General features: G+C 40.4%; 2 protein-coding genes across 3 annotated transcripts; one reads left to right on the top strand and one right to left on the bottom strand.

Annotated features, from left to right (window-relative positions):
- Positions 1-15,424: 15,424 nt before the first annotated feature.
- Cnot6 (CCR4-NOT transcription complex subunit 6) lies at positions 15,425-53,966 on the top strand. 2 transcript variants are annotated; one of them, XM_036196410.1, is made up of 12 exons: positions 15,425-15,691; positions 29,356-29,469; positions 41,220-41,406; positions 44,346-44,431; positions 45,706-45,795; positions 45,900-45,968; positions 47,249-47,406; positions 48,176-48,330; positions 49,020-49,174; positions 50,232-50,462; positions 52,242-52,444; positions 53,232-53,966. In XM_036196410.1, the coding sequence occupies exons 2-12, from the start codon at positions 29,358-29,360 to the stop codon at positions 53,442-53,444; spliced, it is 1,659 nt and encodes a 552-aa protein (XP_036052303.1). In that variant the 5' UTR covers positions 15,425-15,691; positions 29,356-29,357; the 3' UTR covers positions 53,445-53,966. The 2 variants fall into 2 exon arrangements, with proteins under 2 accessions (XP_036052303.1, XP_036052302.1); XM_036196409.1 differs by having other exon boundaries at positions 45,706-45,810.
- Positions 53,967-65,728: 11,762 nt separating this feature from the next.
- Scgb3a1 (secretoglobin family 3A member 1) lies at positions 65,729-67,112 on the bottom strand. Its single transcript, XM_036194802.1, has 3 exons — positions 67,015-67,112; positions 66,145-66,380; positions 65,729-65,776 (listed from the first exon to the last, which is right to left on the bottom strand). The coding sequence occupies exons 1-3, from the start codon at positions 67,067-67,069 to the stop codon at positions 65,753-65,755; spliced, it is 315 nt and encodes a 104-aa protein (XP_036050695.1). The 5' UTR covers positions 67,070-67,112; the 3' UTR covers positions 65,729-65,752.
- Between the last annotated feature and the right edge of the window lie 4,688 nt (positions 67,113-71,800).

Genomic DNA, 71,800 nt, shown 5'->3' with positions numbered 1-71,800 from the left:
TATATAAGGCCTGAGGACCAGGAACTAAGTTAGTTAAGCATTTGGCTGGTTTAGCATTCAGGCTTTGGAGCAGCACAGTTCAGCTGAGATTCATGTGGATGAGGACTCAGAAGCTTGCAGTCTGAGGAAACAAGACCAGCTGAGGAACTAGCAAGGTGACATAGCTGTGGCTTGTTCTGTTTCTCTGATCTTCCAGCATTCACCCCAATAACTGGCCTCAGGTTTGTTCTTATTAACAAGTACCTTTAAGATTCCTACTACATCCCTGCTTTTGTGTGTATAACTCTGCCTCCTTGCTTAGCTGTCTACAGTAACCCTCCTCCCTGTTCACTGTATATAATGATGTGCTGCCTTCTGTCCTGTTGTGGCTCCTCCGTCAGCACAGCCCACCTGACTGCAGTTTTTCTGTGCCTGTGTCTGTGTGTCCTCGTCCTTTCTACCTTCCCTCATCATTCCTGGTTAGGTTCCCAGGACCAAGCCGTGTAAGGACATAGCGGTGTTCCACAGGAGCCCTAGCTATGGCACTAATTGGAGGCCACCGTCTTCAGCAGCAATGGTAGCAAAACCTTGGCAGGTCCCAGATTCTACTCTACAGCCAGATAGACCTCAGGTGGTGACATCAGCAGAGCCCTGTGTCTTCTACCCTCCTCACAGTGGCACAAAGAGACTGCGGAGTCTTCCTTTCTTCCCCCAAAGGCCACCTAGAAAAAAACCCAAGTAGACAGGAGCCTTTGGCTGTCACAGATGATAAGAGCGGGAACAGAATGGGGGGGGGGGTAGCATGGCAACATCAGAAAAACAAAATCGACCAGGATAGTACTGCAAGAGCTCACAAACCAAGCCCTCACCAGAGCTAAAGCTCGAAAAGGAAGCCAGGAGGACATGCTACCCTGGGTGACCGAAATACAAGATTTAAAGAGGATTAAAGGTTCTCTCCGCCAATAGCCAAATTATAAGGGTGCAGCAGAGAATCACTCATCAGACCCAGCCCAGAACCAGGAAAGCCACAATTTGCATTAGAGATGACAACCTAGGCCAGTAGTGACATGAATCAGATAATGGGATGATATGACAAGGAATTTAACGTACCCATCACAAAAGGACATCAACAGTTACTTACAAATTCTATTGAAACATTAAAAAAAGAAGAAGAAGAAAAAAGAAAAATCTCAGCAAAGGAAAAGAAGCTCTGAAAAAAAGGAAATTATAGTACTGGAAAATGCAAGAATTACAATTTCAAATCTTACAGGACAGACTTAGTCACACAGAGATGACAAATACTGTGTGCTATGCTTACCTGATTTCAGTTGTTCTCAAAATTCCATAGGGAAGACAGAGGGATATTTAAACTTGAAGACAGACTGACAGAAGTTACTCAGTCTGAATAACAGAAAAAAAAAAAAAAAAAACCAGACTGAAAAAGAAAAATAAGCTGAGACCTGAGGTATGACATCACCTCTCCTCTGTCTGGGATTTCCCTGTCCATGGATGGTTTCAGTTATCCGTGGTCAGGGGCAGTGGGGAAGCATTTGGGAGAAAATGTCTTAAAAAAAAACAAAAACAACAACAACAACAAAAAAGTTCATAACTTTTGAACTGCATGCCATTCCACGTGGCATGATAATACTGCATGCCACCCTGGTCCAGACCATCCAGGTTCCGAAGCTTCCCCTTTCCATATCCTACCCGTCTATCAGTCACTTAGCAGACATCTTGGTTGAGATGAACTGTTGTGGTATTGCAGTTCGGGCAACCCTCACATGAATTAATAATGGCTCCAATGTGTAAACTTGTATCATGTGATATTGTTACAACTGTCCAGTTTTGTTGTTCGTTCTTTTATTTACCTCGTTGTGCCTAATTAATAATTTGATTTATCTATAAATTAAGCTTTACCATAGGAATGCATGTTTAGGAGGGAAAACACAGTACATACACTGTAGTTTTAAGCATCTATGCTGTAAGTCTTGAAACATAACTCTGAAGACAAGAAGAAACTGCATAGAAAAGAATTTATACCATAAGAATTCTGGAAGGTGAGGACAAGACCTTTGGGACTACAAAAGTCCTCACTGAATGATTGAATATTTCCTTGGTGAAAGATATGTCTACAGACCCAAGAATAGGAGTAGCTCTCAAATAGAAGTCCTAAGAAATCCATAAGACACATAAAGTTCTCAAACCAAAAACAACTTAAAATTTTTCAAAGTTGGATGATCAACCATGGTGCTCAATGTATGGGGAGCAACTCCTTGAGGAGATTACACATTTGAAGTGGCAGGGGTTTGGAGGTAGTGTGTCTCACTGGTAGGATGTGTGTCTAGTACCCACAAAGCCTGGGATTCCATTCCCAGCACCATGAGGGGTGGGAGTGGGTGGGACAGGTCCAAGGATATAAAGGGCAAAATGACACCAGGAGACTGTGATAAGTTATTTATGGCTATGCATAGAATGCACAGAACAAGAAAACTACAATGTGGTACAACCACAACAACTTTATAAATGCATCATCACAAAGGGCAAGGCAGCCGATAGGAAGGCAAGCAAAAAGCAAAACAAAATGAAAAATAACAGCAGTCAGGCACACAGCAAACAGGGCCATATGCAGAAGAGACACATATAAATAGCAGGCTTAGCCCCAGCATCTCTACAGTTGTGCTCAATGTGAGTAGTTCGGGGGCTGGAGAGAGGCATAACTGTATTTAACAAAGCAATTCCACGTAATTTATCTCCTAATCAAGAGAGGTTTACTTCTGGGATAACTTACAGCCAATAGGGGTTGGTTATAGGATCAGGAGAGATGAGGTACCATCCAGCGAAAAAATCTGGCTTGGTCTCCCATCCAGCTTCCAGGACCACAAGGTATCCAGAAATGGCAAGCATGTTAGGGGCTCCCTCTCAGCCACACCCCAGGGGCAGGCCATGGGCAGGTGTGGCAGTTACCTGCTGTCACTCTAAGGGCAGTGTTTCAAGGTCAAAGCTGGAAAAGCTACCCACTACAGAGAAGCTTTAGTGACTAATGGTTAAGAGTGTGTGAGTGTGTGAGTCCTACAGAGGACCCAAATTCAGTTCCTAGCATCCTTGTCACAACCATCTGGAACTCCAGCTCCAGGGGTATCTGATATCTCTGGCTTCTGGGCATCTGCACTCACATGCACATGGCCAATCACACACACACACACACACACACACACACACACACACACACACACACCTCACTTTCTTTCTTTCTTTCTTTCTTTCTTTCTTTCTTTCTTTCTGTATTTATTTATTTATTTATTTCTGTATTTATTTATTTATATATATTTTTTGAGCTGAGGCTCGAACTCAAGGCCTTGCGCTTGCTAGGCAAGTGCTCTACTGCTGAGCTAAATCCCCAACCCAACACACACACACACACACACTTTAGAAAAATTAAATAAATCTTGAAAAGAAAGAGAAAGAATGGGATAGTGGATGAAGAATATGACCCAACTTTGTGTTACCTATAAGACACACAAATAAAATGGTTACAGTTTGAATATATATTCCCCACAGGCTCCTATAGTTGGGGTTGGTAGGCTTTGGAGAAATAATTGGATCCTAAGGGCTCTGGTCTAAGCAATGGGCTTATCATGGATTCTCAATGTGACAACATTGTTGGGAGGTACTAAAAAGCAGGTGGTGGGGTCCAGTTAGAGGAAGTAGGTTACTGGAAAGATGTATCTTGGTCCCTTACTCTTCCTTCTCTCTGCTTAGTCACCATTAGGGGGATGGAGTGTTCTTCCACATGCTCATGTCTGCCTCATCCCAGGCCCCAAGTGATGGGGCCCGCAGCCATGTATTGAAACCTTGGAAACCATGAGCCACTCTAAGTTACCTCAAAGTATCTTCATCACAGCAACAAGAAACTGGCATGGTCAAGAAAGTAAACAGAAGGAAAAAGATAAAGGAATCCTGAGCTGAGTTGAGTGCTTCGCCAAATATAAGATCTGTTCCTCCAAACAGAAGAGGAAATACTTCACTGATTTTTATGGATCAGTTTTACTCTCATACAAAGATAGCACAGAAAAAGAAAACCACAAATCTCTCTCTCTATCTCCTAAACTTATGCAAATACACCCATGAAAACATTGGCAGATCAAATCTAAGACTGTACAAAAGGAATGACATGCCCCGACTAACTGGGCTTCATCCCAGTTATACAAGATGTTTCAGTATTTGAAAATCAACAAGAAATCATATGATTGTATCAACTTAAGCAGAAAAGGCATTTGGCTGGAGACATCGTGTATTTGTGATAAAACATTCATGATAAAAAAAACTTTGTGTCTGTGGGCTGGGGATGTAGCTCAGTTGGTTAAGTGCATGCTTAGTTTATTAGTCAGGACTCTGTAGAGGAACTGGATGTCTGACTGAATGAGTGAATGACTGAGTATATTAAATATTTATTTAATTTTATGTGTATGAGTGTTTTGCTTGTATGTACATCTGTGTACCATGTGTGTGCCTGGTGCCTAAGGAAGTCAGAAGAGGGAGTTGGATCCTCTGGCACTGGAGTTAGGGACAGTTATGAGTACATGAGGATGCTGGGAATTAAACCTGGATCCTCTGCAAAAATAAGTACTCTTACCTGCTGAGCCATCTTTTCAGCCCCAAATATCACCCCCTCTCTCTCCTTCCCTCTCTTTCTCTCCTCCACCTTTTCTCTCTATATACATACATACATGGATTTATTAGAGTGGCTAACAAGCCGTGGTTCAGCCCATACAACAACAGTTGTCTCCTGACAGAAAGGCCAAGAATCTGGTAGTGGTTCAGTCCACAAGGCTGGATATCTCAGCTGGTCTTTCAGTCTTCATTGGCATCCTGAAGTAGGTTCCACTACCAGCGAAGGAATGCCTCAACACCAGGTTAGATGAACTTGCCAGAGAAAGTGAGGGCAAGGAGGCAAAAAACAAAACTTCATTCTTTCATGCTTTTTATATAAGCTTCCCCAAGAAGGTGTGGCCAAGATTTAAGGTGTATCCTCCTGCCTCAAATGATCCAGATTTAGGGTGAGCCCCACCTCAAATGATTCAATCAAGAAAACCCCTCACAGGCAAGCCTAGCCTAGCTACTTGGGCTTTAGTTGACAACCAAGATTAGCTATCACACTTAGCAAGCCTAAAGTTCTGAGTTTGATATGTGGTACCACATAAACCAGTGGTGCTGCATGCCTGTGAGGAGGAGGAGTCAGGAGGATCAGGAGCTCAAGGTCCCAGCTCGTGAGACTGCTAATTGGTAAAGATACTTGCAGCTAAACCTGATGATCCGAGTTCAATCCCTGGGTCCCGGATGAGGGAAGAAGAGAAGCAACTCCCTCAGGTTGTCCTCTGACCTCCACATATGTGCCATCTCCCCCCACACCCATAGCATAAATAAAAATGTGGTTAAAATTAATAATAAGAAAGAAGAGGGCCAGAGGGATGGTTCAGTGGTTAAGACAATGTATTGCTCTTCTAGATGACCCAAGTTCAATTCCCAGTACCCAGGCACATGCATTCATATATACAAACCTCTCTCCGGAGACTCTGTCTTAAAAAAGGAGGGGGGCAGGTGGAGGGAGTCTCAGTGAGTGAAGAACTTATCTCAAAAACACAAGGATTGCCAAGCAGTGGTGGTACACGCCTTTAATCCCAGCACTTGGGAGGCAGAGCCAGACAGATCTCTGTGAGTTCGAGGCCAGCCTGGTCTACAGAGAAAGATCCAGGATAGGCTTAAAAAAAAAAAAAAAAACCCACAAGGATCTGAGTTTGAGTTTGAATCCCCAGAAGCCATATACAAACTCAATGCAGTAATGTGTTTCTGTAATATAAGTGTTCCTAATGCAAGATGGGAGAAGATAAGAGAATCCCCATGGTGCTCATGGCCAGCTAGTCCTGCAGACACACTGAAGGACAACAAAGATACCCACCCTATCTCATACAAGCAGGAAGGAGAGAGTCAATACTAGCGGTGCCCTCTGACCTCAGGAATATGTTATGGCAATCTCATGCCCACATTCACACACACACAAACACATTCCTCACACACCATTACATATACACACAATAATAATAAAAACAACAACAACAACAATAATAATAATAATAATAATAATAATAATAATAATAATAAATCTCTGTTTGGTAATAGTGATCATATATGAACCCAGGTTGTCTGAAAGAACAGTAAGTGCTCTTAACCACTGAGCCCTCAGTTATACATTGAATTCATATAATCAATAGTAAGATCTTCTGGTGAGTCTAATGTCTGTTGTCTCACAGTAGTATTTTAAGACATCCCCAATGTACTCTGCAATGGGATGGAAATGTTTTACATCTGGAGAGAGGAGGTAGGTTTACAATACTGCAAGTACACTAAATGCCACTGAATTATACTTTTGTTGTTGTTGTTGTTGTTGTTTTTCAAGACAGGGTTTCTCTGTGTAGCTTTGGTGCCTGTCCTGGATCTTGCTCTGTAGACCAGGCTGGCCTTGAACTCACAGAGATCCACCTGCCTCTGCTTCCTGTGTGCTGGGATTAAAGGCATGTGCCACCACTGCCTGGTGAATTATGCATTCTAAAGTGGTTAACTTTTACACAATAATAATTGGAGAGAAAAATGAGCTTCCCAACAATGGGCTAGAAAATGAAAATCCCTGGTTTGAATGTCCACCGGTGACAGAGGTGCTGTTCCCTGGGGCTTGCTATCTGGTCTTCGCTTCTGTCACTGCTGAGCTAATACTCACAGTTCCAGGTCACAGCCCATCATGGCAGGGAAGTCACAACAGCGGGAGCTTGAGACAGCTGGTCACATTGAACCCACAGTAAGAAGCAGAGAGCAATGGATGAATGCATGCTGCTCCCGAGTCTGCTTTTCCATTCATAGTGTCCAGGGTCCCAGTCAGGGGATGGTGCTACCCACAGTGGTCAGGTCTTCCCACCTCAATCAACTTGATTAAGGTAATCTATTGGCCTGCCTAGATGCCCATCTCTAGAGTGATTTTAAGTTTAGTCAAATTGACAATTAACACCAACATCACACTGTTCTAGTCTATTTTTCTCTTGCCAATATCATAATACCTCAGATTCAGTAAGATATAAAGGGGGAAACGTTAATTTCAGCTCATGCTTCAGATCAATATTGAAGGGCCACATCAATATTGAAGGGCCACATCTAGTAATGGCCTTCTCTTTTTTAAAATTTATTTATTATGTATACAGAAGAAGGCGCCAGATCTCATTACAGACGGTTGTGAGCCACCATGTGAGTTCTGGGAATTGAACTCAGGACCTCTGGAATAGCAGTCAGTGCTCTTAACCTCTGAGCCATCTCTCCAGCCCCGGTAGTGGCCTTCTTGGTGCCAGAGCCTGAAGACGACTTGGGTATTAGAGTTTGGAACTGGTTCATTCACCCAAAGCCCACAAGTTAAAAGGCTTGGCCACCAATCTGTGGTGCTGTTGGGAGGTGGGAAAGCCTTTAGGACAGTGTGGTTCCCAACATGTGGCCGAGACCCCTCTGTGGTCACATGTCAGATACCCTGCATATCAGGTATTTACATTACGATTCACAACAGTAGCAAAGTTGTAGTTATAAAGTAGCAACAGACTAATTTTATGGCTGAATGGTGGTGGTGCACACCTTTAATCCCAGCATTTGGGAGGCAGCGGCAGGTGGATGTCTGTGAGTTTAAGGCCAGCCTGGGCTACCGAGTGAGTTCCAGGAAAGACACAAAACTACACAGAGAAACCTTGTCTAAAAAAACAAAAACAGAAAAATAAATAAATACAATAAAATTATTTTATGGTTGGGGGCACCACAACATGAGGAGCTGTATTTAAGGGTCACAGCATTAGGAGTGTACACCACTTTAGGAGGTAGGTGTGGTGATACTGTGTTCCCCTATATATTGTACACCCCTATATATTGTATATATTGTATATAATAAACTTATCTAGGGTCAGAGGACAGAACAGCCACTAGATATAGAAGCCAGAAAATGGTGGCACACACCCCTTTAATCCTAGCATTCAGAAGGCAGAGATCCATCTGGATCTCTGTAAATTCAAAGCCACACTGGAAACAGCCAGGCAGAACATGCCTTTAATCCCAGGAAGTGACAGCAGAAATCAGAAAGGTATATAAGGCATGAAAACCTGGAACTAGAGTCATTAAGCTTTTAGGCTTTTGAGCAGCAGTTCATCTGAGATCAATTCAGGTGAGGACTCAGAAGTTTTCAGTCTGAAGATTGAAGGAAACATGATCAGCTGTAAAATTGGAAGAGGCCGTAAAATTCGAAGAGGTAAGGTTAGCTGTGGTCTGTTCTGTTTCTCTGATTTTTGAGTGTTCACCTCAATACCTGGCTTCAGGTTTGTTTTTATTAATAAGATCTTCTAATATTCGTGCTACAGGTAGGGCCCAGTGTGAGAAGTTATGTTATTGGAGGTATGCCCTTGAGAAAGATATTGTAACCCCTGTGCCTTCCTGCCCCCCTCTTTCTGCTTTCTACCCCCAGGAGCTAAGTAGTTCTCTCTACTGTACACTCCCACTACCAAGTACCCTTTGCCTTGCCTCTGGCACAAAGGCAATAAGGGGAGCAACCTCTAATAAACCTTCTCTTTTTTTTCTTTTGGCTTTTTCGAGACAGAGTTTCTCTGTGTAGCTTTGCACCTTTCCTGGAACTCACTCTGTAGCCCAGGCTGGCCTTGAACTCATAGAGATCTGCCTGGCTCTGCCTCCTGAGTGCTGGGATTAAAGGCATGCACCACTACCACCTCATGGCAAACCTTATAATATGGTTTATAAGTGAGTTCCAGGCCATCTAGGGCTGCATAGTGAGTCCCTATCTCCAAACAAACAAATACATAGATAGAAGTAAAAAAGAGTATTCCTCATAGAGACCTGCCATAGAATAGATTCCAGATCTAGTCAAGTTGACAAGCAAAACTCACCATCAGGGCCAGGCAGTGGTGGTGCACACCTTTAATCCTAGCGCTTGGGGGCAGAGGCACGTGAATCTCTGAGTTCGAGGCCAGCCTGGTCTACAGAGCTAGATCCAGGACAGGCACCAAAGCGGCACTTGGTGGTGGGAGTGTACAATGGAGAGAGTATCGATGACTAATCACTTGTGGGTGTTGGCATCTTACATTTGAGCTGGGAGGAATCTCCAAGGCATTTCCAACATTGCCCAAATCGAACTCCAACCTGGCCCTACATGTCGAAGCTGATACCAAATCACCTTCCAGTTGCTGGAGCCAAATCTCTGAAAGCCCTCTGCCTCTCACCCCACACCCCAAACCATCAGAAAATCCTGGAAGAGGTACAGTAAATACTAATTGGGGTGTCTGGAGGGTGTGTGTGCTGCGTGCACAAGGAGGTCAGAAAGATGAATGTCTTCATGCTTGCACAGGAAGTGCTCCTGCCCACTGAACCAGAGCCTTACCCTGCCCTCTCTGGATGCACTCACCTAAAATTTACAGGTTCGCTCACTGGTAATGGTCTCTGGTAGTGAAACAAAAACATACTGGGCATATTATTTGAAATGTGATTGATATACTTTTAAAATTTGTCTTGTTTTAAGATATTCTCAGCACATGTATTAAACCTTAGAACATGAAACCTTTAGGAATTAGGATACCTCAGTTTGACTTCTTATTTTGGGAGTAAGTATTTTTATCTGGTGATTAAGCTTGAGATTGACCAACAATTAATCTAAATGCTCAGCTTTTAGGGGTGTGCTTGAAATGGGAATCAGGGTGAGACACACTTTCTTCTTTATGCTTCTCTGGTTTTTTTTTGTTTGTTTGTTTGTTTGTTTTGCTTTTTGTTGTTATTGTTGTTTTTCAAGACAGGGTTTCTCTGTGTAGTCCTGGCTGTTGTTTTAGAACTCACTCTGTAGACCAGGCTGGCCCTGAACTCACTTAGATCCGACTGCTTCTGCCTCTGGAGTGCTGGAATTAGAGGCTTGCGCCAACACAACTGGCTCTTTTCTGTTTTTTAAGTTTTTTTTTTTCCCCTCAAATTCATGATCAACATTTTTGTTTTTTTGAGATGGGGTTTCTCTGTAGTTTTGTTGCCTGTCCTGTTCTAGCTCTGTAGACCAGGTTGGCCTTGACCTCACAGAGATCTGCCTGGCTCTGCCTCCTGAGTGCTGGGATTAAAGGTGTGTACCACCACCGCCCAGCTGATTAACGATTTTTATTATTCATTTATTTCTAGTGAGGATCCAAGGTAGAGCCTAGTGCACAACAGGCAAGTGCTGCATTCCTGAGGTGTCCTCCAAGTCCCTAGTAATTTTTGAAAAAACTAGTTTAATTCTTTGAAACTGTGGCATGCATGCATGCATACATACATGTGTATGAGAAGCAAACCTGCTGCCTCATCCCCTTCTGATCTTTTTCTTTTTTTTCTTTCTTCCTTTTTCTTTTTTTTCTTTTTGGTTTTTTTTTTCTTTTCTTTTTTTTTTTTTTTTTTTTTTCTGAGACAGGGTTTCTCTGTGTAGATTTGCGCCTTTCCTGGAACTCACTTGGTAGCCCAGGCTGGCCTCGAACTCAGAGAGATCCGCCTGGCTCTGCCTCCTGAGTGCTGGGATTAAAGGCGTGCGTACTCTGCCACCACCACCACCACCGCCTGGCCCAGTTGATCTTCTAAGGTGAATCTTCAGGGAGCACGCTGAGCTCAGAATGGAAGCCCTGTTTCCTAGTTTATAAGGTTTCCAGGTATCTTCTCCCAATTCCACCTATGAGGAATGAAGCCAGGATAAGTTAGGCATGCCGAGAAGTGGCTAGCAGGGGGTATCTCTGTATAGGAAATCTGACAAAGAATAAACCTTAAGTTTCTGCATCTTTCTGCCTTCCAGCTCTTGTTTCTCTCTTTCCCAACAACATCATCTCATCTCCATCTTTCCCCTCTGCCTACTCTCTCCATTTGTTCCTTATATTCTGTAGGTGAGGTTGAATCCAGCTCAATTACATGGGCTGGGGTGTAATTGGAATGTGACTTCTTTCTGGCCAGGGCACTACATTCCCATGAACATGGTATTTGGTTCAGGAATGGAAATGAAAGCCAGTCCAGGATAGGCTCTCATTTTCTTGCTGGTTTTAAACCCTGTAGAAGATGGTATTTACTTTGATTCAATATGGCTTCCAGTAGTATGGTTACCATAGAAGTGAGAGCTTAGAAAGTTGTTATTCCTCAGATCAAGCTAAAAGGATGAACGGTGCTGGTGGTGGCACTGGTTACCAGTGGAAAAGTCATGAGCCACGGCCATGACTACTAGAATTACAGAGAGATTTATTAGGAGGAAAAGTGGGGGAGAGAGAGGGGAGCCGGGCCTGGGTGGAGGAAGCAGAGCAGAGAGCAAAGAGAGATGGTGGTGGGGTCTGCGTCTGGCTTTTTAAGGTGCAGATTGTGACCATGCCAATGGGTACATAGTCACCAGCGCCAGCTAATGACATAAGACACAAGACCCTGAGCTGCACATGTGAGAGAGTGAGGGCAAGATTGTAGCACAAGCCACACCTGAACAGTGTATTTTTCCTGGCCTTTAAAGCTATTTGAGCCAACTATCTTAGGATTTCTATTGCTGTGAAGAGACACCATGGCCACGATAACCCCAATAAGGAAAACATTTAAAAGGTTGTCTTACAGTTCAGAGGTTCAGTCTATTATCATCATGGTGGGATATGGCAGCATGCAGGCAGACATGGTGCTGGAGAAGCAGCTGAGAGTTCTACAACTTGCACAGGCGAAAAGAAGTAGTCTGAGATACTGAGAGATATCTTGAGCATATATGAGATCTCAAAGCCTATTTCCACAGTGACATACTTCCTCTAACAAGACTACACCTATTCCAACAAAGCCATGCTTCCTAATAGTGCCATTTCCTATGAGCTTATGAGGGCCAATTACATTCAAACTACCACACCATCTACTTCCTTTTCTTTCTGTCTGCCTTTCTTTTTTTTTCCTTAAAGCTGTTTGAACTTGATTTTGAATCAAATGAAGTCTAATACACTAGACAATAATTAATATGAGGAAGATCTGTAGAGACCTGTAATTTTTTTCTTTTTCTTTCCTTCTCTTTTCTTCCTTTCTTTCCTATTTTAATTAATTAATTATTCTATTATCAGCTTGATACAGTATAAATTCTTATCTTAATAGTGAAATGTTTCATTGAGGCTTGCTCAGTAATTGAGTAAAACCAAAACTTATAAGCCAAAGTCATGCTAGGTTTCCCCATGCTATATATATAGCCTCCATAGTTCTGTGGGTTGTAGTCTGATTGTTCTTTGCTTTATATCTAGAATCTACTTATGAGTGAGTATATACCATGTTTGTCCTTCTGTGTTTGGGTTACCTCACTCACGATGATTTTTTTTTTTCTAGTTCCATCCATTTGCCTGCAAATTTCATGCTGTCATTGTTTTTCTCTGCTGAGTAGTACTCCATTGTGTATATGTACCACATTTTCTTAATCCATTCTTCAGTTGACGGGCATCTAGGTTGTTTCCAAGGTTCTGGCTATTATTAATAATGCTGCTATGAACATAGTTGAGCATGTATCTTTGTGGTATGATTGAGCATTCCTTGGGTATATGCCCAAGAGTGGTATGCCTGGGTCTTGAGGTAGATCGATTCCCAATTTTCTGAGAAACCTCCATACTGATTTCCACAGTGGTTGTACAAGTTTGCACTCCCACCAACAGTGGAGGAGTGTTCCCTTTGCTCCGCATCCTCTCCAACATAGACTGTCGTTAGTGTTTTTGATCATAGCCATTCTGACAGGTGTAAGGTGGTATCTCAGAGTCGGTTTGATTTGCATTTCTTTGATGATTAAGGATGTTGCACATTTTTTTTAAAGTGCCTTTCAGTCATTTGTGATTTCTTCTTTTGTGAGTTCTCTGTTTAGCTCTTTAGCACATTTTTAAATTGGATTGTTCAGTATTTTGATGTCTAGTTTCTTGAGTTCTTTATAAACTGTGGAGATCAGTCCTCTGTCAGATGTGGGGTTGTTGAAGATCTTTTCCCATTCTGTAGGCTGAAACCTATAACTTTATAATACCAGATTCTAACTGAAGAAACTGTGGCCCCGAGCCCAGAGAAATGGAGGTGGAGGACAAGGATATAAAATATCCTTAGTATTACACAAGAAAAAAGAACTCAGGTTGTCAGTGATTGTCTTTGGATACCAAGGCTCCAGCTTTACAGAGGACATATCAGACTTTCAGAGTTGAATACAGCTAACCAGGGTCCGTATTTCAGGATCACCAGTGTCTAGTATGGCTTGGCTTTCCCTGTACTTAACCCACTAGAAGAACCATGGATCTTCCATTTTTAAGTAGTCTGGTTCCTTAGCATTCAGATTGTAAGGCTTGGCTTCATTGGGCAGTCTTCACTGCATTTTTTGTCATTGTAATCAGTTTGAACAATATCATGCATTTCTGGGGACCTCAGTATTTGCAGGCTAGTCTACCTCAATGGCCCTGAAGAAGTCCACCACTCTGTGTGCACACAGCTGTTCTTTTGCTCATGTCTTCTTTTAAATTCACACTGGGCTCATGATTGCTTGGTGGATGGAATACCGAGGAAGAGACATACTCTAGAAGACCTGAGTGCTTCTCCTTCCTTCCTCTTAGAGCCCTGAGTTGCCCTGTTAGTGACTCAGGATGACCTCAGCTGGAAGAGATCATCCACAAAGACATAAGAAGTACTCCCAACAGGAGGAGCTTTATTAGGGGACACAGGGGTACCAGATATTCAACATCCATCCACCTTTATGAGGCACTGGCATGAAAGACCACAAGTGAGACCAGTAGAACTGTCCAGCAAAGCATCCTTCTCATGAACTATAATAGAATTATTGCTTAATGAAGCTAAGGTTTTTGTTACACAACTAGGCTTCTCCTCTGGAGGGGAACAGTCACTCTCAAACAGGCAGTTCCCCTGGGGCAAATGAATTACAAAAAGGAACCTCCTTCTCCAGGCTGGAGCACAGGTTGCCAGGGTACAGCACTGGAATGGGAATGGCCCAGCAGGAGGAGTGCCCCCCCCCCTTTTGTATAAAATAGGCACTGAACAATCTGAGTAAGTCAGGAGGGTTTGGAGGAATATCTTCAGGTAGCTAGTCTGCACTTGTCTTTACTCATTCCTCAAGTACTATGGGCTCTTGCATTGCCTTCACTTTGTTTAGAGTCCCTGGCACTAGAGACCGGCACTGCTATCCTGGCAAATGGCAGGTCATGATCATCTCCAGGCACTGCTGGAGCCAAGCAAACACAAACAGTCTTGAACAGAACATCTGGTTCTTGGAAGGGCTTTTGTCCCTCAAGTGCTTTGCTCTCCCAGCTCTCTCTCTCTGCCTCAGGCAACAGCCACCCATTTCCCACATCCTGGAGCTCCAGACACACTTCTGAGAGGGACATGCATTTATTTCTTCCTTGTTAGTTCCTGGAAACCATTTCACATTCACATCTTTTGGGTTGATTTGCCACGAGGTAGGGACATACCTTCACACCATACCCTGTATCGACAGAGTAGTTTGTCGGATGTTATTACTTTTGCCCACACCCTACGACGCTGACTCGAGACAAGGTGGAGTCTGATTAATCCTTGAGCTCAAAATACCAGTCAACTATTATTCCCTGACGTAAACATCATTAATCAGCCCATTTCTTTCCCGGCTTACCTGCAACCACAGTTTGCCCAGAATAGACAGACTGTATTAGCCTTTGAATGCGGCTATGGTTCTTTACTTAAACTAGGACCTCATCAAAGACTGTCTACTGATTAATTTTTTTGTCTGCATAGTTAGGGTAGGAGCAATTCTTCGAGTACTGAAGATTGAACGTTTTGTCTTTCAAGATACCGGCGAGGTTAAAAGTCTGAGAGCTTATCTGTGCTTCCAAGAGATTGACAGGCCAAGGGAGAGAAAAGTGAATGGAGAGGAGGGGGGAAAAATCAAGGGAAAAGTGGAGGTAAAAGTGAACGGAGAAAGAGAGCAGCTGAGACGCGGAGGAACGGCGGCGTTAGGAAGAGGAGGAGATCGGAGGCGTGGAGCAGGCTAGGCGCAGAGAGAGCGGGAAGAGAGGCAGGGAGGGCGGGCAGGAGCGCGCCGGGCCGGCTCACTGCTCCGCGACGCGGGGGTCGGGAGCCCGGGCTTCAGCGGCGGCCTGCGAAGACCCACCCCCCCCGCCTGACGCAGAATGGTCGCGCCCAGCGGTGTCAGCCAATGGGAAGGCAGGATGTTGGCGAGGCGGCGGTGAGCGGGGCGCTCGCTGGCTGGGGTGGGAGGGGGACGGCGGCCGCCGCCATGATGCTTGTTTGCTTTCAATGAAAACGAGGGGGGCGCGGAAGAGGAGGCGTCGGCGTCGGTGGCGGCGGCGTCGACGGCGCGGAGGCGAAGGCGGCGGCGAGCGCGGCGAGGAGGGCGAGGCCGGGGGCCGAGAGGGCGGCAGAGCGTAGCGGCGGCTCGTGGGGTCCGGGCGGCCGAGGCGGGCGGCTGAGGAGCGGCGCCTGAGGAGGGGGAAACAAAGAGCGGCGGCAGAGGCGGCTGAGGAGCGGCGGCGGCGGCGGCGGCGGCGCTGCAGCAGCGGGCGGGACTGGTATGGTGGTTCCACAGGGCAGACCCCGCTGCACTCACCGGGAGGAGGCGGCGGCAGCGGCGGAGGAAGGCGGCGCAGCTCGAGAGGTGAGCGCGACGGGCTCCGCCAAGTCCCGCCGAGGCTCCGTTGCCTGCGCTCTCCCATCCCCCGGGGGTCGTGCCCCGGGGACCCCGAGCGCGCACTCACACGCAACTTCGGAGTTCTCCGAGTGACGTCTGTCGGCCCCCTTCCTTGACACACAGCAGTCACGATCCGGTCGTCGGTCCCCGGGCCGCGCCCCCGCGCGGTGTCCCGGGGCTCGGCCAGGGTGGCGGCGGCGGCGGGGGGGGGAGGTGTTGATTGACGGCAGTGCGGCGGCGTCCAGAGCGGCGCTGGCGTGAGCCCCGGCTTCTGGGGACCCCCCCCCACCCCGCCACCCCCTGGTTCTGGTCACGCGCACCTGGTGTCCCGGGACTCGGGGCTGAGACCGGTGGCAACTTTGGTGAAGTGGCTGTGTGGGGTGGCGCTTTGTGCGGCGTGGAGCTGGGCACTCCGTGGGCAAACAGCGCTCCCACCTTTTTCCTCCCGAAAGTATCTTAAAGTCAGTTTAACGCAAATGTTTACTGTGAGGGCGGGGCGGATTACGTGGCCAAAGAAGTCATTATCAGATGTAGAGATTATTGGACTCAGGGTTTGAGTGGAGTACCAATACCTCGAAGACATTTTCCCTGGTTTAACCGAAGCGAACCTAGCCTTTTCGTGTTTCAACGCCAGTGGTTATTTACTTATTTATTGATAACATTTTCCTCCCTTCTTTGACCCTTTCTACTTTGACATGGTCTTCAGAGTCCGTTCAGAAGCAGCTGTAATCTTTGCTTTTAGCTGTTGACTGCAAATGCAACATTGTGAACGTCGTCCTGTTAACTGTGCGTTTAAATAATCTGCTTGAATTTGAGTACAGGCAAACCGGTTTTGCAGGTAGACTGCCCGATTATTGCTAGGGCTAAATTCTTGCCTTACCTGTGTTTTAACTTTTTGGTGGAATTCTCCACCATTCCACAGCAGTTCTGTAGGCTGGTCAAAAGATCCTGAAGACATATTTTGCTTTTTGTAATTAATTGCTGCTAGTCTTTTGAATGCGATGCTTTCTAGAATAAATTTTAGAGTTAAAAATTGCATGGAGCTAGTGGTCTAGTCTAATTCTCTTACACTGCCCACAAGAAAACTGAACCCTAGAAAGAATAAGATGACTCGACCAAGATAATACAGTTAAGAGGGCAAATAACAGGCTTTGTGTATTTGTGAAGACATATTAAGTGTGTTATAGTCACTAAGTATTTGTTTTTTTGGAGAAGGAGGGAGGTGTTTCAACAGTAGATATTATTTAAGATAGATCAATGTGACCATTTCTCAGTAGGTGCGTGTGGTGCTTGCTAACCTGGACAAAAAGTGTGTGATTAAAAAGAGTTTTCTTGTGTGACTTGAGATGACTCCTTGGAAGTCAATCCTATGTAACTTCAGATGTGTCTGGTGGCTGGGAAATTTCAGGTTTTTTTTTTTTTTTTGTTGTTGTTGTTGTTGTTGTTTTTTAATTGAACAGACAGAAGTTGGTGTATAGAACTTGGGCCTGACTACAAATAAATACTACACATGCAGTTTTAAATAGTATTTTGGTTAATGTTTAGACATCCAACTGTACCCCTATTAACCTTAAAAAAGGAGGGGGAGGGACAGGGTCTCAGTATATAGTCCCTGCTAGCCTGGAACTCAGAGATCCTCCTGTCTCTCCCTCTGGAGTGCTAAGATTAAAGGTGGCGCGTGGCAGAGCCAGATGGATCTCTGAGTTTGAGGCCAGCCTGGTCTGTAGACTGAAACCATACTGGGAAACCCTATCTAGAGATTAAAGGTGTGAAGCACTATGACTAAGTTTTTCATGTAGTGCAGCTCAGAAAGGTAATATATGTAAGACACTGGAATAAATGATTGAGGTAGCCTATAGTTGTATTCTTTGGTCCTTGTGTGGTGAGAGAGCAATATCTTCAATACATTTACAACCCTCTCCTATGTGCAAGAACCACTGGTTAGGAAGCTCTGGCTTAAATGTTTTGTTATTTTGAGAATGTCCACATATATTCACCAAACATGTATACTTAAGATTTAGATTATAAGTATGCAGTACTATATAAATACTTTTATTGTGGAGGAGGAAGTTCTGGTTTTAATTTTTTGAAACCTTTTAAGCTTCTACAAAATCTTTTGTTGGTGTACATTTTTCCTTAGTTGTACCTGTTACCAGGCTATGGAGGTAGGCATGTTACAATGAAATGTGATTAATAAACACCACTTGTAAGTTAAGTGCTGACTAAACCCAAGTATAATCTAACTGTATATGCATAGTATATGTGCATTGGAGTACAGAGGAATGCAATAGAGTTTGGTATTTGAATAAGTAATTAGAGAAGAAAAGAATGGTTATTTGAGTCTAAAATGGAGGCTGATTCAGGCTGCCTAATTTTATCTTTTGGGTTTTACTTTTCTTTTGTCCATTTATATTTTTCTGATAGGTTGCACATTGAGGAATAGCATATGATGGTGCTGAGGTAGATGATGAGAATTTAGAGGTGACCATATTCATTTTCTGCCTTCCTGTCCTGCATAGGAGTAATGGGTGTACAAAGTGCTTCAAGGAACAGAAGAATGATTAAATTTATGGAGGGTGTGGTGCCAGTTTAAAAAAAGTAACACTGACTAGAAGCTTGCCAAGTTGGAGAAGGGGATCATTCTAAACAAAGGGAACAGTGAGTGTACTGAGGTATCAGGTTTGGGGGTAAAGCCAATGGTAAGATGTTACTGGAACAGTGGGAGTGACTTGAGAACAACTTGACAAAGGTGTGTCTAGCCTAGATCTTGAAGGACTGCTTGCTAAGCTAAAAGAGCCTGTAGCAAAGGAAGGTCTAATTTTTTTAAGCAAGGAACAAAATGATTTAAAGGTAACTTGGCATCTCAGTGTGGGGAATAGAGATTGCAAGTAAAATTCAAATTATACTTGGACTAATACTGAGTGACTGTTTTTTGACTTGGATATGGCATTTTTTTTCTTTGTTGTTGTTGGTTTTTTGAGATGGTTTCTCTGTATAACAGTGTTGGTGCCTGTCCTGGATCTGTAGACCAGGCTGGCCTTGAACTCACAAAGTTATGCCTGGCTCTGCCTCCCAAGTGCTGGGATTAGAGGCGTGCGCCACTGCTGCCGGCTGAATCTGGTATCTGTGTTGTGGCTCCTTTTGTAATGGGCTTGCAGACTGCCCAATTGCTCTATAATAAAGGGCCATCTAAAATCAGAATGTCAGTGTTTTGGAAGATGTTAAAAGCAGTCAAAACAGTGAAAGCCCTAAAATGGTACACAGGAAACTTCATTTGCTTCTTAGAGGTTTAGGCAGGCTGGAGAACTTAAATGGAACACTTAACCCTGTGCTCAACTAGAAATCAAAGCAGTTAGGCTGTCTAGAAATATTATGATGGTTTGTTAGGATATAGTAAGTATTTTGTGAAAATTTGGGAGAAAGACAAGAATTTTTTCTTAAAATTTCTGGAAGTAGAATATTGAGACTGTGAAGCCACAGAGCTCTTTATTTTTATTACTTTTTAATTTTTCCTTTAGGGTTTTTGAGATGGGTTTTTCTGTGTATTCTTGGCTGTCCTAGCACTTGCTCTGTAGACCAGGTTGGCCTTGAACTCACAGAGATCCACTTGCCTCTGCCTCCTGAGAGCTGGGATTTAAGGCATGTGCCGCCACCACCACCTGGTTATAGAACTCTTAATAAAGCTGATATTACAGGTTTTTGTATGGAAATCACAGGACTTGGGAGGAAGTGGAATCCCAGTACAACACCCAAAACATTGAAAAGAACAGGAACTTGTTAAGAATGGTATAGGAATGATAGAATAAAGGAATAGATTATTGAGTCTACGTTTAAACTAAACAGCAACTATTAATCTTAAATACATTGGTATGAATTTTTGTATATTGTTACAATTTTAAGGTTATTTTTGTTATACTGTATATATGATTATACTCTTGTTTGAGGTATTGTTCCTATACAGCTCATTTAAAAATGTGTATTTCTAGTCCTTAAATGCTTTATTACAAACTATTTAAGATAACTAAGAAATACAGGTTAGTAGTTCGTTATCTATAACAATCAAACTTACAGTCATGTTAGGTATGTTTTCAGTTCAAACATATTTTTAGATAGATGGTTTTCAAACACTTTAAAGACATAAAATATGGCATTTAAGATGTTTTAATAACATAAGGCATTTCATGATAGTGAGATACATCTGCTCCTGACAGCACCAATTCTACTTCAAAAAAGGATGATGGGCATTGAAAAACCTCCATATGGAGTTTGCTTTTATTTGTGGCAAAGTTAGCCACTGGGTAAAGAAACTGCCCTTGCCTTGACTACTGACGGTATGCTGTCCAAACTGGACAAACAGGTCATGAAGACAACTGCCAAACTTTGCCAAGACAAGGTCTGAGAGTCCTTCAAAATTCCTGCTTCATAAAAGAGTCTGTCAGATGGTTTAGGCCTGTAGGTCAAAGATGGGTGCCCCAACATGGCAGAGGACCCCTGGGGACATTGTCCAGGCAGCCAGATGTCTTTGTTTTGGAAGTTGCTTGCTCCTGTTTACTTAGGTAATGTTATATCCTTCTTGGATCTTTGGGGTTGAAGACTAGATTGTTATAGTTACAGTTTTCCTTAGTAATAATAGAAAGTAAAGGTAGGTACAAAATTTTGGACTCATCAAGAGAGGATAGACAGTGGAGTAGTTGAATTTGAGAAATACAAATGGACTGGACATTGTGAATGTAATTCTTACCTGATAATTGTTCTTATTGTATATAGTTTTACTGTGTTAGAGTTAAAACCTATCCTTTTTATTTATTCAGAAATGGGTAACTGTTGCAGAATGTTTTTTTACACTGTGTGAAGATGTGTCACAGTGATTGGTTTAATAAAGAGCTAAGTGGTCAATAGCTCGGCATTAGAGACTAGGCAGGACTTCTAGGCAGAGAGAGGAACTCAAATCTAGGCACACAAGAGATGCAAGGAAGACACTGAAGAAGTTGGACATGCAGCACAGAGGAGAGGTAACCAAGCCACATGGCAGAACATAGATTAAGAAAAACAGGTTAATTTAAGTCATAAGAGCCAGTTGGGAAAAAGCTTAAACTAAGGTCAAGCTTTCATAATTAACAATGTCTCCATGTTGTTATTTGTGAGCTGGCAGCCCAGAGGAAAGTCCAACTATAATGGTGACATTTTTTTCATGTTAAATGGTAAGAAGTAGATAAATATTACAATAATTGTGGTATTCAAAAACCACCTGTTTTCTTTTGAGTGGCTGGACATCCATAGGGTTACTCTTTTTAAGTTACTCTGAATTGCTAGGAGAGTTACCTAAAGCCTGGAAAGCTGTGACACCAGAATTGAATGGGTGTGATCCACAGCACAGGGAGAGCTGACTTGCTGGTTAATGTTCCTGTGTGTTTATCTTGTATATTTTTGTACAGCTCAGTTTTACCTGGGGCAGTTTTCTGTCTTCATCTGGTGTTTTTCTACCCCACAGGTAAAATAGCACATGAACAAGTGACGAATTTGCAGTGTACTCAGATTGTTCAGGACTAAGTCATGTTAGAGCAAATTCACATTTTTCAAAACAAGTGTTAGGTTATATAGAACTGCTTATACTTGAATACAGTATTTGAGAATAGTATTATTCAATTCAAAGTGGGTTTGCAGTGGTGCAGAGAGAAAGACAAATGAAAAATAAACATGAGGTTCTGTGGTAATTAGAAATATATAAAGCATTTTGTGTGTCCTTAGGAAGAATCTAATTTTGCCTGAGAACTTTGAAGGAGTTACTTCAGTGATCTTTGAGCTGCAGTTAGGAGATGAATAAGGATTGTCAGGCCGAATAGAGGATTTCAGAGAAAGCAGCAGCTTGTCCACAGTCATGCACAACTTGGACTATGCAACATAGATTGCAAGGATGAGATAGGAGTAGAAGTTAGGAACAGCCTTGGCTGCCTTTCTGAGTGTTAGAACATCTTCCTGTATATGGTGGGAATTGATGGAGTTGAGGTGGAGAGATGTTACATGTGACATACTTAGGAAGCAGGTATAAAAATAGGGAGATTGGATGAAAAGGGTCAGGATACGGGGATTAGAGAGTTCATTTAGGTCTTAATGAGGGGATATATATGGACATCAGCATAGCGGGTAGAAAAGCTAGCATACTCTAACAGTTTTGAAAGTACTAGAATTAGTGATAATAAATTAATAATAAATTAATAAATAATTAATAGCAGTAAGCTATGGTTCAGAAATTCTTTAACTTTACTGGAAGTGTGCAATACTGGACAAAATGTTTTATTTTAAACTCTTGTGTGTGGTTCCCTACTGTAAAGAAAGGACAGGTTTTATCTCATGGGTTGCTATGAGAATTAAGATAATACAGATACTGCACAGTAGCTGTTCCTCATTTTCTAGATTTTTCCTTTTTTTGTATTTCTAGAATAATAGTGTTGAGTATCAAGGGCTAATTGTATCAAAAGCTAATCTTTTTAAGATCTAAAAAAACTGTCTGTCTGCCTGCCTGCCTGCCTTTATTTTTGAGACAAAGTCTCCTATGTAGAGCCAAAATTTCTTGGCTGGCCTGGAATTTGCTATGTAGCCCAGGCTGCCTCTCCATGGTATTAGAGGCCTGCACCACCACACTTGGCTTTCGGGTTACCTTTTCAGTGCATGCAAAGTGCCTGAAAAGTAGTGAATGTGAAAAGGAAAAAAAAAATGGCAGGGATTCAACTCAGTTTTGCTATTATGGCTGTTGATGTTTGCTTGGTTTGACTTTTTCCTTTTTATCCCTAACTATCATAGAAGCAGCATTCTATCTGAGTTCCAAGGTTCTTTCGTCTGGTTTCACTAGATTTTTGCCTTCACCACTTGAAGCTTAGGTACTAAGTTTTTCATATTCTTGATAAGATAGACTACAGCTTCTATTTTTTTAAAAACTATTACAGCTTTCCCCCTTGAATTCACATGAACATTGATTATGAACTAACTGCTAGATGGACATATAAAAATATTTAAAATATAAATACTCGGAGTGCTTACTGTAATATGTATGTTTAGATTAAGGTGAGGTTAGTCAATAGAGCTGTATACCAAATTTTCAAGGATGAGATCATCTTAGAACAAGAGATAGTAAATTCCTGTATTTGGGAGGGATAATTGTCCTTTTGGAATTAGATACCCAGCTTGGCATTTGAGTAAAGTCTAGAGACCATGTGGTATCTAGGGCATTTCAGGCAGAAGCAATAGCATGTGCTACAGCACAGGTTTCTTAGAGAGGTTAAGTGGGCAATGAGATCTGTGATGAGCCCAGAGGAAACAGACAGGTTATGCATATATCTTATTCATTCTAATAATGAACCTTGCTTCCTTTGTTCTTTCATGTAGAGCTTGCCTTCCACATTTGCAGACTCAACAAACCATGGACAGAAAATTAGAAAAATCTCTGTATTGAACATGTACAGATTGTTTTCTTGCCTATTATTATTATTATTGTTATTATTATTATTTAATGCTTTTTTTTCAAGATAGAGTTTCTCCATGTAACTGCTCTGGCTGTCCTGGAACTCACTCTTTAGATCAGGCTGGCCTCAGACTCACAGGGATCTGCCTGCCTCTGCCTCTTGAGGGCTGGGATTAATGGTGTGTGTCACTGTGCCTGGTTCTTGCCCTTATTCTTTAAATGATGTCTTGTAGCAACCATAGAACACTTACATTGTATTAGATAATTAGAAGCTATTTGGAGATGGTTTAAAGGATGGTAAGATAGATCTTTTATATAAGGTACTTCCTGGAATTTGTGTATTCATTTCAGTTCCTGGAGCCAGTTAGTTACTCTGGAATCAATCCTTGGCAGATGCCTTGGGACAACTGTATTTAAGACCTTGTCTCAGGTTCAGTGAGAGTCAAATAAAATGTGGGGGCAGTCATCAAAGATGATACCTAGAATGAATGAAGGTAGAGGAGAGTAGAACAAAGAAGTAAATCTGAGACTGTGCAGGTAACTCTGATAAGAGCTGAAGGGCTTAGGAACAATTGATGAGAAATTTATGTAAGAACTGGAATCTGAAATACTCATTTTTGTCTTAGAAACTTTTAGTGTCACCAGCGCACTAAAAGTTCCACTGAGGACAGCTCCGGCATGAGGTTCTTATCTGTAAAGTATGTGATGGAAACCCGCCTAGAAGAGAAAATAAATGTGATACTTTTTTCTCTCTCAAGGCTGGTCTCAGATTCCTGGTTCTCTTGCCTCTCAAGTGCTGGGATACAGGCTTTCAGTACTACATAGGACAGTAGGATGCCTTTGAGAGTCAAGGTGATTCAGGTTTAAAGTGAGAGAATAATAGTGCATAACTAAATTAAGGTTGCAAAGTAAGTTAGGACTGTCATCCGAGAAATCATGATTTTCTAGAGTACAGCTAATACATGTATTAAAACAAGGTAAATGGTTTTTCTTTTTCTAAAATTTATTCTCTTATACAATATATCCTGACTGCAGCCTTCCCTCTCTCCACTCCACTCAGTCGTCTCACCCTCCTCCCCTGGGGTCCACTGCTCCTCAGAAAAGAGCATGCTATCCAGAGATACCAACCGAACATGGCATAATAAGAGACAGCCCAGGAGGAGGAAAAGGGTTCCAAGACCAGGCAAAAAACATCACATACCCCCACTCCCAGGAGCCCCACACAAACACCAAGTAAACAAGCACAGCATGTATGCAGAGGACCTAGTGCAGACCCGTGGAGGCTCTGTGGTTGCTGCTTGAGTCTTTGTGACCCCCTATGAGCCCTGCCTAGTTGATTCTGTGGACTGTGTTCTCTTGGTGTCCTAGACCCTGTAATCCTTCCTCCCCCTCTTCTGCTGAGTTCCTGAGCTCCACCTAACATTTGGGTATGGGTCTCTACATCTGCTCCCATTAGCTGCCAGAGGAAGCCTCCTTTCTGATGATGATTGGGCTAGTTACCAATCTGGCCTTCTAGCGTGGTCTATGGACAAGATAAGTAGTTTAAGGCGTGTGGTAAGCCTGATGTCCTGCCATAATTTTAATACAGAATTCCAGATTATTTCCATCTTAAAAAAATAGTATTTGCCAAATACTTGTGTTTGTGTGACATTTTAAAGTTTTTTGTGTATCTTAGGAGAAAGAATTCAGCAAATTAGTCTTCATTTTTACCTAAAAATTTTTAATGTACCTATGAATGAGTTGTCTGTTGTTTGTATTATTTTCCAAAAGAAATTAATTTGGGTTGTAGGAGGATTTATGTTTTCAGAGTAGTGGCTTGGTGACTTTTTTTTTTTTTTTTTGTAATAGAAAGTAGGAAGTTTTTTTAAAAATACACATTTTAATTTCCTTTATTTCTATTTTGCAGTATCACTGTTTTGGGCTAGGTGTGTAGTTTAGTCGTAGAGTGGTTGCATAGCATAACAAGACCCTAGGTTCCATTGTCCATCACTGTCACCGCCCCCCCCCCCCATAAAATCACTTTTCCTACTTCTCCCATTTGAAAGTATAGCTTAGGACTCATTTCTCTTCATCTGTTTTGCTATTTGTAGACTTTTATTGGGTTTTCTGTGTAGCTTTGAGCCTTTCCTGGAACTTGCTTTGGAGACCAGGCTGGCCTCGAACTCAGTGATCCGCCTGCCTCTGCCTCCCAAGTACTGGGATTAAAGGCGTGCGCCACCACTGCCCGGCGGAAAATGAATAAATCTTAAGGGTGTTCATTGTGGTGGACTTCTTTAATCCCAGCAGAGTCAGATGGTTCTCTTGAGTTCAAGGCTAATCTGGTCTGCATAGTGATATCTAGGCCAGCTAGGGCTATATATCTAGAATCTGCCTACAAACAAATAGGGCTGGAGAGCACTTGTTCTTAAAGAGGACTAGGGTTTGGTTCCCAGCTCCCATATAGTGGCTTACAACCACCTATAACTCTAATTTGAGGGGGTCCAGCACCTCCATTTGTTCTCTGCAGGTACTACATACACATGGATGTGGTGCACAAACATATGTGCAGGCATTTCTGCATGCACGTAAATGAAAATAAATCTTTAGGAATGTTCTTTGAAGGATATTCAACAGAACTCTGTTATTGTTTTGTCTAATCTTGTTTGATGAGAGTACCCATGGTTCTGTGTTGTAGGAAAACAGTTTGTGACCCACCAGTTAACCTTAGAAATAATAGCTAGAATTTGTGTGCAGAACTTAATATTTTGGAGGTGAAAGTGGGGCGTATTTGAAAGATGTCTGTTTGCTGGCTCTGTCAAAAAGCACAAAGAGAAGTATTGGGACAGAAGTTGAAAAGCTAAGGTAGCCAGGTGATGAGGCATACACCTTTAATCCCAGCACTTTGGAGGCACAGGCAGGCTGATCTCTGAGTTGGAGGACAGGCTGGTCTACAAAGTGAGTTCTGGGACCACAGGGCTACACAGAGAAGCCCTGTCTTACCAACACCCACCACCAACAACAACAGGGGGAAAAAAGGTTGGGAATTCTGAGTAATAACCTATGGAATTTGGATTATTTTATAAGATGTAGATTTTTTTTTTTGCAGTGCAAAAGATGGAATGGTACTCTACCACAGAGCTACATTCCCATTGCAACAGATCAGAAGGAGGAGTAGAGGAGATGCCATAGATCCTTAGTTTAAAGCTGACATAGGATCAGAAGTTAACTCTAGTTAAGCTTTGTCATTTTAGAGTCAGAAGTATATGCAATGAAGGATGGCTTTTTAATGTAGTGTAAATTAGGTAGAACTCAGCTGTAGGAAGAATAATTTAATAGTGGTATATAGGTCAATTGTAATCCTAAAAGTGCATATCATTTAGAAGAAATAAAGCAGTAAAAATAAAGGGCTAGAGTATGATTGCATTGCTGCTATATTTTTGCTTTTCTTTGTAGGTTAAAGCTTTCTCATTTAGTTTTCATTCCTAATACCTGATTCAGTGATTGACACAATAAAAATTCTAAGCAAATATTTCATGAATGAGTGGTTGTAGAAAGAAATCTCCCTTAAGAAGGCATAGTTCATCCTTTATCATATTGTTTTTGGACCTTTGTAAAAATTTATTTCTGGGCTACAGGGAAGGAGTAAGGAATTGCTCTTGAGATATCATCTGGCCAAATCCTTGTTTTCAGTCAAGGTAAACATTCATAGTTCATAGCATTAAGTCACCTGATGCCTGTGGTTCTCTGATGTTAAGATTTCTATGATTGATAAGGAGGTGTGTAACAGTTTATTTCTCTGCTGAATATTTTTCTAGTTTATGCTCTAAAAGTCCTGTGGTAGTGTTACCTTAGCATTCTTTTCAGTGCTAATGGTTTTAACTTAGCTTAAATTCCTTGCCTGAGTAATGTTCATTAGGAGTTACAAAATTGTTATAACTTGTACATTATAGTGTTGACTTTTAATCCTTTCATTTGTATTATTAGCTATTTCGTCTGTTTGAGGCAGGGTTTTCTATGTTGCCCTGGCTATTTAATTTAATATGTATGTGTATTTTGCCTTCATATATGTTTTTGCACCACTTATGTGCCTGGTGGCCTCAGGGGCCAGAGGGGCCATTAGATTTGATGGAACAGGAGTTACAGATAGAGGTGAGCCACCATGTGGGTGCTGGGAATTAAACCCTGGTCCTGTGGAAGAACAGACAGGGCTCTGTATCAGTGACTAGTTTGCATGCTGCTCTCTGCTGCTTACCCTCTCCCTTCTCCCGCCCCCTCCCTCTTCTCTTTGCCCGATGGTTATTGTAGTAGTAGCTCTGCTATTATTTCATCTTCTACATTATGCTTTTCTGTAGGACATGTAGTATGTTAATCCCTCTTGTTTTGGTATTCTTCCTTTGAGGAACTCATATTTTATTGATTGTACTTTAGTCTATTATAATTGTGATTCTTTTTTACTAAATTATTACCATGATCAGTATAAACTTTTAGCTAGTTCTGTGTAGTGTTGACATGAAAGCCCCATTAGTTTTGCTTTTTGTCACTGAAAGATGTCCTAGATTCATGTTATATATTTCTTGTACCATATTTACAACTATCTGTCTTACAAAGAACTTTGTGTTGTTGGTAGTTTCTTTTTCTGAAGTTTCAGTTGTCTGTGGTCAGTCTTATTCCAAAAATAATAAGGGAAAATTATAGAAATAAGCATAAATTCATAAGCTTTAGCGGTCACAATCCATTTCTATTGGATTGCATGGTAAATACTTGTGCTTTTCCGCAACAGGAAATGAACCATGCCTTTTTCCAGTGTATTCGTATTGTATATACTACTTGCCCCTTAATCATTTGGTCTGGCATATTAGATGAACTATTATGGTACCACAGTGACTAGTGTTCAAGTAATGCTTATTTTACTCAGTGTCCCCAAGTACAGATACTAGCGGTTAGGTGGATACACTGAAGAGGATATAAGTGGCTTATCGAGAGTATAGAAGTTTTCCCATATGATAGTGGAGTACATTCTAAAATGCTCAGTGGATCCTAAAGCTTTAATAGTACCAAATCCTGTGTATATTATGCCTACTCCATATATACATACTTTCCATAATGTTTAATTTCTTTTTTTCTTTTTTTTTTTTTCCGAGACCGGGTTTCTCTGTGTAGTTTTGGTTCTTGTCCTGGATCTTGCTCTGTAGACCAGGCTGGCCTCAAACTCTCAGAGATCCACCTGGCTCTACCTCCTGAGTGCTGGGAATAAAGGCGTGCACCAACACCGCCTGGCTTAATTTCTAAATTAAGCATAATAGATTAGTAACAGATAACTGCAAAGCTAGCAGGAATTTATTTTTCCTTAAGTTAAGAACTTTTACATTTTAAGTCAAAGAAAACAACCTTACTATGTCTCTTTGCTTTCTAAGTTCTGAGCATCATTCTTGTATCTGGGGATGTTAGTAAATAAGGTACTTAAGGCCGGGGGTGGTGGCGCACACCTGTAATCCCAGCACTCAGGAGACAGAGGCAGGTGGATCTCTGTGAGTTCGAGGCCAGTCTTGGTCTACAGAGCTAGTCCAGGACAGGCTCCAAAGCTACAGAGAAACCCTGTCTCGAGAAACCAGAAAAAAAAAAAAGGTACTTAAAATAAATATAGGCACTATGATACTGTGACTGTATATTCTAAACTACTAAGTGACAAAGGACAGCCAGTGTATGCGGTGTGGACATAATGCATGAAGGCATGATTTGCTGGGACCCACATGGTAGGAGAGTGTGTCTTCTGCAAGTTTCCCTCTGGCCTCCACATGCATGGCACGTGTGTGTGCACATGAGCATGTGTGTGTGCACATATACATAGATAAATGTAAAAGACATTAAAAATATGAATTCATACAGTTTATATTGATTCAGTTGTAGTTACTCATAGGATGTTCAGATTTTCTTCTATTTGGCCAGTGAAATCCTTTTCAAGCTAACGGCTATATTTTCTTCAACTATCACATCTTTATTATCTTCCTAGATTTAATCAACTGTGTCCTGGAACTAAAAATTGCCATTTCTACTTGGAAATTCCTAGTTCTTTTTGGTATCAAATCCTATTTAATGATCCTAATATAGGTGTCTGCTTTTTAAAAATGATATTTTTATTTATTTGGTTCTTCATTATGTACTGATTGGTTTCTTTTCTTCATTTATTTAACAGGCATGCCCAAAGAAAAATACGAGCCCCCTGACCCTCGGAGGATGTATACAATTATGTCCTCTGAAGAAGCAGCAAATGGAAAGAAATCACATTGGGCAGAGCTTGAAATAAGTGGTAAGACGTGGAAGCATGAATTTATGGTATAGAGATTAAAAATATGGTAGAAAATTAGGTTTTCTAATACTAATATAAAAAAGCAACAGTTGTATTTGAATCAGTTTGAATCTCATTGACTGCCTTACTTAATTCTGCTTATGCATGCTCTTCCTATTACTTCCTAAGATGTCATAACTCTTAAGGATAGGGACTGGGTTTTAGGGTTTTATTAATATAATCACTTTGTTGTCTTGGTCTGTAATGGAAAAGCTTGTATGTGGAAACAGTCTTGTTAAAGTCCTAATGCGGAGACTGTTTTCATAGAGATGATTTAGCATAAGTTTCTCTCTTTTTCTTTTTTCCTTTTTTCTTTGTAGAGACAGGGTTTCTCTGTGTGGCCCTGGCTGTCCGGGAACTTGTTTTGTATGTCAGGGTGGCCTCAAACTCACAGTGATCCTATCTGCCTGCCTCTGCCTCCCAGGTGCTGTGTTTAAAGGCCTGTGGTACCACCGCCCAACCGTCATAACTTAAAGACAGTATATTTAAAAGTTCTCTAGGAAACTAGAGTGATGGCTCCGTGGTTCAGAGTACTGGCTGCTTTTCCAGAGGACTGAAGTTTGGTTGCTAGCACTCATATCAGGCTACATCCCCAGTCTGTCTGATAGGGTTTAATTACGTGTATTTAAGCATTGTAGAGTAGCTCCTCCCTTCTCTTTATCTAGTATCTTTTTTTTTTTTTATTACAGTGTCCTCCTGCAAATTTGTTTTCCTTGAAGTTTATGTGTTGACAATCAAGAACTTTGTTTTCCCAGCTTCTGTTTTTCAGATTGCAAACTCAAAAGCTGAGTATGTTCATTTTGGGTTTTTTCTGCAGATGGGCACTTGAGTCCAGAGTGTAGATCAGACCTGAGGTTTAATTTTGGACAGGATATAAGGTGGTTTCTCATAGGTGGCGTTATGCAGATGGTATAGTGCTTTTTCTTCCTTCCTTTTTTCTTTATTTCTTTCTTCTTTTTTTGGGGGCGGGGGGTTCCAGACAAGGTTTCTCTCTGTAGCTTTGGAGCCTGTCCTGGAACTCTGTATACCAGGCTGGCCTCCCCAGTGCTGGAATTAAAGGAGTGTGCCACCACCGCCCGACTACAGTGTCTTTTCTTTAGGAGCAATGTAAGACCTGAAAGCTTTCCTATTGCTGTTTATTGGCCAAAGCCATTAATTCTTTGAGAATTGCAGTATGGATTCTTTTCTGTAATTTTTTTCATTAGCTGAGATACATTTCTAAAAAGAGACATTTTTCCATTTACATTTTATTGCCTGATTGCCCTAGTTAGGGTTTTTATTACTTGAAGAAATACCATGACCACAGCAGCTCTTATAAAGGAAAACATTTAATTGGGGCTGGCTTACCGTTCAGAGGTTTAGTCTACACTCAGATAGACATGGTGCTGGAGAGGTAGCTAAGAGTTCTGAATCCAGATTGGCAGGCAGCAGGAAGAGAAGGAGCTATTGGGCCTGGCTTGGGCATTTGAAACCCTAAAGCTGACCTCCAGTGACACACTTCCTCCAACAAGGCCACACCTCCTAAATGCCCCTCCCTAAACATTCAAGTATGAGTCTTTGGGGCCATTCTCATTCAAACGACCACACTGATACACATATTGTGTAGGAAAGAAAAACTGTGTCTGTGTCTTTATGTAAGTGTATATGCCAAAGGTTGACACCAGGTGTCTGCCTCAGTTGTTCTCCACCTTATTGTTTTGAGGCTTGGAAAAACTTTCCCAGCAAAACTGAGTGAAGTCTCAAGTTCCTGTGTCCCTGCCTGCAACAGGCTTCTCCCATTGTTAATATCCTATATCAGAATATCTCAGGTTCATCCATGTTTGGTATTTTTGCATATTGCTACTCCAAACATCTGCCTGTAGGTTTTGCTAAGGACCAAGGAAGCATGGTTGTTGCTCATATGCTAAGAGTATGCTTGGTTTTTATGAGAGACTGCTCAAATGTTTTCACTGTGTTTCCACCAGAGTGAAAAGAATTCCTATTTTATAGCCTTCTTAGGATTTAGTGTCCTCAGGGCTTTGAGTTTTGCCATTGTAATGGTGTAATATGGTGGTTATCTCCTTTTAAATTTGCAGTTTCTTAAAGACGTACAATGTTGAGTTTCCTTTTCATATGCTTGTCATTGATACCTTTTCTTTGATAAAGTATCTGTTCAGATCTTTTGACCATTTTTAATTGTTTTTTTTCTTTGTTGTTTAGCTTTTAATAGATCTCCATATATTATAAATACCAGCTCTGTTGTGGTTTAAATGTGAAATGTCCTCCTTTAGGTTCCTGTGTTTAAATACTTTTGTCTTTAGTTTTATAGACTTTAGTTGGGGAGTTTTGCTGGAGAAGTAGGTCATTGGGGAAGGGCCTTGAGGCTATCTATATCTAGCTTGGTTCTATTTTCTGTTCATTCTGTTTTCCTAGAAGTTGATGCTGGCTTCTTGCTTTTGCCACCATGCCTTTTCTGTCTGCTACCATGTCTTTCCTATTGTGTTGGAATGAGCCTATAGAGTAGTGGCTCTCAAGCTGTGGGTCATGACCCCTTTGACAAATCTCTATGTCCAAAAATATTTACAATTCATAACAGTAGCAAAATTAAGTTAAAAATAAAGTAGCAACAAAAATAGTTTTATGGTTGGGCGTCAGCACAACATGAGGACTTGTATTAGAGTCACATCACTGGGAAGATTGAAAACCACTGGGCTGGAACAATAAGCCAGAACAAACGCATTCTTCCCTTAAATTGCTTTGTTAGCAACAAGAACTTATACAAGTCTTTAATCAGATGTCTCTCTCACTCTTGTGTTTTCACTTTGGAGATTAAGTCCAGGGCCTCAAGCATGTTAAGTGTGTTCTACAGAACTACATTGCCCAAATGTGCCTCCTCTTTAATATATTTTATTTTATTTTTATGTGTTCTTGCCATAGGTGTCAGGGTCCCCTGAAACTGGAGTTACAGACAGGTGTGAGCTGCCATGTGGGTGCTGGGATTCTGTTGGCCTCAGCATCTGCTTTCAGTTTACTTCTTAGCTGCTGTTTGTGATTCTGGAACTGATACTGAAGAGGATCCCCTTCATACCTTCCTGTGCTTCCCAGCTTTCCAGGGTTTCTGGCCTACCTTTGTTGCCTTTGTTGTTCTCCAGTGTGGCAGTGGGCCAACAGCAATGTTGTTGCTTTAAAATTATTTTTATTTTTAAATTTATGTAATACCTTTGTGATCACTCCCTATACCTAACTCCTCCCAGGTCTTCTCCTACCTCCCTACCTGCCCAACTTCATGTTCTCTTTCTTTCTCTTAAAAAATAAACAAAAAGACATGGAGTTCAGTTTGTGTTGGCCAGTTACTCCCGAATGTGAGCCTTGCCCTGGAATGTGGTTGATAGAAAACTGACTTTCCCTTACCTGGCAGCAATCTAATGCCAGTAGCTTCTTGCCTAGGGGTAGGACTTTTTGCCCACTACCAACAAACTCTTGCTATAGGAATCTGAAATTACATGTATATAAAAAATTCTGCCTGAAGATATCAAGGTACTTTCCTATCTTCCCGTTGTAGTTGGAAGTGTTTTGATTACCTGCTTTTGAGGTATACCTGTAGTGTTCAACAGCTGTATTTGTTCCAGGCCTTTTTGAGATACCAGTGTAGGGGCTTCTATTTATTGATTATTACATACACAAACTATTGGTTAATATGCACTTCATATGCTAACAGGAATGTCCTTTGTCATGCTTGAACTTTTTCTCTTTTTTTGTTAATCTGCGGGCTAGTTAAATTACTTTTATTTCTTGATAGGTTCACTATGCCTAGTCCCTTAGGGTTGGTTTGTTTGCAGGCAAACCTTACTGAACTGCTGTGAATGTGTGCATTATTAGGTAACTTCTTTTTGTCTGCTTCTCATATATCTGAATGACTGATTTGAGTTAATCACAGAATCAACTGTAATTCTTGTTTCTTCTAGAATGTCAGATGTTTAGACTTTTTTTTCCAGAATCTTTATAAATGCATAGTTTAGTTATTTGGATTTCTTGGTAGGTTCATTAATTATATATAGTCTCTTAGCTTTCTAATCACCACCATCTGATTTCAGGGAACAATAATTCTTCCTGTCTCCTGATATTTAGCCATAAAATATTCTGGGAACTTTAGAGTGAAGTCATTTATTACAATGTGGCTCTTAACCGACTCAAAATAGGCTGAGATTTAAGTACAGTTTCTATGTAACTATGTTCTTGGATCAAGGTCGTCACAATTTTACCAAAGTGTAATTGATACGCAAAAATGAGCATGCATGGGGGCTGGAGAAATGGCTTGGGGACATTTGCCCTTGTAGAGGACCTCAAGTACAGATCCTAGCACTCACATCAGGTGGTTCAGAAAGAACTGCAACTGCAGCTGCATGGGATTGGATACCCTTTTCTGGCCTTTGCCAGCATCTGCATGTCTACACAGAAACCCACTCACATATACATAATTAAAAATAAGTTTTTTAAAATCAGCATTTATATATATTGTAATAATGTGAAACTTTCTGACCTGTAGGTACGCCTTTTAGTGCACCCATCATTCCTGAGAATCTATGATCCTTCCTTTGTTTCTGGGCCATTTTCTACATATGTTCCCTCATTTCTTTTTAATTTTTTATTTTTCAAGGCAGGGTTTCTCTGTGTAGCCCTGGGTGTCCTGGAACTCACTCTGTTGACTATGCTGGCCTTGAACTCACAGAGATCCACTTGCCTCTGCCTCCCGAGTGCTGGGATTAAAGTGAAGCTTCTTCCCTCATTTCTATACTAGATTTGTGTTTTATAGATTTATATAACTGACACCAATATGGCTTTTGTTGTTTAAATTTTTTTGGTAGTCAGGTTTTTGTATAGCCTTGGCTGTTCTTGAACTTGCTATGTAGCCAAGGATGACTTTAAATTAAATTTTTTATCTTTCTGTCCCTGTGTCCTTCGTTCTGGGACGAGCCACACACATGCACTATATACCTGGTGTATATACATACACACACATGCACTATATACCTGGTGTATACACGCACGCACGCACGCGCGCGTATGTATGTTAGCGTTGGGAATCAAACCCAGGACTACATGCATTGCCAGGTAAGCACTCTGCCAACTGAGGTACATCCTCACCTTCAATGTGTACTTTTTGTTTTGACTTGCTCTTCTTCTACTTACTCATACTTATTTTGAAGTTCATTTGTATTGATTTTCATTTGATTGATTTATTTTTTAATGGAGTAGTAGTCTATTGCATGGTATAGCAGCATTAGTATTCGTTAAGCTGTTGAATATATAGGGCTATTTGTGGTATTTGACCATTACAAATAAGGCTACTAGTAGCTTTTGTTTCTCTGGTGTAAGTAACTGGTTAAATGGTAGTATATTTTTAAACTTTTGAAACTCTTGAGACTGTTTTGAAATAGTTTTCTTTCCTTTCTTGCCCTCCCCTCCCCTCCCCCTCTCCCTCCATGTCTCATGGGCACCTTAGCACAGTGGCATATAGTGAACAGTTCAAAGTTGCTTTATAGCTTCAGAGTCTAGAGCAGTGGTTCTCAACCTTCCTAATGCTATAACCCTTTAATACAGTTCCTCATGTTGTGGTGACCTCCAACCAGATTATTATTTTCATTACTACTTCATAACTATAATTTTGCTACTGTTGTGAATTGTACTGTAATATCTAGTTTTTCCAGTGGTCTCAGACGACTCTTGTGAAAGGGTCCTTTGACTGCCAAGGGCACTGAGACTCACAGGTTGAGCACTACTTTTTAGAGGCTGAGAAGACTGAGATCAAAGGGCTGCATCTGGTGAGGGCCTTTGCTATACAAAGAATATGTGAAAGCATGGGATGATGGTAAGAGTGTGTGAGATTGAGAAGAGGCCAAACTTTCATAAATTTGTTCTCAGTATGACATCAGTCTGTTCATGAGGGCAGAGTGCTTGTGACCTGAACATAATCATGTCCTACTGGTGTGATATATAAAAAAATGTAGCTTTTTCCACTTAGTATTCAAGGCTGTGTGAGTAGGTGTTCACTTTTAGCATGCCAGTGCCTAATTGGAGCACTTATATCATCCAGTTTCTACTTGGACAGCTTAAATGCTTTCCTGGTTTGGAAATGATTGTTAAAGCCACTGTAAACTTCTGGGATTTCATTTCATGACACATTTCTTTCCTTTTTTCTACATGACTGGAGATTGAACCCAGTGGCTTGTGGGCTTTACTCTTAACAGAATTGTGTGATTCTACCCCCACCCTCACCCCCAAGACAAGGTCTCACTGTAGCCTGTGCTAGTCTCAGACTCATTTGTTTCTGGTTAGTGTGTGTGTGTGTGTGTGTGTGTGTGTGTGTGTGTGTGTGTGTGTGTGTAAAATGTGTATTTTTTTACTTTACAAAAGCATTAGCTGTTGGTTCATTGGTTTACTCGTTCAGGTTTGGATTAAATTTCTTCTTTTCTAGTTCATTAATACAGAAGCCAAATCCATCCCTTCATTGATTTGAAACTTATATTTCTTTTCTTTCAATACAGAGTAGTTTTCAGTTAGTCTTCTAATTTGCTTTTGACCAGTGAGGTAGTTTCTAGCATTTTCTAGGTGTCTTTACCAATTTCTAAGTTTAATCCCAACATGATTTTGACAGAAAACATTATTTTAATCTCTTTGAGTTACGAATCTTGTCTAGTAAACATTCTATCTACACTTGATGTAAGTCGTGAAGTTAAGTTGGTAGAGTTGGCAGCATGCTCATATCCTTCTTGTCTTGTTAATTGAGAGGAGGGTTCTGAAATCTGGATTGGATTTCTTTGTCCTTACATGAAGTTTTGCCAAAGTGCTTTCACAACTTCATTAGCAGTCCCATAAATGTCTAGGAGTTTGTACTCCTGATTGAGTTGACTTTCTTTATTGTGATAGGATTTGGTCCTTTGGTTCCTTTGGCTACTCCAGCGCTCTTCTCACTGGTGTTAGCATTCTTGTACTCTCATCCCTATTTAGTTATAGTTAAAATGCATTTCTTGACTGTGGCATGTAAGGTGGTCTTTTAAAACATGCAAACTGGTCATTAGTGTATGTTACTGGAGGCTATTTAGACATTTTAATGTGACTGGTTAGATCTCAAGGCCACCATCTTACTGGTTTTTAATTACCCCATTCTGTTTTATATTTTGTTTTCCTCTTTTTGAAATAAATGGGTGTGTGAATGTTTGACTTATTTTAGTGTACATTGTCAATATGCCACTTTCTATATTGTGTTAGAACCTCACACTGCACTTTCTCATCTTTGAGAAATCTATTAATTTTGCTTTAAAATAGTTCATATTAGTTCATTTTGAGATAGTCAGACTGGCCTTGAACTTACAGCTGAGGATATTAAATGCTTAACCTCTGCCTTCACCTTTCAAATGACAGTATTGTAGACATGTGCTATCACACCTGACATTAGTCTTGTGTTATAGAGAAATTTAAAATATTTTTAGAAGTTTGTCTGTTACATTTGTCCATCTATTTACTACAGATAAGAGCATTCGTAGTCTGAAGGATCTGAGATCCAAAACTTAGTATCCATGTTTTAAAATTTCAGATTTTGGAACATTTTGGATTATCAGATTAGGAATTTCATTGGTAATGTCTGTATGCCAATAATTCCAAATCTGAAAATCTCAGTAGAGGTGTATAGCTTGTATTTCTGATAAATTTCCATCTGGTAATACTGTTTTTATACTGCCTAAAGAGATTTCTACCTTACAGAGCTACTGTCAGTAAATTCTTTCCGCTTCCCTCTACCAAAACAGAAAATTGTCTTCACTTGAAAACCTGTATTTATACTGCATTGAAAGGATCCTCCCCCTAGTACATTAAAAACTGTGCTCCAGTCATTTTCTATAAGTAGACATTTACTGACACTTTGTCTTTGTTCTTTGTGAAATGTAATTTTTTCCCATATGGCTACCTTTTATATTTTTGTCTTATTTATTTTAAGCCATTTGATTACTGTTGTGTTTCATACAGTTTTCTTTTTCTGAATATTTTTGTTGTTAAAAATAATAATTTATCTGTTTAGAGAAATCTTAATAATTAGCTTTCATTTATTATCAGTGATATATATTCACTCTCCATAGTGATGGGCTTCCATGAAGACATTTTCGTTCATATTCTCCCTCTGTCTCCCTTTCCTTCTTCCCAACTTCCCCTTCTGCTAGTCTCTTTTGGAATTTACTGAGCTTTTTGTGTCAGTTGGTGTATTAGTTACATGTCTCATTGCTATGTCAAAAATACCTGGAAAAGGCAACCTAAAGGAAGAGAGGGTTTATTTTGGCTTTCAGATTCAGGAAATACAGTCTATCATGATTGGGAGCATCTAGTGTCAGGAGCAGAAGACAGGCAAGAAGCAGAGAGCTGTGAATGCTGCTGTTTCTTTTCCAGTCTGAGACCTCAAGCATAGAATGGTACCATCCACTTCCCATCTCAGCTAACCTAATCTAGATAATCCTTGAGAGACATATCCAGAGATTTGTTTCCATAGTGATTCTAAATTCCATCAAATTGACTGTCAAGATTAACCACCACACTGGGTTAATAGTTTTCTTTGCATAAGTAACATTTTTCTGCCTCCCTTTCTCTTTTTCTTATAACAGCTTGAAATACAATTCTTGCATCATATATATAATTCATCAACCTAAAGTGAACTTTTATTGAATTTTGTGTAGTTATAGATTTGTGCAGTGTTTATCTCAGTTTGAGAACTCTGTATTTACTAGCATTCATTTTTCCGTTCCCCTTAGCATCCCTTCCAATAAGTATTACTCTTCCCTCTTGGTGGTGTTTTACTATTCTGGACATTTCATACGATATGTGATCTCTTATCACCAGTTCTTTCACTTAAAGAGTATTTTTAAGGTTGGTCCTTATTCTAGCACATACTTGTTTTGCATATAATATTGTGTGGGAATGAGCATACCATATTTTATTTATCCATTTATCTAATCATAGGCATCTAGATTGTTTCCAGTTTTAAGTCTTAAAACATTCTTCTGTAATCATTTATATGTGGACATATGAGTATATACCTAAGAGATAACTGGCTGCTCATATATTAACTCCATATTGAACTTTTTAAGGAACTGCCATGCTAATTAAATGTCTGGACCATTTTACATTTCCACTAGCAGCACAAAAGATTTTTTTGCTTGTTTTGTGTTTCTAGGCAGGGTTTCTTTGTGTAGCTCTGGCTGTTCTAGAACTTGCTGTAGACCAGACTGGCCTCAAACTCACAGAGATCCAACTGCCTCTGCCTCCTGAGTGTGGTAATTAAAGGTGTGTGCTACCACTACCCCTAAGCTCAAAATATTTTAATGAATCAAAATTTGTTTAGCTTGTGCTTTTGCAGTGTCATTGTCTAGTCCATGGCCCTGCAGACTTTCAGTTTTGTGTGCTTCCCCACACACTGGGGATTAAATTCAGGGCTTCATGCATGTTTGACAGGTACCTTATCACTGAGCTACATTCTCAAATTTTGCATGCTTTTGAGTTTTGTATATGATGTGAAGTAAGGGTCTAGCTTTTTTTTTTTTTTTTTTTTTTAACTTACAAAATTTTTGTGTATGACATTGTATCTGTGCCCAAGAAGGCCAAAAAAGGACATCATATTTTCTGGGACTAAGTTTTTGATGGTTCTGAGCTACCTTGTGGGTCCTAGGAATTTAACACAGGACCTCTGGAAGAACAGCCAGTGCTCTTAACCACTAAGCCATCTCGCCAGCACCTCATCTTCATTCTTTCATATATGGCTATCCTGTTGTACTTTTTCCTGTCTCCTGCATCTCTGTTTGGGGTCTCCAGTTACATATGCATTCCACTGTTAAAAGTTGTGCCAGATATTTCTGAAGTGCTGTGCTTTTTCAGAGAGAGAATGAGGATGAGGATGCGAATGTACGTATTTAGGTTTTTCTTGCCCTGCCTTCAAATACAGTAATTTTCTTCAGTGTCTAATCTGCTGTTAATTTCACCCCTCACCCCCAATTCTGAATAATGATGTCAGTAATCTATTGCTCCCTTTTGTAGTTTTGATTGAGTTTTCTTCATAGATTTTTTTGCTGTCCTGTTTGTTTATATGCTTCGTAATTTTTTTCACTGGTGTCAGAAACTGAAAGCTTTTCTTTTTTGGGTGATGCATGTTTGAGTATTCCTCCAACTAACCTTGGGCATTGTTGTTATGTGCAGTGAAGTTACTGGAAAGCAGTTTGACTCTTTTGAGGCTTTGCCTTAAGCTTTTCTAGGTGAGACCAGAGCAGTTATTAGTCTGAAGTTGAATTTTGATCCTATGCCTTCTAAGTTGAAAGGATTTTGTTCTCCCATCAGTAGCTGGGAACAGTGTGGCCGTGGCCATTTGGGAATTTCCTTCTCTGGCTCAGGCAGTTTTTCACATCCAGTGTTAATACCCAAGTTCTTCTTCATACCCAAGATCACTTTGTTTCTCTGTACTGTTCCTTGAATTCTGACCACCACAGTGTCAGTGCTCTTGTCTCTAGAGCTCAGGAGATTACTCTGCTCTAGCTGTGATTGCCCCCGCCCTCCTCCTGTTTTGCAAATATTGCCCAGGAAGTACACTGAGACTACAGTAGAAGCCACCTGTTTGTTTCCCCAGTCCTCCTGGGTTGGTGTCTGGTACATTGGTTTCGGGTAGGATAACAAATTGAGGCTTAATATTAGCCTACCTTGATTAGAAGGTCTCAAGGTTGCTTTTTCAGCCATTAGGCTGTAGTCGGTTCTCAAAGGTTGGTGTATTTTCACTACATCTGTCTGTTTCATTCTCTCAGATTAAGTCTGAAACATTATGGAGAAGGTTTTTTATGGATTGTAGAAACTATTGACCTTGTAATCACAAAATACCTAAGTGTAGATTTAATACTGCATTGAAAGGGTGATGTAGTTTTAGTTACTAAGTACTGTGTTTATTGCTTGACTTAGTATCTGAAATGTTTCTGGGCAGATATTTTCACTTGTGCATTAACAATACAGATTTTCTCTTTTCTTGTTTGTTTTTGTTTTTTGAGACAAGATCTCACTGTGTATACCAGGCTGGCCTGGAATTCCCAGAGGTATGCTTGCCTTTGACTCTCCAGTGTTAGAATTAAAGGCGTACACCACCACACCTGGCTTTACTGCCTAGAAGGCCCCACATGACACAGATTCTGTTTTTTTATATGATGCAGTTATCACTTGAGTAATTTGTCCCTAATACCTTAGCTTTTTTTTTTTAAAGGCAGAATTCCTATTTTCTAGTTTATAGAATAAACAGTTTTTCAATTAGTGTTTGATTTTTGTCTTACATAAACTTATCTTTCATAGTACCCAGAATCTGGATTTAGCATTGCTGTGAATTATTATTCATATTTTCATTTATCATAGCTGAGATCATTTGAAGGATAAATTCTTTCCAGTGTGCTCTTAAAATGAAGATAGTCTCAAGTATTGACTTTTCACTCTAAAAGTTTAAATTTTAGTTTCATTCTAATTAGAGTTAATTATTTAGTGCATGCAGTGAATTGTTCTAAAATAGATAAAATCTTCCTTGTTAAGCCTTCTTAAACTTTTTTAAATAGTAATTTAAATACCTAATTAAAACATCTGAATTGTATTTCATACATGGACCAAATTTTGGAGATCACTATATAATCCTCCCTTTTTTTTTTTTTTTTTTTTTTTTTTCTGTCTTGCAGGAAAAGTAAGAAGCTTAAGCTCATCTTTGTGGTCACTAACTCACTTGACAGCTTTGTATCTGAGTGACAATTCCCTGTCCTGTATTCCTTCAGAAATTGCCAAGCTTCACAATCTGGTATATCTGGACCTGTCCCATAACCAAATCCAGAGTTTACCGGCAGAACTCGGAAACGTGGTATCACTCAGGTATGCAGACTCAGTATTGGACAATGCAGACTCAGTAATGGACATTTAGGTTCCCCCAAAACAAAAGTAGCATATATCTTGTTAGGAAATAACACCATTTTATATTTAAAGAAAGGAAACACCATTCATAACTGTGTCTTTTATTGAAAGATTTTTGGTAAGAATTGAATGTCCAATAATGAAAATTAAATAGGTCCATTGCTTAGGTTTTTTGTTGTTATTGTTAATTGTTTTTTCTGAGACAGGGTTTCTAGTGTATCTCTGACTGTCCTCAGCTCTGTAGACCAGGCTGGCCTCAAACTCCACTTGTCTCTTTTCCGAATGCTTAAAATGAGGGATTAAAGGTATACACTACTACTTCTTGTTATTACTTAGTTTTTTTATTGCTCTGCTTTGTGTCATGTATTTTATTTTTGAACCAAAGAAAATTGTTTTTAACATAACTCTTGATTCTTTGGGAATTTCACATCATGCATCCCAATCCCATTGACTTCCTAGTCCCTCCATATCCACTCCTCAACCTCTGTAGCATGCTCTCCCAAAAGACCCCCCCCCCCAAATAATTAAAAGCAAAACAATAAAAATCCCCTCCTCCATCTTTCTACCACCTCTCCATTCATCCTAGTTGCATTGGAAGCTGTGGTGTGTCATGCAATAAAATGCTTTTGTCCAGTCAGCCTCACCCACAAAATGTTCATTGCAGTGAGTCATTGGTCTGAACTAAAACATTTTAAACACTGTAAAGCACTGGGTTATTTGATGTACTTGCCCGTGGCCAGCAGTTGGTGTCATGCCAACGTCCTTAATGACACTGGTCCTCTACTAGTGTTATTAACACTGTTGCCCATAGTAGGAAAGCCTTGGCATGAACAAAGCTAGAATTAGTTACTGTGCTTAAAAGCCTTATAGTCTCATGGATGGAATTTGTAGCGATGCTGTTCCTTTGGGAATCTTACTTTGGCATTTGTAAATTATGTGATCTTGAACCTAAGGCAAAGGTTAGAGATGTTGGGTGACGAGGAGTAAAAAACAGCTAACTCTTCCCAGCTTTAATTTCTCAGCAAATCATAATTGCTGGGTGTTTTGTTTTTTGCTTTTGTTTTTGTTTTTTAACCTTTGAAGGTAGATAAGATCTACATACCTACAAAGCCGAATCCAGCGTGCCTGTTCTTGCACAGTGGTTTCCATGGCTTTTCTGCTGTCTTCTAGTGTCAGGACTAAAGACCTTATGGATGTTTCTTTGTCTTTATCGCTCTTACACAAGCCTTTTTCTTGGCTTAGTTATTAAGTATTTACTATGATTATTTTTAATTCTTGGAAACAAACTGGAGTAGAGAACCTCTTACCCCTTATAATGTGTTTGGAAATAAATAGGAACCAGTTATTTGGATTTTTTGTTGTTGTTGTTCAGTTCTCAGAAGCAACCAAAATTTTTATTTAAAGAAACAGAATAGTAGAAGTCATTCTTTTCATCTAAAATCTGGTTAGTAAAATTTAATGCAGGAACCTGACAGTGTCTCCATTTGGTGTTGGGGCTTAGTTGCCTTTTTTCTTTGAAGATTCTTATATTTGTATTGTGGTTATAAAAAACATTAAGCTTTTGTTTATATAACTTTTACTTTTACACTGAAATTTTTGTAAATTTGGAGAGCTATTAAAGGTTTACAACTTTGCAACCATCGTTTAAGCTCATTGAACAGTCCTCATGGTGGCTGCATGTTAACTACTTTTCTTATTGTTGTGACCAAAGTCTTGAGCAGAAACAGCTTAAAGGAGAAGCTGTTTCATTTGCCTCATGGTGTGAGGGGATGCAGTCCCATCTCGGTGGGAAAGACATGGTAGCAGAAATGCACAGCAGCTGATCACATTGCATCCACCGTCAGGAAGTGAAGTTGAGACATCCCTAGCCCTGTGGGGTGGTACTATCCATACTGAGGCTGGGTCTTCCTCAGTTTAACCTCTCTGGAAGTACCCTCACAGATGTACTCCCTTAAAAAAAAAGATTTGTTTGTTTATTTATTAATTATGTGTGCAGTGCTCTGCCTGCATGTATCCCTGCAGGCCAGAAGAGGGCACCAGACCTCATTACAGGTGGTTGTGAGCCACCATGTGGTTGCTGGGAATTGAATTCAGAACCTCTGGAAGGAGCCATCTCTCCAGCCCAGAAGTTGTTTTTTTTTTTTTTTTTTTTTTTTTTTTTTTTTTTTTTGTGTGTGTGTGTGTGTGTGTGTGTGTGTGTGTATGTTTTTGTTTTTGCCATAGCTGAGGACTGAACCCAGGGCCTTGCACTTGTTAGGCAAGTGCTCTACCCCTGAGCTAAATCCCCAATCCCCCAGATTTACCTTTGAGATCTGGCTCATGGGCTGTTTAATCCTTTCTGCTATCTTAAGCACGTATAGTGGAGCACACATGTGCCAGACTAGCACTGTTTTGCTACTTGCAAACTATGTTTCTAGCCTATAGTGGTATTTCAGTTGAGTAATTTTATGTATCCATGGATTTAACAACTTTTAAAAATTGAAGCTTGTTGGGCTGGAGAGATGGTTCAGGGGTTAAGAGCACTGCCTGCTCTTCCAGAGGTCCTGAGTTCAATTCCCAGCAACCACATGGTGGCTCACAACCATCTGTAATGAGATCTGCTGCCCTCTTCTTGCATGTAGACATGTATGCAGGCAAAGCACTGCATACATCATAAATAAATCTTTTTAAAAAAATAAAGCTTGTATCATACTTTGTTCTTGTTTCTTATGGTTTTTGGTCTGTGGCAGTTTTGTTTGTTGTTTAACTACATAGGAAGGCCAAGTCTAGGTAATGGAATAAAGTGTATAAAACTTTGTCATTCTTAGGTACATACTTTCCTAGAAATAGCATTGTTGATTTTAGCTGTTAAGGTTAAGATTACTATGTCTTCTGACTTCCTGGAAATTTTATATCAACAGGGAGCTCCATTTAAATTACAACCAGTTACGAGTTCTACCTTTTGAGCTGGGAAAACTGTTTCGGTTGCAGACTTTAAGCCTGAAAGGTAAGATTTCATTTTCTTTACAGTTTCAAAAGAGCTGTACGAGTTCTTACTAGGGATGCTTTGGCAGGCAGTGTTGTCACCTCAGGCTCTGTTGCTGCAGCTCTGCTGTAGTAGTTCTGTTCCTGTGACTGTTCATTCACCTCCAGGCTGGCTGGCTTTGTATTCTTAGCTGCTCTTGACCTGTCTGTTGTTTCTTAGCTTCTGTCTTGATGATGCATTACTTACACCATGCTTTCTCATCATGTCATAAATAGCTTTTCCCTTATATTCTAATCAGAGTGCAGCTTCCCATAAAGTAAGAAAGAAAGAAAGAAAGAAAATTTCCCTAGTAAATAGAAGTTTTTTATTTGATCCTGGTACAAAAAATTGTACTTTTGAGGGTTTCTTTTTTAAAAAGTTGATTTATGGATACTTAATTAGTGTTGGAAGTAGAGAAGAGAGCACAAATAATGCAGTAGGAACCATTGTGAAGTGTTGTAAGTTAGGAGTCAGTCACATTTTTACAGTGTGTCAAGACGTGGGCATGTTTTATAATGTAATTGGTTCTTCACCAGTCTGGGCAGGTGTGGACAGACAGCCGTCTCCTAAAGGAAGACTTCAGAATAAAGTCTCTAAGAGTTGCATTCATATTTCTAAAAGATAGGTACAGAATCAGGTATACAGTCTTACATGTCTCTTTGGTATATCATAAAAACTGTTAAAGAAGTAAATAAAAAATAAAAATACAAATTTGTATGTATGTAGTTTTTATCAGCCATCAACTTTGCAGAAGGTTTAAGTCCATTTCATGTCAGAGAAAGCTGCTGTTGTATATCCTTCCAGTTCAGAGTTGATACAGACTACTTCTATATTAACATTAATCCATTGTGACTCAGCGGTTAAGAGCACTGGCTGCTCTTTCAGAGGACCCGGGTTCAATTTCCAGCATGTACATCGTGGTTCACAACCATCTGTAACTCCAGTTTCAGGGGATCTTGCTCTTCTCTTCTGGCCTCCAAAGGCATAGGCATGCCCATGATGCACAGACATACATACAGGCAAAACACCCATACCCATAAAAAAAATAAATCTTTAAAAAAATCAAATTAAAAACCACAAATTTTTTATATAAAAATTTCAGAAGTGATATTTTTATTTTGGTAAGTTTTTAGCAACTGTAATGTATCAGTGTTATAATATGCTAATTTTTTGTGGTGTTAGGTGATTATTTTGATAAATTTTTCTAAGTTTGAGACACTGTATTATCTTAATTTACCTACTTAAAATTTCCTCAGGAAATCCACTTACCCAAGATATATTGAACCTCTGTCTGGAGCCAGATGGAACAAGAAGGCTACTGAATTACTTGCTCGATAATTTGTCAGGTACTGCAAAAAGAAGTAAGTGACTGTTTGTTTAGACTTTTATTAGGAAGACATGTAAGAATATCACTTAATTATTATTTTTTTTTATATATATATATACCCAGTTTCAACAGAACAACCACCTCCAAGATCTTGGATCATGTTACAAGAACCAGACCGAACAAGGCCAACGGGTTGGTAGCCCTATTTTCTAACTATTAATGTGACCAGCTCTTGATAAATCTGAAAATACTGTTGTCATGATTCAGATTTTTAACAACATTGAAGCAGCATTGTTATAGTTTGCTTTAGTTTGGGAAATAATGATAAAGATTTGATTCTGTAATGCATTGCTTCTCAGCCCGGAGCAGTTTTATCTCCACGGGACATGTATCAATTTTGATAATTCTGATTGTTAAAAATGGGAGAAATACTGCAGCAACCTAGGGATTGACATCAGGGACACAGCTAAGTACCCTACAGCTCCTGGCCTAGTCAGCCCCTACTTGTCCCTCGGAATGTCAATACTGCCACTGTTGAGCACCTGACCTATTGCATCAGATTCTCTGAACAAATACACTAAAATCTTTCCTCATTAGAGGTTTCCGTGTGCTGATGTGTTCTAAAGGTACTTGATATTAGCAAAATTATAAGATAGCTTTCTTACTTGAGAGGAATTGAACTAGAGGCCTCTGATCTATTTTTAACCTAAGTTTTATGAGAATGATTTAGTTCTCAGGTTATTTTTAACAGGATTTGGCTGATGATGTACCTGGTTGCTGCATGAATTAACACAGGCTACCTCATTTCATGTTACTTTGCCTTATTTTGCTTCATAGATAATTAAAATGTGCTGTGGGTTTTTGGTGCAACCCTATGTCAGTACAATCTACCATTGCCATTTTTCCTGTAGCTTAGACAATATATTTCCTAGCAATAAAATATTTCTTAGACTGTGTTTAAGACAGTGCTGTTCTGTAGATTATAATGAAAAACTTTTTTGGTGCTCCAGGAAGCCAACAGTAACCTCTGTGTTTTTCTTTGATGTAGTACTCGATATTTTATAGTGTTCTGGAGCCAGACTCACAGTTCATGTTCAAGTTAGTCTGTAGTTGCTCTATAAGAAAAAGAAAGTTGGGCAGCCTGTTACGGAAACTGCATGTCAAGTTTCCACATCTTACATTAACAGTTGGTGGCATAGAAGAAATAAGGAGTCTTGGTTTATGGAGTTAAGACTCAAGAACCTGTCTTTGTGCTTCTGTAGATACAAGCACATTGATTCCTAATTGGTTCATTTATCTGTCCTTCCATTACTTATTTTTTCATTGTTTCCACAGCTGGCATAGTATAATAGCTTTTCAGTAGCTATAAGTTGAATGGTTGAAGTCAGACTTAAGTGAGGATTATTACTGAAATAATTATGGCTGTTGGTTTTTTTTCTGCCATGTGTGTGAATCAGTTATCTTTCCTACAGCCTTGTTTTCTGTCATGTGCTATAATGTTCTTTGTGATAAATATGCGACCCGGCAGTTATACGGCTACTGTCCATCGTGGGCACTAAATTGGGACTACAGGAAAAAGGCCATTATTCAAGAAATCTTGAGCTGCAATGCTGATATTATAAGTCTTCAGGTAAGTCATGCAAAAGACTCTTTCAAGTTGTATGATCCTTCAAACCAGGACAAACCAAAAAGCAGTTATTCTAGAATATATTATGCTAATATATTTGAAATCCTAGTTTCAGCAGCTCTTAAAATTCTGGCCTTTTCTGGTTTAGGTGAATTCTGAGAACAGTAACTGTCTTGCTTTGCAACCCTGTGCTGTCAAATAAAGCAAAATGGGTTCTAGTAGGCTTTAAAAATTGGCAGTACCTTTTCTTCTTCCTCTAATATCCCTGTTTACTGCTTTGGAATTGGGTGGCAAAGTTACTAAAATTGTGGCATTATCTGGATATAGTCTTGTTTTACCAGAACCGTTATAGAAAAGTTAGGTGAAGTGGAAAAAGATTGGATTGTCTGTACAGTAACTTAGGGCTTTTTTTTTTTTTTTTTTTAAGCACAACTCTCATAATAACTTACACAGTTTTGGCTAATTGTTTCTCTTTATGGGTCTAGAATTAAAAATATGTGACAGCTGTGATTCCCTTGTTCCATCAGTTCTAAGACAAATCTACATGTGTTGGAATACATGTCTTTTATTTTGTACCTAAACTACAAAGAACTGGCATTGACAACTGGTGCAATAAAGTTTTCTGATTAGTTTTAGATGAATTATATATTCTGAAGATATTCTGTTCTTTAATCTGTAGCTTATAGAAAAAATATTTCAGGCTGTACACATGGGTTAATTTATTGGACAGATTTTTGTCTTTGAAGTAATTTTGCTGGTTATGATTTTTCAGGAGGTCGAAACAGAGCAGTATTACAGTTTTTTTCTGGTAGAACTGAAAGAACGTGGCTATAATGGATTCTTTAGTCCTAAGTCCAGAGCTAGGACAATGTCGGAACAAGAAAGAAAGCATGTTGATGGCTGTGCAATATTCTTCAAGACAGACAAGTAAGGCTATCTGATTTTTTTTTTTTTTTTTTTTTTTTTGGTAAAGAGATAATGTCCTCAGTATTTGCAGGGTGGGGCCAAGGATGTAGCAATTAATTGGTAAATAAGAGAAAGAAGTGCTATATTCAAGAGAATGCAACTATTTAAAGTTTAAAGGGTCTTGTTTTTGTTTGAAATAACTTGTTTTGTGGGCATGCTGAAAGTGCTGCTGTTTCTTTGAGTTGTCTTACTAGGGCTTTTAAAATGAAATATTATATAGGTAACATTTCCTCTAGGAAACCTATGCTTTGGAAGATAATTGTTTAAAAATTATGAAATGAAATATTCCAGCACTAATGGTAAAGATGACTGACTATGCTGTATTATGTTGTAAAGGTATTTCCAATTTGTTTGTTTGTTTTTTGTGGCAAGCACAGACTAAAAACAACTTTAAGGTCTGGCGGTATCTATCAGTGTTTGGGTCAGGGGATATACATCAATGACAGGGAATTTGCCTAACATGCACAAGACCCTGGGTACCTCAGTACCTCAGAAACAAGCCAAGTTAGACTAGAAACCAACTTAAATGAATTTAGGGAGCTTGGTACTATAGGATTGCCTGTGGTATAACTGAATTGACTTTACTTGGTAACAAAGTTTGGGAGAAACTAATCTCTTGTAATCCCAGTTATGTGTGTGCTTTGTTTCAGATTTACTTTGGTTCAGAAACACACTGTTGAATTTAACCAGTTAGCGATGGCGAATTCGGAAGGGTCTGAGGCCATGCTGAACAGAGTCATGACGAAAGACAACATTGGGGTTGCAGTACTGCTGGAGCTTGGGAAGGAATTGATTGACATGTCATGTGAGTCATCATTCACTTCTGGTAAAACTGACAACCCATTTCCCCACATTTAATAGTTCCAATTAGATGGCTTCAAAACAGAAATCTGTGTGTTAAATGATCTGCTCTAACACCTAGAGAAATTCAGTGAGTATGTTTCTTTTCTAAAATCTCAGACATCTTTTTTTTCTACTGCAAAGATAAAGAGGAATCATGGCCCAGAAAAGTTATTGTCTTGAAAAGGCATAAAGAAGCCCAGCTGTGGTGGCACGCATCTTTAATCCCAGCACTTGGGAGGCAGAGCCAGGTGGATCTCTGTGAGTTGGAGGCCAGCCTGGTCTATCTACAGAGCGAGATCCAGGACAGGCACCAAAACTACACAGAGAAACCCTGTATCGAACCCCCCCCCCAAAAAAAAAGGAAAGGCATAAAGATAAAGAGATATTTTTAAGACATTGAGGTAAATAGTAATTGAAATAAATGCTCAGGGATAACAATTCCTGCTTCCATGATTTCTTGTCAGCAAGGGTGTTTGGTAAAGCTGATTTTTTATGTCTGTCTTCCTTACTGGTCTTCAGTGACACCTTTTTTTTTTTTTCTAATTAAGAATATGCAAATAGTGATTTGGATGCTGAGAACTGAACTTCTATAACTTGTGGAATTTGAGATATTTAATGTAAAGATAAAACCTAGTGACTGAGGATTGTGTCTCAGTGTTAGTACTTGCTGAGTATGCATAAAGCTTGGACTCTCAGTCTCCAATTCTGCAAAAACAACAAAAACCCCAAGAGCCAAAGAATTAATAACTGCTAAAGACTATATGTCTAAGAGAATTTAGATTCAAATATGAGAGGTTTGATTTTGGATACCTAAAAATAACTGTCTTGGGCTATCTTTCCAACTAGGCTTTATTGCTGGAACTATCAAATAGATTCAGATATAGAATTCTTGGGATTCAGTGATTTGGTAGGAAATCACTAGATACATCGTAGATACTTTTGAGAAATTTCACTTGCTTTCAGATGCTATAAGAAGCTGTAGACTGATGCAGAGTTTGTTTTATTTTTATCTAATATAGCTGGAAAATCACATCTGGGAACAGAAAAACAACTTATTCTTGTGGCTAATGCTCATATGCATTGGGACCCTGAATACTCGGATGTGAAGTTGGTACAAACTATGATGTTCCTTTCGGAAGTGAAGAATATTATTGATAAAGCCTCTCGGAGCCTCAAACCCAGTGTATTGGGAGAGTGTGGATCTATTCCACTTGTGTTATGTGCAGATCTGAATTCTTTGCCAGACTCTGGTGAGAAAAGTAATATTTTATATGAATAGTGCTTTTTGACTTTCCAAGTTTTTCCTTTGTTTTATAAAAAACTTAGTATAAGTGCACATATACTAAGCACTTTCACAAATGCATGTACATATCAAGGTTTGCATGGGGATCAAAGAACAACTTTATGGAGTTGATTGTCCTATTCTACCATTACCTACCTGGGTTCTGAATATAGAACTCAGGTAATCAGGCTTTTAAGACAAGTTCCTTCACCTGCTGAGGCATCTCACTAGCCCTGTAATGTATGTTTTTATAATCCAGAATTTTGTCTAAAGGAAAAATCATTTTGTAGCGGCAGCCATGAACAGGGTTTACAATTTTTTTAAAGATGGTCAAGGGGGAAGAGTGTAGAAACCTAGGATGGTGATGGTAGATACTGCTCATTCTTTCTCTGTGTATCCCTCCCCTGATTCTTCACCCTTCTTCTTTGAGGCTGGATCTTAGACTCAAGAACTCCTCCCTCCTGAATAGATAGAACCACAGGACACATGTCACCATACCCCCAGCTCCAGGCTGATAACTTGAAATAACTTGTTAAAAACACAGTTTTGTTTAAACCCTAAGACATTTGTAATTCAGACTCTAAAAATGCTGTTAAGATAACTTCTTTGGGATTCCAGCCTGTGATAAAATATGATCACAGTTAAATTTAACCAACAATCTATTAGAGAATCCCAAATTTTGTTTCTTCTGGTAACTTTTATAAAAAGTATAAAGTACATTTGACTTAGAAATTAAGACCTTTTTATCACACAGATGTGGTGATCATAAAAAAGCAATGCTCTTGATTTTTGTCATATAGAAGGATTTAGAGAGCCTGATTTTAAATACTTTTCTGTGGATAGTATAGAGAATCAGTAGCAAACTCAGACCATCCATATGTGTTCCAGCTCTTTGATTGTACTCTTAACACATAGTGCTTTTGGACTTGCCTATGTGTATGACTGTATACCACCATATTGATAGTTGATGAATTTGATACTACATTATTGATACCACAGTAGATAGAGCCATGAAGAAACTTAAAATTTGTTTTCAGGGCAACAAAAAGTCCTTGAGATATCTAATTCTTTAGCCCCAGGCCATCATGTTGTCTGGGGATCACTGCTGCTGAACAGCTGAGGATTCTCTGACAACTTCTCCACATCTGTTCTGCCCTCTAGCTGCAAAGTATCAGAGGGATGGGGAGAATTCCTAATAGCATTGTGGGGAAATGTCTAATCTTGCTAAGTAATATAATAAAAATTAAAATAAGTTTGTAGAGCCTACTTTATGGTTAAGAATTTAAGAAATAGTTAAGTTGCTCTCTCACTTGATGACATTCTGTTCCATAGTTTGGTAATATGATAAGATAATGCATAAAACCCAAAAGAGGGTTGCATAGCCCTGTAGATAATTTGGGATATGAAGAAACCTGCATACTATTTTGATTGATTGTGATAAATCTTTTTTAAAAAGTGGAAATAATCTGAAGTTTAGCAGGCATATTCTAGCCAACTGTATAACCATTGAAGGATTTGAGAAGACACATCTATTTATCAGGTAGTTTTAAACAAACCAAAATATAAAATATTTGGGTACTGTAATTACATAAGAATTAATTAATTTGGGCCAACTATAACTAATTAAAAAAACATTTTAGAGAATAGGAACTTGTGTGGCTTTTTGAACTATTACATGCTCTTTTAAAATTATATTGTTTGTTGTGTAGTATGCTTGACAAATACAAGTGCATTTCTGTCTCTTCAGGTGTTGTAGAGTATTTGAGCACCGGTGGGGTAGAAACAAACCATAAAGACTTTAAGGAACTGAGATACAATGAAAGTCTTACAAACTTCAGCTGTAATGGGAAGAATGGTATGACCAATGGAAGGATCACTCATGGTTTCAAGTTAAAGAGTGCCTATGAGAATGGCCTGATGCCTTACACGAATTACACATTTGATTTCAAGGTATGTCTTGAGATTGATAAGCTTTCAAAACCTTTTTTTTTATCAGCAGGTCCTGTGACTTCTTAAGTCTTAAATACCAGTGTGTGTTCTGGCTGGAACTGAGTAGCCTTAACTTACTGGCAGAAGTGGTCATTGATCTTCCTTCCGTAGACAACCATGTGATCACTGTTAGTCTTTGTAGATGTAAAGATATGTTTCATTTGTTTGACTCTGTAAAGGTGCATTGCTGTTTCACTTTGCCTGCCTATGTCACCTGATTGGTCTAATAAAAAGCTGAACAACCAGTAGCTAGGTAGAGGAGGGGTTGGCGGGGCTGGCAGAGAGAATAAGTAGAGGAGGGGGAATTTAGGCTCAAGGGAGAAGGAAAGGGGAGGAGATCCAGGGGCCAGCCAGGAAAGCAGGAAAAATGGGACATACAGAATGAAAGAAAGGTAAAAAGCCCCAAGCCAAAACATAGATAAAGAGAAACATTTAAATTAAGTTATAAGACCTAGCTAGAAATGAGCACAAGCTAAGGCCTAGCATTCAGAGCTAACAAGTCTCCACGTCATGATTTGGGGGCTGGCAATCCAAGAAAACCTGCTGCAACTGGTTGATTCTGCTGAGTTTGACTTGGGTAGGGTTGTTTGTTTTCTGTTTTTCTCAATGTGGCACTGGGGGTTACACATACTACTTACTGTTTTGTCAAGCTAGCAAATTGCTTCTAAGGATATATCTTGAAAACACTTGTAATTTTCTTGTTTTCTTGCTTAGGCTATAATCTTTTTTTTTTTTTTTTTTCCTCCAGGGTATAATTGACTACATCTTCTATTCTAAACCTCAGCTGAATACTTTAGCCATCCTGGGACCTTTGGACCACCATTGGCTAGTTGAAAATAATATCAGCGGCTGCCCACATCCACTTATTCCTTCTGACCACTTCTCACTTTTTGCACAATTGGAGCTCTTACTGCCTCTCCTGCCACAAGTTAATGGCATTCACCTTCCTGGCAGGAGGTAGTCAAGTACTTTCAGAGGACCTCAGATTTCCTTGTAAACTCATGAAAACATGAATATAGGGGAGTGAGTGTGGCCACTAGGGATTTTTCCTCAATGATCATTTGATTTTTCAGTCTGATTATTTCATAAAGGATATAGTATGAAAGCCAGGTGCTAGCAACAGACAAATTCTGAGCCCAGTATGCTTTATATACTGCTAGACAGGGACTGGTGTGTTTACACCTATCTTTTAATTTGTTACCAGTAATTTTCCTGTTTCTTCTCTCCAATGTATATTGTCATGCCTTGAAATAGGAAGATGTGTGAGCAGTGTACTGTTTGCACAGAAATCACAGCACTGTTTTCTGAGGCCAGTAGTCATATCAGAGACCACTCTTCCAGACTCTACTCCTCTTTTTTTTTTCAGACTTCTTGTAAATGTAGAATTTGAATTTTGCCTTTATGGTTGTATATGATCCGCAGAAGACCTGATTTATGAAATTTTGTACTAAATAGAAAAAAACAAACAAATTTGAAAACAATTGTAAGCTAAGGGTTTTTTGTTTTGTTTTATTTTTTTAACCTGTGTCCTATGTTCTGAAGGCCAGCTGGTAACAAAGTTGCAACAGACTTTCTCTGCAGTGATTTGCACTGTTGGGGTTTTGTTAGCCCTTTTGTACTACTTTATTTTTAAATTGAGAACATTACTCTTTAAATGTAAGTTTGCTTAGACCTTGGGATATTTTCTTGGACCAGAGGCAACTTATGTATGAATTCCTGAATTTCTATGGAAACTTTCTACCAGGACAGATAAGCTGATCTATAAGCATTTATGGAATATGATAGTTGACATATGTACATTCTGGTATTTTTAAATCTTTAACTTTTTAAGTTAAAAAATTACAGCTGTTTAGGTACAGCTTCTAAGTCCTTTCTGAGACATTTTCTGTTCTGTCTCCACTGTGCCTGCCTAAATTTGTTCTCACCAAGCACTGCCTGTGCATGCAGAGAAAATCTGTGCATCTTTTATATTTTTTAAAGACTAACATTTGTGAGACTTTTATGAAAATGCTTTTGTATGAGCTGTGGCTTTTCCTCGTTGTAAAGCGTTGGATAGCACATTCTGGAACACGTTCTTGGGTCCTGGGTCTTTGCTCACAGACCCAAGCACTGCTTCTTGGTGCCATTGCACCCAGAGTACCACTATCATGTGTATTCCTTATTTCCTTATGTTTTTAAAAATCATTCCTTTTTTAAAAGAAGAGTAATTTTCTGTTTATGAAGCAGTATAAATTAGATGCATTTTCCAAACAGGTTCCCTAAGACAATTGTTCGGATCATTTTTAAAGTGACTAAGGAATTTTAATATGTCAACCAAGATGAAAGTTATACTGTACCCTATATTTTGCCCATAGTGCCATTAGTAGATTAGAAATTAAAGTCACCTTTAACTTTACAAAGTTAATTTGTATATGTTCTGTTCTCAGTCGTTGGTTCTCTCAAAATCAGATGAGTTCAGAGGGAGCTTGTCTGGCTGCTTTTGTTTCAACTGCAGGCAGTGGAGCAGAAGGACGCCGCGTGGCACTAAAATGAACTGTTGAGTGGTAACAGTTTTATACAGAGACTGAGCCATTTTGGATGACTCAAAATTTTATGAGAAAACATTTAATTGCTTATGCTGTTTTTAAGAGGAAATAAAATTACATACTGTTTAAATAAATGAAATTTTTTTCTTTTTAAGAAATTCTGTAAAAGGTCTTGATCTTGAATCTGTCTTGGACCTTGTTTTTCCTTTAAAGTTTTTGTTTTGTTTTGTTTGTTTAATCTTAATTATGAAGGTGGGTTTGTTTGTTTGTTTGTTTGTTTGTGGGTTTTCTCTTTGTTCAAGTTATGTTGGCACCAAACACATCCAGCTTGTAATCAACACTGGTGTAGAACCAGTACATAAGTTCTAATGGCTTTGTTTCTTCTGTGTGTGTTCTTTCTGTCTCTGTCTTTCTCTATCTTGTAAAGTGTGAATATAAGATGTGTTTGACTTGATTTTCATAAACACTGTGTTGGTAGTGTGCATCATGACAATTTCCAGTGAGGATGAACTGGAGCTGGTTGGACTGATGGGACTGAGGATGCCACTTTCCCTGTGACCTGCTTAGAGAACCACAGGTCCAGAGAGCGTGGTGTGAGGAGCCGAGAGGAGCACTTACTCATTTTTGCATTTGTTAGTGGAAGATGTATTCTTTCCATGGATGCTGGAACTAGAGTGCACTTGTTAGATGCTAAAGGTTTGAGCTTTACACAAAACGTTTCATCTGTATTCATTACTGTCTACAACATATTTGGGGGCAGCATAGTAAGATACAATTGCCTATTATGTCTTGAAGTACTTGTTTTGCCTCTTCTGGGCATAATGCATTCTGTGGGTCATTTGGACATCTCCACCTTGTTTAGATAGTGATAAGTTGACCGAGAGTGTAGATTTACAAGTATAACCTTCAAAGGAAAAATATTTTGAATCTATAGAGAATAAATGTTCACACCAAAATAGACTGATACTTTTGTTAAGCAAGGTTTTATGTTTTAAATGCTTTGTGTCCAAAATAACTTCCAAGAACCTATATTCCTTAAAATGCATAAAACTAGTCTGTTTTCATAATTTAGATTATTTTTGAAAAATTCTGTAATAAATATATGTAATGTTTTGCTATAATGTAATTTTAGTGTTCTTGCTGATAAATACACCTTAGTGTTTTACAAAATGTTTGGAATATGTTTCCTGTTCTAAAGATGAGAAGATTGGAGGCACTCAAATCCTTGTAAAACTTTTGAAGCACAGTTTACAGTATTGGAAATTATTTATGCTTTGAGAATTTAAATGTTCATTGAAATTAATTTATAGCATAGTATAAATTGAAGTTGTAGAAGTAAATTGTTGCTGCAACTTTAATAATCCCAGAACACAGGCAGAACATCTCCAAGAAATTTGTTTTTGTTTGTACTTTGATTTGATTTGGTGACAACCAGGAAAGCTTATTTTGTATTAGCACTTTGAAACCTAAAGACATAATTAAATTGGGTAGAATGCACTTCTAAATCTTTAAATTATAGTTGAAACTATAAGATTCCATTTTCCAATAACATTCATGGTTTAGAGTTCCACTTTTTCACTATTTTAAACTACAGAACTCATTTCCATCATGACTTTTAAGTTTAGTGGTCATGTCATGGGACAAAGCTAACCCAGGCAAGACAATTACAGGAGATTGTCACAATATCCAGTACAGGTGTTGCAGATAATACAGAGGACATAAGCAGGTGTCCTCCAACCGTAAGCAGTATTTTAAGATGTTCTCTTTGTTCCTTTTGGTTACATAAATCTTTAAAACTGGTATGTTGATGTAGTGTCTAAAATAGAGTAGTCTTTATCCACAGTACATTATATTGTGTAATGCACTGGACTAACTCTTGTTTACCATTCATGTAACAAAACCCAGCACACTATCTGCACTAAGCTCAAGAATGTCACATCTGCGTAGGCAGCTCTTTGACAAGAGTGATGAGAAGCTGAATTTACACCATATAGACTGGTGGTAACAAGGGCTTTTATTGTTCTTTTCAGTGGAATCTTCTTGGTCAAATTGTAACTAGCTAGTATTATATTTATATACAGGGTCTCTTTTCCTTACCAATGTATTTTCCTACTCATAGCCAACCAATAAATTCAAAATCTGTTTCAAATATTTTAAAAGTGTAATTTGTACAGCTGTAGCATTGAGGCTTCAAAGCAGGTATTAATCAGGAGACTGCGCATTACAGTTCACAGTCCTCTGGGGCAGGTTACAGCTCACCATTACAGGGGAGGAGTATGTGGGGACAGGGCACGGTGCAGTGAAATGGTGGGAACACCTTTTCTCGTTGGCTGTGTTCTTCTCTGTGACACTCATCTTTGCCAAAGTTCAGTTTTATATTTAGGTTATAGATGGTCCTTTTGCATTTAGGGTTGTTACTGTTATCATATACCTCATGATATAAAAAAAAAATGGGCTCATGTTATGGAAGGACGTTGACGTATATTTTAAATAAACACTTAAATACAGTAGTAGACATTGTGTTGGGGTTATAATAATTATTAAAGGTCTTATTGTTACATCTCTAAATTTTATTGCATGTATAACCTTTAAACAGTTTGATTTCCCAAGTTTTCATATATGGGCTTAGAGTTTAAAAACCAAAACATTGATTTCCTTTTCAGAAATTACACAATTCTTATTTCCATACTTAGGAGGCTTGAGGCAAGACAATCAAGGGTTCCAGTCTCCCATCTTAAAAAAGGTGGAGTAAGAAGTACTTCCATAAACTTTATGTACATGCTGAAAAAAATGTTTAAAATCAGAAGACTGTAGAGAAACCGTTAGGATCTTAGAGTAAGCATATGCCACATAAACCTGATGTCTAATATTTCCTAAAAGCAAATAAGTGTAAAAGTTAAGTATACTTTATAAATTCTAATTAGTGAGGTTTTTGTTTTTGTTTGTTTTTCTGGTTTTTTTTTTTTTTATGGAACAATTACTTTAAAAAATATGAGCTGAAAACAGTGTAACATTTTCAGCTTTTAGGTAGCAGTGTTAATGTATATCCAGAATTCAGATTTAAATTGATTTTAAGATAAGCTGTTAGAAATACTCCAGAGTCTTTCTTTAGAGATCTTGTGATCTGCCTGCCTCCAGAGTGATGGGATTAAAGGTGTTCTCTACTACAAGTTTAACCTAACACATATTAGAATAGGTAGATGCTGTAAAAGACAGCTCTCAGCTAGTGTTTTTGCAGATTTGGGAACTGTTTGTAAGTACATTTGTCCCATCAGGTTCTAAGTTCTCCGAATGAGTATAACCTGCAAGTCTGTCTGTACCTAGGAAATAGGGAAACTGATGGATAATGGTGATGTCAAGAACCCTGTCTCCAGCACTTCTAATCATGTGAACAAGATGTCAGTGTTCTTGTTTTCTATGAGCTGCAAAGTTAAATCACTCTACAATCTACCCCATAGCTATTAAATTTACTTTGGACCTGTCTGGACAAACTGCTTTTTTCTGCAAGTGTGACCCAGGGCAGACTTAAACAGTTCTTATTGCCACTATTCACCAGGTTGCTCCAGAGTGAGTCTAATAAGCCTTTGGGCTCAGACTCTGTCATTGATCTATCTTGTTGAATGATGAGGGTTAAGCTATTTTTTCGTTGACGCTCATTTTGAGTTGCAGGTGTTAATAGATTTACAGGTACAGTCTCTGTGCCTTGTTGGCCCTTATAACCTGTTGCAGTAAATGCCACACATACACTAATGAGCAACTGCCCGCATGGGTTGAGAGGTGACTTTGTGGCTGTATTTTAAAGTACTGAGAACTTGTTTCCCAGATGAACAGCAGAAATATTAAATCCTTTGTGGACGGTCTATGGCCACAATGAGTGGATTTGGCATGTGATGTCGTCCAAGCTCATGGAGAGTGCTAGTGGAACAGCTGGGACATGGTGGGAAGTTTGAACTTCGTCCTGTGAGTGGTGTAATGAGCCACATGAAGATTGAATGAGGAGCAGTGTTGCCAGGTTTTTATTCTGGAAGCGTTGTTCTAAGCAGCGCTGTGGAGGAGATGAAAGTAATGAGACTACTCGTTAGTGACCAATAGCTTCAGAATGGTTCACTTGAAAGACGGGGAGCTGAGCAATAAATGTCCATGCCATGCACACACACAGGAAATCAAACCTTTAAACAAAACAGAGCAACCCTTTGAAGATGGAAGCAAGCCAAGAATTTTAAATGTCCTTTCTTCTGTAAGGGATTAGCTCTTGGTGTTTGCCACTCACGGCTTTTAAGTACCTGAAACTTTATTCTAAACCTGAAATCTGATTCTGATGGGCACCATGAAATAGATTTTGTTATTTATGAAGCTTGATTTTTTTATTAAGTTTTTTTGTTTCTGTGTTTTTTTGTTGTTGTTTTTTTTTGTTTTTTGTTTTTTGTTTTTGTTTGTTTGGTTTTTTTAGACGGGATTTCTCCGTGTAGTTTTGGTGCCTGTCCTGGATCTCACTCTGTAAACCAGGCTGGCCTTGAACTCACAGAGATCCACCTGGCTCTGCCTCCCAAGTGCTGGGATTAAAGACGTGTGCCATTGTTGCCTCACTTGAAAAGAATTTTAATTAAAAAAAGAAAATTTTGCCAGACAGTTATGATACATACCTTTAATCCCAGCATTCAGGAGGGGGAGGCAGAGGCTGGCTGATTTCTATAGGCCAGCCTGGTATAGAGTGGGTTCCAGGACAGTTGGGCAGTTACACAGAAAAACCTGTCTTGAAAAAAAAATTAAAACTTGTGTGTATGTATGTGTGAGATTCCTGACATGAAAGAGCAGCAAGTGCTCTGAACTGCTCAGCCATCTCTCTGGCCCCTTGGCTCATCTTTCTAGGATTCCTTTCATTGTACAAAGTAGAGATCTACTATGTTGTTCAATATTACACACAAACATCCCGTTAATCAGTGTCAGTTGAATTCTAGGCATGTATTGCTAAAGCCAAAGCATTGTGAAGTTGATTTGAGTATTTTGTACAGATGGCACTGGAAATATCTGGTATAGTAAAAGGGAATTATAAAGTACAGTAGTACCTATGTACTAAGACTCCTTTTAGTTAAGTGTGGGCAAGTTAGAATCAGCTCTAATATAGAACTTGGGTATGCAGAGCTATTAATTACAACATAGTGAAAACTAGGTATGCCACAAAAAATCTGCATAGATGACAGTTTACTATAGTAGAATAAAAGAAAGGCTTTGTTGTATAAATGATAGAATAAAAGGCATATTTTCCCCAAAGTGCGTATTATAATACTTATAGTGGTCAAGAAGGTGATGATGGGCAGTAGTTGGTACATACCTTTAATCCCAGGCAGAGGCAGGTGGATCTGAGTTCGAGGCCAGCTAGGGTTGTTACAGAGAAACCTTGTCTTTAAAAACAAAAGTAGTAGATGATAATCATTTGAAATCAGGATTTCCAACAGCTAAAAAAGGAAAACCCCAAGATCGGTTTCTAGGTCATCCAGCTTTATAAAAGAGCTCTTATTTATTGCACTGGAGGAGAATGGTATACTGGGTGGAAAATGACTTGTTAGGGAAATTTTTGTGGCAAAATTATAAAATTATGTCTTATGAAAGTGCAAGGTTTGCAGTTAGCCCCGCAGTTTCTTGTAGAGTACAAGACATTGCTATTGCCACAGGTCAGTTGATTGAAGGGCTGGAGAGATGGCTCAGCAATTAGAGGCTCTTGGAGAGGACCTGGCTTTAAGTTCCATCATCCACATGGCAGACAGTTTGTAACTCCAGTTTCAGGGAGGACAATGCTTCCCAAGGACACTCATGCATATGGTGTACATGCTGCCCAATTTACACTTTATTCTGTCTTTTAAAAGTTTTTCAAGTTTAAAAAAATGAATACCTAACCCCAAAAAAGTAAGACCTGGCTGGGGAGATGGCTCAGTGAGTAACGTACTTGCACAAGCCTGCGGGCCTGAGTTCAGATCCATAGCATCCACATAATTATGTGCTGTCTACGGGAGCTGTCATGTGTAAAGACACAAGTAAGTTCACAATAAGTAGATGAAAAATGTCACATAAACATAACTAGTTGCAAGTAGCCATGCCAATCAGACAACATTACTAGAAATTAAGGGGTTGCTTGTAATGAGCACACCAGACCACAGAACTCCAAACTACTATAAAGCCAACACGTTGGGGAAGTGGGTGATTGAACATTCATACTTGAACACTCAAGCTGGGCTGTCAGTGGCCAGCACCACCAGTTACTGAACAGCATAACAAGGCTCCATGTCAAAAACAAAACTGGGCAGAATATAAGGTAGGAAATTAAACATCGCTGTAACCCAACTAAATCTAATAAACGTGTGAGACTAATAATAGAGTGCTTGTCTTTTCAACTACATGGAATAGTTTGAATTAATAGAAAAGTTAGTCTCTAGTTAGTGACATGAAATTAAGTTGGGGAATTCAAGAATAATTGGAACTTAACACCAAAATAGCCAGTGGCTCAAAGAAAAGGGAAAGCAACGTTCTCTGAAGTGAATGAAAAAAAATTGAAGCAAGGAATGCAGTGAGAATAATGCATAGGGGGAAGTTATCATACAGAGGCATTAAAGAAGAAAACAGTTGGATTCCTAGTGCTCAGCCTGGCGCTTGGCTGTGGATCTCTGCATCTGCTTCCATCAGTCACTGGATGAAGGCTCTATGATGACAGTTATATGCACAAGTCTGGTCCCCAGAGTAGACCAGTCCAGGCACCCTCTTCACCATTACCAGTAGTCCAAGGTAGGGTCATCCTTGTGGATTCCTAAGAACTTCTCAGGCACCCTGCCTCTTCCTATTCCCATAATGTCTTCATTTATCGTGGTATCTCTTTCCTTGCTCTCCCGCTCTGTCCCTGTTCCAGCTTGACCCTCCCATTTCCTTATGTTCTTATCCCCCATTCTTTGCCCTCCATTAATTCTCCCCCCAACTCCCATTTTGCTCATCTAGATGTCATCTATTTCTCCTTTGCTGGGCTATCCATGTGTCCCTCTTAGGGTCCTCCTTGTTAGCTAGCTTCTCTGGAGCTGTGGGTTGTAGTCTGGTTATCCTTTGCCTTATATCTAGTATCCGTTTATGAGTGAGTACATATCATGTTTGTCCTTCTAAGTCTGGGTTACCTTACTCAGATATTTTCTAGTTCCATCCATTTGCCTGCAAATTTCATAATATCATTGTTTTTTACTGCTGAATAGTACTCCATTGTGTATATGTGCCACATTTTCTTTATCCATTCTTTGGTTGAGGGGCATCTAGGTTGTTTCCAGGTTCTGGCTATTACAAATAATGTTGCTATGAACATAGTTGAGCATGTGTCCTTGTAGTAAGATTGAGCATTCTGGGGCTGGAGAGATGGCTCAGGGGTTAAGAGCACTTGCTTCCAGAGAGCATGAGTTCAATTCCCAGCAACCACATGGTGGCTCACAGCCATTTGTAATGACATCTGGTGCCCTCATCTGGCCTGCAGGGATACATGCAGGCAGAACACTGTATATGTAATCAATAAATCTTTAAAAAGAAAAAAAAAAAAAAAGATTGAGCATTCCTTGGGTATATGGGCAAGAGTGTTATAGCTGGGTGCTGATTGATTCCCAGTTTTCTGAGAAATCGCCATACTGATTTGCAGAGTGGCTGTACAACTTTGCATTCCCACCAGCAGTGGAGGAATGTTCCCTTTACTCCACATCCTCTCCAATATAAGCTGTCTTCAGTGTTTTTGATCATAGCCATTCTGACAGGTGTAAGATGGTATCCCAAGAGTCATTTTGATTTGCATTTCCCTGATGACTAAGGATGTTGAGCAATTCCTTAAATGTTTTTCAGGCATTTGAAATTCTTTTGTTGAGAATTCTCTGTTAAGCTCTGTAGCCCATTTTTTAATTGGATTGTTCAGTATTTTAATGTCTAGCTTTTTTGAGTTCTTTATACATTTTGGAGATCAGCCCTCTGTCAGATGTGGGGTTGGTACTGGGAATCCAATTGATGAGAGAGGAGGGATTCTGTGGACAGGGGACATCGAGATTATGATGGGAAAACGTGCAGAGATGACCAGACACACTAGTGGAAGCCCATGAACTGTGGACTGGTAGCTATAGAGCCCCCATGGGACTAGACTAGGCCCTTTGGATATGGGAGACAGTTGTTTAGCTTGAACTATTTGGGGGGCCCCAGACAGGGAGATCAGGATCTGTCCCTGGTGCATGGGCGGGCTTTTTGGAGCCCAATGCCTAAGGTGTGACACCTTGCACAGTCTTGGTGCAGTGGGGAGGGCCTTGGACCTGCCTCAGCTGAGTGTGCCAGGCTCTGCTGACTCCCCATGGGAGACCTTGTCTTGGAAAATGTGGGGATGGGGGGTGGGTTGGGGGAAGGCTGGGGTGTTGGAAGAAGGAAGAGGGAGTGATCTGTGGTTGGTATGTAAAGTGAATAGAATAGTTCTTAATAATAAAAAGAAGATAACTGTCTACTAACAGGACAAGCCAAAGCAGGAAGTAGGAAGGAATGAGGAGCAGAGCAGAGTATTATGGAATAAGGAATAGAAAATGGAAAATAAAAATTTGCCTTTGTTGTGTCTTTGGAAAGATGAGTGAAATTCATGAGTGTCCAAGTCAGCAAAAGAGAAAAAAGTTGTTACTAAAATTAGGTTACTACCAACCCCACAGAGTAGAGAGAATTACTGTGGAATATTGTACAACGTTACACATCTCAAAAAGGGTGGAGAGACTTAAAATCTGAGTGGATATATAACAAATAATGGTACTGAGTTAGTAATGGGAAATGCAAAACAAAAACCCTGTGGAAAGAAGAGCCTATGCCTTCTTATGATTTCACTGGTAAATTCCAATGGACATTTAAGGATCAGTGTTCCTTCTTTTAAATCCTTGTATTTTGAAATTTTCAGTTCTTCAAATATTTAAAACAGGATGAGAACTTTTTACCTCTCCTGAGTCAGTATTATTACCCTGATGCCAGAACAGATGAAGTGGGCTGCAGAGGTGACTTGCTTATGAGCATGGACTGCTCTTACTGCCTGGCTGGCTGGCTGTTCAGTTCTCTAACAGATAGACCATCAGGTGTTTTAGACAGGCAAAGTAACACAGCTTCACAGAGTTAAACAAACGCAACATAAACAAAACACACCTTAAAATATATTCTACAACACAAACAATTTTTAAGGAAGGGAAAGATGTAGCAGATAACACCTGTGTGAATGGGGAGCCAGAATACTGCACACACAGTTAATAATAATAACAGTTCATTATTAAAACAATTCTGTGGTGGTGTGGAAAACAATTAAGGAATTAATATTGAGCAAAGGGGAAGCTGCCAGGTAATGGAGTCCTCGGATGATTCCCTGGGAGTGTAAAGACCCTGGCCCTGTGAAGACCCTTCAGATTTGTTCCCCCTTGAAGCCAAGCATTCAGGTCTTTATGACCTACACCAGAGAGCTGGTGACATAGAAATAAATAGATCCTACGTCAGCCAGAATGCAGACTTCCTCTGCCTCAGAGTGTGACCTTACAGTTCTTTGAGGGCAGTTCTCAGAAAGCAACTCAGCTAGGTGCTATCAGTTGCCAGCACTCAACAGCTATGGAAAGGACCTCTTGAAAGGGAAACTGGGTGACATACTGCAGCATCCAATACAGCCCACCCCTTTGCACTCTCCACACTTCTCAAATAACGTATCTGGGGACCAGCCTCTTCAGGATTATGCTGGTCTCATTTCCCCAGGAATCTGCAGGAGCTTGTCTTGGGCTTCAGTCCTAAGGTTTCTTCTAAGTGTTTCTCATTGTTGGGGCGGGGGGATCCACAAGTTGAAGAGGGTAGCAGATCTGGCTCAGAATGGGCTCTTTTATCTGGTATAAGCCTACCCACTCCCAGTTCTGGTGAGCTTCTGTAGTGTACAGTGTTCCCATGGCAACTTAGGGCATGGTTATCAGACAATCTACAGAGTCTGGACATGTTCTTGTTATCCAGGGACATGTCAGAGTGTCCCCATCTGCTTCACCAGAGATGGAAAACAATTCATCTTATTAGTCTTGGGGACTATTCAGATCAGTGTCTTCCATCCACAAAGCTCCATACTCTTTGATGGTCATAGGGGCAGTGTGTTGAAAGTGAGGTTCAAACCTCATCTGAGTCCAGGTGGCCTTTCCCTCTAGTTTGTGAGCTTATCACCTCCCAATACTGGAAAGTTGAAATCCCTGGTTATTCTTACCATAATTGGAATGGAAAACTCCAAGCCCTATGTTTTCGTATAACAGATCAAGTAGCTTCAGTTTGTAGGTCGTCAAAGAAGTGAGTAAAGCCCTTCCCAGGAAGGAAAATGCAGTTATTAATGAAGTGTACCGCGGCATTTCCCTGGATGTGGGTATCAGTGTCTGCGTTCTATGGGGCCTTTCCATGAACATTAGGGTCAGACCATCATGGTCTCCCTGGTAGAATACAGACTAGAGGGAATTGAAGACACTGGGATATCTGAGCAAAGACACCAGAAACCACAGAAAACAAGAACACCCTCTCCCCTCCACCCCCCACAGAAAGAGGCATGATGCTTTTGGCGTCCTCTAGGGATTGGCTTTGAGGCAAGAAGACATCAACTGCAAAGCTGCTCTAGCCAAGTTTATTAAGGTAGAGGAAAGTTGTGAGCAGTAGGGTTTCCATCTTTCATTGAAGAGTACATCTTGTCAGGCAGAATCCTTCCAGGTTCACCTCAACCAAATGCTGTCAGGGCTCCCTGGAAAAGAAGCCAAGTTTGAGAGTGCCCTTCACTGCCAAGGATTGCTGAGGAGAGGACCTGGGCACCCAGGGTTCCTCAAGGCAGAAAGGCATAACTGCTTGGTTCTGGGGAGGGTTCCTTTGAAGCCCATGGGGAGGGGGCCCTAGGACAAATGTCGTGGCCTGCTGGCAGCCTGCGAAAGGTATACCCTGATGAACTCCTTGGGCTCGTCACAGATATAGCTTAGAATATAGCTTCCTGGAGCAGAACAGGAATCAAGGGTTCCCTGATACAGACTGGGCTGCTTCCTATATGACTGTGAAGGTGACTAGGGAGGGTTACCCACACAGGGAGGGAGAGCCATTCAGGGAAGATGCCCACGTTACCAGCAGTGTCTTCACAGCCCCTACAGCCTCAGGGCCCAGCTCAGTGACACACTTGTTGGAACCCTTTATAAGAGGATCCACCGGAATGCCCAGGCTGGCCAGGATGAACCTCAGGATGCTCAAATTGCTTAATGGTAGGCTAGGCACAGCCCCGGCCACAGCCTCTGCAGCTGGGGCAAGGGCAGCCACCGGTTCTGCCAAAGGTTTGGCCACTGAGTTCACGAAGAAAGCAATACCTGCCAACACAAAAGAGAGAACCTAGAGCCTTCTCAAGGATCCTGAAGACCCAATTCCTCCAGGGGCAGCACCCAAGGGAGACTTCACAACCACACACCTACTTCCTGATTGATGACTGCCCAGTGTCAAAGGAGACACCAACAAAAGTGAGGAAAAGTGATCTCGTGGTGGCCCTGGGAGGGGATGGCTGCAGAGAGAGCCATAGGAAGATGGGTAGGGTTTCAGAGTTGGGGACATTCCTACTGTGCCTTTATGAATGAGGGGACATTAATCAGGTTTAAAACAGATGGGGTGGGCATTCTCAGCCAGGGCTGGCCTTTGATTCAGTTGTCAGGCTGGTGGGTGAAGAGAAGAAGCCAAAGGTGGGTGGGCACGTGAGAGGCAGCTGGAAGGCTCAGGTGGGCCTGGCAGCAGAAGGCTTTGCAGGGCACAGGAAAAAGAGGAAACCCTTGAAGTGGGGAGCATCTGGCTGCCTCTGGAGGCATTTCTGCTAGAAAAGCTACTACTGTCAGCTGCCTGGTGCACGAGAGTGGGAGGCTATAGGGCCCAAACCAGCTGGAGCAGGGGCCAGGAAAGAGCAGGTACTGATGGCAGACCCCTCCATAGGAGATGCCAAGCTCCAAGGGAACTCACCAGAGTCACTGAGCAGAGCCACACAGAACACTAGGAAGGTGGTGGTAATCTTCATGGTGGAATGAGACTCAGAAGATGCTCCTAAGACACTCTTCTGGAGCCTGTTCCTGAGGGTCTCATATATCCAGGGGTGGAACCTCGCCCTTCTGAGAAATGTGTTGTTTGCTCAACTAATGGGCAGAACTTCAGCCAACTTCCTCCTCTGGTCAGTGGACCCTGGGAGGATTTCACATCCCACCTCAGCAGTCCTGGGGATTTCCTCTTGGCAGGGTCTCCTGAACTCAAGTGCTGGACCTTTCTTCCTGAGGACGGGAACTGAGGATATGCTTTGTCTCCATAGGGCCCACCCAGGCCTACACCTAGAAACTGGTCTAACACTACTTCAACGTCACCACAGTCCAGGTCTGGGGCCCATGCTTGGTGGGAACAGGCTCCCCAAGGGTATGAAAGGGCTGAATGATTATGCAGGTTCTGGGGCTGGAAGCCTGAAGAGCACAGTGCAAATAAGAAGGTCCCTAGGACATCTCTCAATGAGCTATAGGTTCCTGGTCCCAGACTATGGAAATGTCACAGCTCCTGCTGGTCTGGGAGCCTCAGTGTGTTTGAGCCAGAAAGGAAAGCCCAGTAGCCTGGCTAGGTGACCAGTCCTTACTCTTGACTACTACTTAGTTGGGCCATAGCTGCTGCTGAAAAAAAAAAAAAAAGTGGAGGTGGGGTGGGGACCTGGGACGTTTCTCTGTCTTTGAAATTACTCTCAAAGGTGGCAGATGAGCTTGGTGTATTTAGAGTTTCTCTGAAAGCCCTTTCTTCTCTGCCACCTGCAGAAGTGTAATAGAGAACAAATCATTGATACCCTTCCAATTGGCTCATTAATGGGGGGATCTGGCTTCCAGTGCTTTGGAACGCCTCTATCACAGCAGATGAGGTGTGCCTTGGTCCTTGTGGCTGAAGAGGAAGGGTTCTCCAGCTGCCCCCAAACTGCTGTGAAGACTTACTGTGGGCAGATTTGCTGCGGGATGTCCTGTATGCTGTAAAAATATGTTGCTATGATTGATTGATAAATAAAACACTGATTGGCCAGTAGCCAGGCAGGAAGCATAGGCAGGACTAGCAGAGAGGAGAACTGGGGGAACAGGAAAGTGGAATAGGAAGAGGCGTCAGCATCAGCCTGCCATCCAGGGAGCAACATGTAAAGGCAACAGGTAAAGCCACGGAACACGTGGGAACATATAGATTAACAGAAACGGGCTGAGTTAAGTGTAAGAGCTAGTCAGTGGTAGGCCTGAGCTAATGGCCCAGCAGTTTAATTAATATAAGTTTATGAGTGATTATTTTATAAGTGCTTGCAGGGACCATGGTGCTGGGCAGGACCGGAGAAAACTCCAGCTACACAGATTCCACCTGTTTTCAGCCTGTGTCTCGTTAACACTGAGCAGACTCACATGGCTCTGCTCATTCCTTGCATCTTTTCCTTATTTTTTTGACCCGGGAGGCTTTTGTTAGTTACTGTAGAAGTGATTTCAGTGGGAGATGAGTTTTTAACTTGGGAGGTTGCATCTCCTTTGGATGGTTTTCCTGGAAGGAATGCTTGAGAGGCAGTGTTGAGACCATCTATGTTACTGTGGATATAGTGGGTCCCACTGTCACACCCATAATACCCCGAGCGAGCCTCTTGCTCAGAAGGGACATTGCTCTGACCTGCCACCTTCCTGGAAAGCCAAGCCCATTAATTGGTTTGACAGCAGTGTTCACCTGTGATAACTGTAGTCTGAGATAACTAAGTGGAAAATTCCACAAGTAATTCTCAACTCTTTCAGGATTTTATCAGATGAACCCGCCTTGCTTTTCTTCTTTTTAATCTTTAAATTTATAAATGCATGTTGTCATATTGGGGGGTTTCACTGTGACATTCCCGCATAGCATGTATGATGATGCAGTGACCATGACTCACTCTTCCAAGGCTCTTTCTTGCCCTCTGTCTTCCTCCCTCCCCAGGCCCCTTGCCCGAACCTAGTACTGCCTCTTCTGCTTTCAACTCTGTGTGTTGTAAGTCTGGATTCCATGGATGAGAGAAAACATGCAGTATTCATGAAAAGGCATAGTATTTAGTCTATGTGTTTGTATATATTTTTATTCTGTCTCTTGTTGTTGGTTTCTGATTTTATTCCATTATGATCTGTAACATGTAAGAGATTATTTAAATTATTTTGTATTTTTTGGGAGTTGCTTTAGAGTGTAAAAAAAAAAGCAAAAAGCAAAATGTGTGTTCCTGCTGCTGGATGGACTATTCTATGATGTCTATTAAATCCAGTTGATCTAATGCAATGGTTCTCAACCTGTGGGTCATAGCCCCTTTGGGGGCTTAATGACCCTTCACAGGGGTTGCATATCAGATATTTACAATTTATAACAGTAGCAGAATTACAGTTATAAAATAAAAATAAAAATAATGTGATTGGGGGTCACCACAGCATGAAAAACTACTAAAGAGTTGCAGCATCAGGAAGGTTGAGAATAACCCCTTTCATATACTGTGTGATCCTCCTTAGTTCACCAGGATCATTTTATTATTATTATTATTATTATTATTATTATTATTATTCATGGATCACTTGAAAATATTCTTATTTATTCTTTGTCCAGCATCTTTGGATTCTCAGTTACTGTAAAGCTACAGATTTTTGGAGGAGACATGTTAGCGCCCCACACCATGTTGCTTGTGTTTCTGTGCTGAGATTTATACATATGTCAGGGTTGATAATGTCCATTTATTGTGGGGGGGTGTCAGTGACTAGCTTCTCTGGAGAACTCCATCCCCAGTACTGTCTGAAGAGGAAGCAGTGGTAACAACAACATTAAAAACAAATCAGATACAGTAATACACTTAAAAGATGTAAAAAACTACTTTTCCACTGATAGTATTAAAGAAAGGCAACAAAATGTAGAATAAATGCAAATTTAAAGTAATACAAAGTTATCCCTAATAAAGAAAAATGTTAGTGGGCAAAGAAAGTAAGAAGTGAAATTGTACAACAGGATAAAAAGGAGAAAAGAGAAGAGAAAAAAGAAAAGTAAAAGAGAGGGGCTGGAGCGCTGGCTCGGAGGTTAAGAGCACTGACTGCTCTCCCAGAGGTCCTGAGTTCAATTCCCAGCAACCACATGGTGGTTCACAACATCTGTAATGAGCTCTGATGCCCTCTTCTGGCATATGGCAAACTTGCAGAAATAGCGCTGTTTACATAATAAATAATATAAATCTTAAAAAAAAAAAAAAGTAAAAGAGTCTTTCTAGTTTTTTTATGTAGCCAGAGAGGGAGGTGAAATCACATTTTCAGGAGCTGGATGCAATCGGAAATCACCGCGTTAAGTGAAACAAGTGTACAGATCAATACCAATGTTTCCTCTCATGTACAGAGCCTAGATGTAAACCTGGTGTGTGTGTGTGTGTGTGTGTGTGTGTGTGTGTGTGTGTGTGTGCATGCGGTTGGTGGCAGGGGAAGGGCTGTAGTCAGGAAACTAGATCATGATGGCGGGGGAAATTTTAAGAGCTGGAGAGGGAGGACGGGTGTGTAGTAGCGATGTATAATGACACACATGTATAAAGATGCCATGAGGAAAGTAATTACTCTGGGTGCTAATCTAAAAAGTTAACTTTAAAAACTACCACAGATCTAATCCATATCACATAGCTATCTGTGAATTCCCTTACATGCCTTTTGAAGGTATGAGCCCCTTCTCCCCCCCAGAACCCCTCATCTTATAAAGCTGAAAGCTATACCTTTTCTTCCGTTCTTCCTCATGGTCCTTGCCCTTTAGGTAACTCTAGACCCTGCTATGATATCCTGGATCAAGACTTCAGGTGAGCAGGGGCTGCTGATCGGGAAGCGGGGTTGTTGGAGCCTTCTGTTTGTCGTTCTTGAGTAATCACCATGCTTTTCCACAACAGCTGCGCCATTTTGCATTTCCACAGACAGTGCTTATACGTCCTCACTGGCACTCCGTATTCTCTTCTGGCAGGATTCCAGTGGCCCAAGTGATCAGATTGGGCCTCTAGAGGCTGAACTTGGGTCTACTTTTCACCATGCTGGCTGAGAGCCAAGTTCAGGCAAAGCCCTGAATGACCTAAGAGGCCAAGAGGAGGTGGAGGCCAGCCATCCCTGAGGCTCTGACAGCTCGACAGCTCGTGGACTCCTGGTGTCAATCCAGTGGCCTCCCTCACACCCTTCCTGGCATTCTTTGTTTTTAAAACGACCTCCCAGCAGGATGAGGTGCTGTATACTTGGGCTTCTATAACAGTGCCCCGTGGAAAAAATAAAACAGAACAGAGCAAAACAAAACAAACCTTCCTGGAGCTGAACAGTAGCTTAGGAGCGGAGTCTTTGCCTCACAAGAGGAAGGCCCTAGATTTGATCTCCAGTGCTGAAAAATGACAATAACAAAACAAAACAAAGCAACCCCGCCTCCTTCCACCTTCCTGATTTAATAGTTTGAGTGATCTCTTCCTGACTTCCCATGAGCCTGCAGTGTGACCACAGGCCTCTTTCAGATGACTGTGAAAATACATCCTCACAGTATGTATGCCATTATCTCCCTGCTCCCACACACTTTCCCCAGATGCAATCATCCAAGTTGGGACTTATCCCAATCTGGTCCCAGTCTTCACCACACACTGGCTATTAGAACTGTCCTTGTGACCATCTTCAGGGCTAGTCCATGGGGATAGTTGAGATCTGCCTGAGTCATGGGGCCGGATGAAGTGCTTCTGGATTATCTGAAGGCCGCTGTC

This window comes from Onychomys torridus, chromosome 8 (assembly GCF_903995425.1).
Source record: "Onychomys torridus chromosome 8, mOncTor1.1, whole genome shotgun sequence".
NCBI lineage: Eukaryota > Metazoa > Chordata > Mammalia > Rodentia > Cricetidae > Onychomys > Onychomys torridus.
Note: the sequence above shows the minus strand (reverse complement) of the source record. Positions and strands in the feature narration are given on the sequence as shown.

Bases quoted from the DNA above. Each gene is read 5' to 3' on its own strand.
- Cnot6 (XM_036196409.1), top strand. From the start codon at position 29,358: ATGCCCAAAGAAAAATACGAGCCCCCTGACCCTCGGAGGATGTATACA. The intron at 48,331-49,019 runs GTAAGGCTATCT...GCTTTGTTTCAG, and splicing joins ATATTCTTCAAGACAGACAA to ATTTACTTTGGTTCAGAAAC. The intron at 50,463-52,241 runs GTGAGAAAAGTA...CTGTCTCTTCAG, and splicing joins GAATTCTTTGCCAGACTCTG to GTGTTGTAGAGTATTTGAGC.
- Scgb3a1 (XM_036194802.1), bottom strand. From the start codon at position 67,069: ATGAAGATTACCACCACCTTCCTAGTGTTCTGTGTGGCTCTGCTCAGT. The intron at 66,381-67,014 runs GTGAGTTCCCTT...TTGTGTTGGCAG, and splicing joins GGCTCTGCTCAGTGACTCTG to GTATTGCTTTCTTCGTGAAC. The intron at 65,777-66,144 runs GTAACGTGGGCA...CTTCTTTTCCAG, and splicing joins GGGCTGTGAAGACACTGCTG to GGAGCCCTGACAGCATTTGG.